This window comes from Dama dama, chromosome 1 (assembly GCF_033118175.1).
Source record: "Dama dama isolate Ldn47 chromosome 1, ASM3311817v1, whole genome shotgun sequence".
NCBI classification, from domain to species: Eukaryota; Metazoa; Chordata; class Mammalia; order Artiodactyla; family Cervidae; genus Dama; species Dama dama.
Window position 1 is genome coordinate 52,489,895 of NC_083681.1, and position 58,767 is coordinate 52,548,661.

Here is a 58,767-nt window from a genome sequence, read left to right on the forward strand (position 1 = left end):
AAAAAAAAAATTCTCCAAGCCAAGCTTCAACAGTATGTGAACTGTGAGCTTCCAGATGTTCAAGCTGGATTTAGAAAAGGCAGAGGAACCAGAGATCAAATTACTAACATCCGTTAGATCATCAAAAAAGCAAAAGAGTTCCAAAAAAAAAAAAAATCTACTTCTGCTTTATTGACTATGCCAAAGCCTTTAACTGTGTGGATCACAATTCACTGTGGAAAATTCTTAAAGAGATGGGAATACCAGACCACCTGATCTGCTTCCTGAGAAATCTTTATGCAGGTCAAGAAGCAACAGTTAGAACTGGACATGGAAAAACAGACTGGTTCCAAACTTGGAAAGTAGTATGTCAAGGCTGTATATTGTCACCCTGCTTATTTAACTTATATGCGAGTACATCATGCAAAATGCTGGGCTGTATGAAGCACCAGCAGGAATCAAGATTGTCAGGAGAAATATCAATAACCTCAGATATGCAGATGACACCACCCTTATGGCAGAAAGCGAAGAACTAAAGAGCTGCTTGATGAAAGTAAAAGTGGAGAGTGAAAAAGCTGGCTTAAAACTCAACATTCAGAAAATGAAGATCATGGCATCCAGTCCCATCACTTCATGGCAAATAGATGGGGAAACAACAGAAACAGTGAGAGATTTTATTTTTTTGGGCTCCAAAATCATTGCAGATGGTGACTGCAGCCATGAAATTAAAAGACACTTGCTCCTTGGAAGAAAAGCTATGATCAACCTAGACAGCATATTAAAAAGCAGAGACATTACTTTGCCAACAAAGGTCCTTCTACTGAAAACTATGGTTTTTCCAGTAGTCATGTATGGATGTGAGAGTTGGACTATAAAGAAAGCTGAGCACAGAAGAATTGATGCTTTTGAACTGTGGTGTTGGAGAAGACTCTTGAGAGTCCCTTGGACTGCAAGGAGATCCAACCAGTCCATCCTAATGGAAATCAGTCCTGTATATTCATTGGAAGGACTGATGCTGAAGTTGAAACTCCAATACTTTGGCCATCTGATGCAAAGAACCGACTCATTTTAAAAGACTCTGATGCTGGGAAAGATTGAAGGTGGGAGGAGAAGGGGATGACAGAGGATGAGATGGTTGGATGGCATCAGTGACTCAATGGACATGAGTTTGAGCAAGCTCCGGGAATTGGTGATGGACAGGGAAGCCTGGCATGCTGCAGTCCATGTGGTCTCAGAGTTGGACAGGACTGAGTGACTGAACTGAACTGAGACCTGGTCCTATAGACTACTCCAGGGAGCTACTAGCCATATGTTGCTATTTACATTTTATTTAAAATTAAATTAAAATCCAATTCCTAGGTTGTACTAATCACATTTCAAGGGCTTAATTGCCACAAGTGGTTGGTAGATACCGTTTTGGACAGAGCAGATATAGTACATGAATATATTTGCAGGGAGTTCTGTTGGATAGCACTGCTATAGGCAGTGTGTGGGAAGTATAAAATGTCCTTGGGCGGAGGAGTGATATGGTCATACTTGTGTTTAAAAACATCACTTTGATGGCAACACTGAGTGGCTTGGAGGAGAGGGAAAGGGGGATTTGTCAAATCACTTTAAAAGGGAAGCAACCACAGGACTTCCCCAGCTGAGATTGCCCTTTTGGAAACCTGCAGTTGCAGTTCTATGGAGTAGAAGGAGTCCAGGTGATGAAATCAGCCAGCTCATCACTTATAGTGTGACTTCTGTTAACTAGGTAACTTCTTCATACCTCTGTTCCTCATCTATGTAATGGGTATAATGATGCCCAGATTCTCAGGGTTATTGGGAGAATCAAATAAACATACCTGAAGAGATCTGACCTTGTACAAACTAAGAACTTGAAGTGTTTCATTTCCTATTTGAAAGCTTGCTTCTGGGGTTCCCTGGTGTTCCAGTGGTTAAGAATCCACCTTGCAATGTAAGGAATGCTGGTTTTATTCCTGGTCAGGGAAGATCCCATGCCGGGGTCCAGCCCCAGCAGGATCCAGGGGAACCCTCAGGATGAACAGCATCAGCGAATGAGAGAGAGAGAGAAAGAAAAAAGGAGAGAAAGAAAGAGACCAGACTGGAGTGTGCAGCAGAGTCTGGCAGTTGCTTTATTTTTCACCATAGCCTTTATACCTTTAAGTTGGTACATTTCTAAGGGGGAGATAAGCATGTAGACTTAGTTTAACATTCCATTAGCTTGTCCTTCAGGAAACCAGGTGTTCTCTGTATATTTTTTGTTTATGAGAGTCTTTTCCCATAGATTTTTTGTACATTATCTTCTGGCCTTGAGGTTAGCAGAAAACAGAAAAGTGGCAGTCTCATGGTACAGCAGGTTGCAACATATTTCTATTGAAATACAATCCTATTAACATAAAAGTCAGTCTTTTTGCAGAAATTCTCAGCTAAATTTATCTAAAAAGTTTAGCACACAAAGACTCTGCGGCTCTGGTGCTTTGAGCCCCTGTTTAGCACTCCTGGTTAAAATTAACAATTATCTTATTGTTTTTACACTAGGGCTAAACTCTTATTTTTCTAGATCTCCAACTATATTAACAATAGTTTCCACTGCACAACCTCAGCACATTAACATCAATCAAATGTTGATCTAATAACCACTTTTAAAACAATATTTTTTGTATTCTCTAATAGGGCTTCCTCACCCCCCAAACGGCTCTCTGCCTATTCGGGCCTTTTTTATGGTTAATCTCTATGTATAATATCTTTTGGCTTTGAGGCCTGTTGACAATTTATGGCTTGCACATGGTGCAACTTTAAGCAACTTCAGTAGCTGACCCTGTCTTTTTTGTGGTTAATCTATTTTCTTTCTATTAGGTGTCATCTCCATGGGAACTAGATAGGATTACATTTTTACAGAACAGAAATGCAAAGGATTGCAAAAACAGCAGATATGGCACAAAACAGGCTCTTAGTCTAAAAGTTACCTACCTGCAAGAAGTCACCAGCTAATCTCTACCTAAACTATTTTCTATTAGGCACATTTGTGGCCATAATATTTGTGGAGCTTTTCTCACCCCGGGGAGGGACCTATGCTTAATAGTTTCTTTTGTTAGTGTACTGTGCTTAGGATGTTTAGAACAATCATGAGCATTTTTTGCAATGAGAGCACACATTTATCAAACAAGCCAGAATGCCAGCAAAAGGGTTTGAATTGAAGCATTTCCTTCATCCCCGGCCCCTTCATAGGGTACCAGCATCCAGGAGATTTATTAATTAGGGTTTTTAAGTTGGTCTTTATTCAGTGAAAAAGGAGCAGGAGAGCTCTCGGCAGGCAACACAACAATCTGCAGCAGGGCAAACAAGAACAGCAGCAGAAAAGGGGGGAGGATACAGAGTGGGGTAGAGGCCGAGGCCAACCTGGAGGGTCCCTTATATCCTGGACGGCCTTGCCTGTGAGGTTTTTTCCTCATGACCTTGTCATGGATGGGGTTCCGGACAGCCTTGCCCGTCCGGTATTTTCTTTGTGACCTCGTCATGGGCGGGACCTCCCATAACGGCTCCCGGCAATCCCACAGGCTGCTGAGCAACTACCTACAATAGCCCTTTGTAACTCCTTAGAATTTCAGCTTAGGAAGGACTGATAAAGGATAGGATAGGCACTGATAAGACAAGGTACCTTGGCAGGGTTTCTGACAACAAAGCAAACTCTGACTGAACTGAAGACCCATTCATGTTTACCAGTTTTTACATCTTTTACTTGCTAAGAACAAAAATAATAATAACAAAACAGAAGCAAAGTAATAATAACAGCAGCAATAAAAATGACTGCATATTGGTTATTTCACTTGATGTTGACTTTGTGACCATGCACGCCCTTCATATACAGAGTTTATGTGTGTATCTCTGTAAGTGGAATTCCTCATTGCTTTATAACTGTTTACAACTTGGCCTCCCTACTAATCTATATGTTGTTGTTGAGTTGCTAAGTCTTGTCCGACACTTTTGCAACCCCATAGACTATAGCCTGCCAGGCTTCTCTGTCCATAGAATTTTCAAGGCAAGAATACTGGAGTGGGTTGCCATTTCCTTCTCCAAGGGATCTTCCTGACCCAAGGACTGAAGTTGCCTCTCCTACTTTGGCAGGTGGGTTCTTTACCACTGAGTCACCAGGGAAGCTCATTATTGTCTACAAGCCACTTAAAAATTATAAAATATAATTTAATATATGTATACCTAGTGAATTGAATACTACAGTCAAGCTAGTTAATATACCACCTCCTCACATAGCTTTTTTTGTGATGAGAGCATCTGAAACACTCTTAGCACATTTCCAATACTCAATACAGTGTTAACAACTATAGTCATCATGCTGTACATTAGATCTCTAGATTTATTCATCCTACATAACTGGAAATTTGTACCCTTTGACTAACATCTCCTCATCTCTCCTCTTCATCCCCACTACCCCAACCCCTGGTAACCACCATTCTATCCTCTGTTTCTATGACTTTGATTGTTCTACATTCCACATAAGTGAGATCATGGAGTATTTATCTTTCTGGGCCTGGCTTATTTCATTCAGCATAATGTCCTTCAGTTTCTAAGTGACAGGATTTCCTTCTTTTTAAATGCTGTTGTAATATTCCATTATACATATACTATTTTTACTGTTTTCTATAATGGCCATAGCAATTTACATTTCCACCAACAATGTGCAAGGGTTCCCTTTTCTCAACATCCTCACCAAAGCTTATTTTTTATTTCTTTGATAATGGCCATTCACTCAGGTGTGAGGTATCTCATTGTGGTTATAATTTGCATTTTGCTGATGATTAGTGATGTTGAGCCTTTTTTCATATACCTATTGACCATTTGTACGTCTTCTGAGAAATGTCTCTTCAGATCCTTTGTCAAATTTCAAGCCAGGTTTCTTGCTATCAAGTTGAGTTCTATATATATATATATATATGTATATATTTTATATATTTTATATATTAACTCCTTATCAGATGTATTATTTGGAAACACTTCCTCCCATTCTGTTGGTTGCCTCTTCACTCTGTTGTTTCGTTTGTTGCACAGAAAACTTATAGTTTGATGCATTCCTCTGTCAGCTATTTAAGGACTGAAGCTGCCTCTCCTACTTTGGCAGGTGGGTTCTTTACCGCTGAGCCACCAGGGAAGCTCACGAATCTCTACATGAGTAGGATACTCAGTTGCATCCTACTCTTTGTGACCTTGTGGACTGTAGTCTGCCAGGCTCCTCTGTCCATGGAATTTTCCAGGCAAGAATACTGGAGTGGGTTGCCATTTCCTACTCTAGAGCATCTTCCCCACCCAGGTATCAAACCCGCGTCTCTTGCACCTCCTGCATTAGCAGGCAGATTCTTTACCAGTGCGCCTTCTGGGAAGCTCTCACTTGAGGGCAGGGACTGTATAATACTCATCTCTGTTTTTCCAATGTTCAAGCAATGGATTGGCACAAAGTCATACTAAGTAAATGGTTGATATATGTAAATAAGTAAATGAATGTGTGCTGTGACATTATTATCTCGTGAGAAGGTGTCTGTCAGAGGGAAAACACTTTGCATAAAGGAGACAGTTTGAAACTCAGTTCTGCCTGGGTTGCTTGGCCCTAGACAAGCCTTTTTAACCTCTCGCAAAATCCTTATATGTAAAACCCAGTGATAATATCTCACTAATAGGCTTGTTATAAGGAATAAATTGATGCTCTGAGCATAATGCGCTGCACACAGTGGTCACTCACTAAAAAATAGCTATTATCAATTATTATGAGGCAACTGAATGTCATGAAGGCTCACTTAGGGTCATTCAGCTTTTAAATAGAGGTTAGAAGTCAGATTTCCATGTCCTGTGCTAGACCCTGGAATGAATTAATCAGGCAGGATTTCAGTCCCTGCTGCGGCTTACTTGCTCAGTCGTGTCCAACTCTGCAGCCCCAAGGACTGTAGCCTGACAGGCTCCTCTGTCCATGGAATTTTCCAGGCAAGAATACTAGAGAGCGGGTTGCCATTCCCTTCTCCAGGGGATCTCCCCCACCCAGGTATAGAACAGCATCTCTTGCGCCTCCTGCAATGGCAGGCAGATTTTTTACCTCTAGTGTTACCTGTGAGAAACTCGCAATTAAACACGGGAAAGAGAAATTAACAAATAATTAACATATAGTGAGTGAAGTGAAAGTCCATCAGTCGTGTCCGACTTTTTTGAGACCTCATGGACTATACAGTCCATGGAATTCTCCAGGCCAGAATACTGGAATGGGTAGCCGTTACCTTTTCCAGGGGATCTTCCCAACCCAGGGATCGAACCCAGGTCTCCCGCATTGCGGGCGTATTCTTCACCAACTGAGCTATCAGGGAAACCGATAATATATAGTATGGCAGATCAAATAGCAGAATTGTCTGCAAATTATTGGGGCAAAACAGAGATGGCAGTTATTTCTGCCTGGGAGTGAAGGTGACATTTGAGCTGTAATGAGAAGGGCGACTGAGGGGATTTTTAGACACTGAGTCTCAGAAGCGGTCGGAACCAAGGTGCTGCGGGAGTTGAGTGAGTCTCGGTCGGATATTGTTACCGGACTGGATCGAGGAGTTCCGTCAGTGTTTTCAGACACCCTGGGGTCGCGGCTTGTTGCGTCCATCTTCATCTGGCAAAAGTACGGGCCACGCTGCCGCCAAGGATGAACGGAGCACTAGGAAAGGTAACGCAGTCCATCCAAGCTGGGCGCGGGAGAGGTGGTGAGAAGAGCGGAGTTGGGAGGGGGCAGCGGCGCTATCACGCGGCTGCCGACATCCGGGTAAGAGACTTGGGCAAGAACAAGCTCTTCCCGGCAGCACGTGCGGCGCCCCGTCAAAGGGTTGCGCTTTCTCCTCTGTTCCGAGGAGGATTCGGCTGCGGTTACCCGACGCCACGCCCCCTCCGTGCTACCGTCGCCGCACATTGGCCTGGAAAGAGAGGAGACCTGCAACGGGAATCACCCGTATAGGTCCGGATAGTATCTATGACCTTCAGCAGGTCGTTTTATTTTTGCTTTAAGTTATCAACTTCCAGATTTTTTTCTAAGAATACCCTTTTTGACTCGTTGAACAGATTGGGATGTGAGGCTACTTGGCGATAGGGAAGTGTAATAATAAAAAGAACGTTTTGACTTACAAGGCCTTAGTGACGTGACTGCAGTAAAACCGTATGAACCACCATAAAGCATTCCTTTGCTTTCCTTTGTCCTCTTAACAGATTAAAATTGTGCTTTTTCAGTTGTATCATACTGTTTAGAATAATGACTTTTTTTTTTAGCAATTTATTTTAAAATTTTATTTGAGGAATTAATTTGGAGACTATACCTCCATGATACATAAATCAACATGATCATTGTCGCTCACGGATCTGCCTTACTTTGGGGCAGTCCCTGAATGTCTCTAGCTTTGTTTCCTTAAGATCCTAAACCTCACTTTATTCTTAACGAAATAACTCCCAGTTGTTCACTTTAGCCAGATTGTGAGAATTTGACTAGATCTGATGAAAGGAATTATAGGGAAAAAAAAACAAAGCTGGAAAATTTCTAAATTTAATTGTTAAAGACGGTCAGATTGGTGACTCCAAGATCCTGCTCAAAAAGCTTTGAATCTGAGGAATGCTGCTGAAAGGGAGGGGTCATTGTTCAAGGAGTACTGTTTTTAGCCATTCTACCCCCATGGACAGAGGAGCCTGGTGGGCTGCAGTCCGTGGTGTAGCAAAGAATTGGACACGACTGAGCGACTACACACAGCACACAACACACATACTCCTGAAGAACCCATGCAAATCTGTCATAGGGTATCACCTTAAGGTATAAGGGCATATAGGGCCCCTCTGAGTCCGATGCCACTTTTCCCTTCCAGATTGCTTTGTTACTGATTTCCTTTTTCCTTTTTTTTTTTTTTTTCTATTCTGACCTGTCACTTTTGACTAGGTAGTGACCTCTTTATTTACCCAGTACTGAATTCCTAGTCTTTGAGCTCTAGGAGCTTTCTCAGAATGCTCTTACTTTTTCATCACCTCCAAATGCTCCATTTTTCAAAGCCCAGCTCAGATCTCATCTTTTCCTTAAAAGCTTTCAAACCATTCTAGCCAAAGTGCTTGTTTATTTTTTGAACTCTTAGCTGATGTTATCTCTTGGCACCTAATCATATGCAGTCTTGTATTTGCCTGTCTGAAGTGTTAGTTAATACTTTACATCTATGGGATTTACATCAGAGCTGTGTTCTACCTCTTGCTAGCTGTGTGGCCTTAGGCAGGTATTTGGCCTCTGCTTCAGTTTCTTATATGTAAAATGCAAGTGATAATGCCCATCGTATGGAATTGTAAAAATTATAGAAAATAATGTCAGTAAGAGTATTTTGTGTGAAGAACTATACAAATAGGAATGTTAACATTCTGCAGCTAATGAACTGCTTTCATTTTCATAATTTCATTTAATCTTGCTATGAGATAATCTTGGCAGGTACAACAGATATGGAGATGGAAACTACTGGTACAGTACCTGATACAGAATAGTTCTCGAATGCTTTACCAAATGCCTGTATGAATGAATGCCTTGCTTACAGGTCAATAGTCTCTTTTGTGGTAGTACTGAGATTGGAGCCTAGATTTTCTATCCCTCCTAAAACCCCACTGCCTCTCCTTTTCTGAGTATTTTACATCTCCCTAATTTGATAATAATCTTGGTTTCCTTCATGTGTGAAATGAGGAATGAGAACCTTCCTTGATCTTCCCAGCAGTCAGTCCTTCATTTCTTTGTGACCTGTGCAGCCCATTATACTGATCTCTCATTGCAGTATAATAAGTAATTTGCACATCAGCTTTCCTCCTTAGAAGGATTGTGGATGGGCAATTGTATTTCCTTCATGTCTGTGTGTCCCCAGTCTTCAGTATACTTGGCCTAAAGTTGCTGATATTATTCATCACTAAGTCAAGTTTGACTCTTTGCAGTCTCATGGACTGTAGCAGGCCAGCCTCTGTCCTCCCCTGTCTCCCAGAGTTTGCTCAGATTCATATCCACTGAGTCAGTGAGCATATCTAGCCATCTTATCCTCTGCCGTCCCTTTCTTCTTTTGCTTTCAATCTTTCCCATCATCAGGGTCTTTTCCAACGAGTTGGCTCTTTTCATAAAAATGAAATCATATAGTATGTGAGGACAAATATTTTTTAAGAGACGTGCCAAAGATCATACAGCTAGTAACTCAGAGGAGCTGATATTCAAACCCAGGTCTGTATGAATCTCTAATTTGTGTTTCTAACTGCTATAAAGACTCAGTGCAAAGACAGGCTTTGATAGTCACCATATTATACATATTCAGAAGAATGGCCAAAGGAAAAACTACAAACAAAAGCAATTTTGAAAGAACTTAGGAAAAGGTCATCTCAAACATCACTTACTAGCTATGTGCATCAGGCACGTTAATTCATCTTTCTAAGCTTTGGTTTCCTCACAATAAAATGGGAGTATAAATACCTGCTTCATAGAATGGTTGTGAGGGTTAATGGAAATGATGTTTGGCATATAGCAAGTACTCAAAAAATTGTAAAACTGTTTAGGCTATTATTATTATATGAATTTTGCTGCTCTTAATTGCTATTGTGTTTTTGAGAGATAGTATGGCAGAATGGGCTTCCCTGGTGGTACAGTGGTGAAGAATCTGCTTGCCAGTGCAGGAAACACCAGAGAGGTGAGTTCAGTTCCTGGGGCCAGGAAGATCCCTTGTAATAGGAAATGGCAACCTGCTTCAGTGTTTTTGCCTGGAAAATCCCATAGACAGAGGAGCCTGGTGAGCTATAGTCCATGGGGTTGCAAACAGTCAGACACCACTGAGCAGCTGAGCACGTGTGTACACAAACACACACCAGAATGAAAAACATGGACTTTGGAGTTAGATTGGCTTGAATTCTTGGCATGTCTTACCAAACCTAAAACTTTGGCAACTTAAAAGCTTTTGTTTTTTCCCTCTATCAGTCCAGTTCAGTTCAGTCGCTCAGTTGTGTCTGACTCTTTGCCACATGAACTGCAGCATGCCAGGCCTCCCTGTCCATCACCAACTCCTGGAGTTTACTCAAACTTATGTCCATCGAGTCAGTGATGCCATCCAACCCATTCATCCTCTGTCGTCCCCTTCTCCTCCCACCTTCAATCTTTCCCAGCATCAGGGTCTTTTAAAATGAGTCAGCTCTTTGCATCAGGTGGCCAAAGTATTGGAGTTTCAGCTTTAGCATCAGTCCTTTGAATGAATATACAGGACTGATTTCCTTTAGGATGGACTGGTTGGATCTCCTTACAGTCCAAGGGACTCTCAAGAGTCTTTTCCAACACCACAGTTCAAAAGCATCAATTCTTCAGCGCTCAGCTTTCTTTATAGTCCAACTCTCACATCCATACACGACTACTGGAAAAACCATAGCCTTGATTAGACGGACCTTTGTTGGCAAAGTAATGTCTCTGCTTGTTAATATGCTATCTAGGTTGGTCATAACTTTCCTACCAAGGAGTAAGTGTCTTTTAATTTCATGGCTGCAGTCACCATCTACAGTCATTTTGGAGCCCAAAAAAATAAAGTCTGTCACTGTTTTCACTGTTTCCCCATCTATTTGCCATGAAGTGATGGGACTGGATGCCATGACCTTTGTTTTCTGAATGTTGAGCTTTAAGCCAACTTTTTTACTCTTCTCTTTCACTTTCATCAAGAGGCTCTTTAGTTCTTCTTCACTTTCTGCCATAAGGGTGGTGTCATCTGCATATTTCAGGTTATTTCTGAATCAGGATATTACTCCCGGCAATCTTGATTCCAGCTTGTGCTTCCTCCAGCCCAGTGTTTCTCATGATGTACTCTGCATACAAGTTAAATAAGCAGGGTGACAGTATGCAGCCTTGATGTCCTCTTTTTCCTATTTGGAACCAGTCTGTTGTTCCATGTCCAGTTCTAACTGTTGCTTCCTGACCTGCATACAAGTTTTTCAGGAGGTAGGTCTGGTGGTCTAGTATTCCCATCTCTTGAAGAATTTTCCACGGTGAATTGTGATCCACAGAGTCAAAGGCTTTGGTATAGTCAATAAAGCAGAAATAGATGTTTTTCTGGAACTCTCTTGCTTTTTCAATGATCCAGTGGATGTTGGCAATTTGATCTCAGATTTCTCTGCCTTTTCTAAAACCAGCTTGAATATCTGGAAGCTCATGGTTCATGTATTGCTGAAGCCTGGCGTGGAGAATTGTGAGCATTACTTTACTAGCGTGTGAGATGAGTGCAATTGTGCGGTGGTTTGAACATTCTTTGGCATTGCCTTTCTTTGGCACTGGAATGAAAACTGACCTTTTCCAGTCCTGTGGCCACTGCTGAGTTTTCCAAATTTGCTGACATATTGAGTGCAGCACTTTCACAGAATCATCTTTGAGGATTTGAAATAACTCAACTGGAATTCCATCACCTCCATTAACTTTGTTTGTAGTGATGCTTCCTAAGGCCCACTTGACTTCACAGTCCAGGATGTCTGACTCTAGGTGAGTGATCACACCATCGTGATTATCTGGGTTGTGAAGATCTTTTTTGTACAGTTCTTCTGTGTATTTTTGCCACCTCTTTTTAATATCTTCTGCTTCTGTTAGGTCCATACCCTTTCTGTCTTTTATTGAGCCCATCTTTGCATGAAATGTTCCTTTGGTATCTCTAATTTTCTTGAAGAGATCGCTAGTCTTTCCCGTTCTATTGTTTTCCTTTATTTCTTTGCATTGATCACTGAGGAAGGCTTTGTTATCTCTCCTTGCTATTCTTTGGAACTCTGCCTTCAAATGGGTTTATCTTTCCTTTTCTCCTTTGCCTTTAGCTTCTCTTCTTTTCTCAGCTATTTGTAAGGCCTCCTCAGACAGCCATTTTGCTTTTTTGCATTTCTTTTCCATAGGGATGGTCTTGATCCCTGTCTCCTGTACAGTGTCACGAACTTCTGTCCATAGTTCATCAGACACTCTATCAGATCTAGTCCCTTAAATCTATTTCTCACTTCCACTGTATAATCATAATGGATTTGATTTAGGTCATACCTGAATGGTCTAGTGATTTTCCCTACTTTCTTCAATTTAAGTCTGAATTTGGCAATAAGGAGTTCATGATCTGAGCCACAGTCAGCTCCTAGCCTTGTTTTTGCTGACTGTATAGAGCTTCTCCATCTTTGGCTGCAAAGAATATAGTCAGTCTGATTTTGGTGTTGGCCATCTGGTGATGTCCATGTGTAGAGTGTTCTCTTGTGTTGTTGGAAGAGGGTGCTTACTATGACCAGTGTGTTCTCTTGGCAGAACTCTATTAGCCTTTGCCCTGCTTCATTCTGTACTCCAAGGCCAAATTTGCCTGTTACTCCAGGTGTTTCTTGACTTCCTACTTTTGCATTCCAGTCCCCTATAATGAAAAGGCCATCATTATATAAATTATATTTTTCCTCTATAAAAAATGGCAGTTATTTCGATGCCTCTATTAGAGGATTGATGAAAAATTGAGCAAAGTGTTTAGAACAAAGGGTTAGTCTGTAAGTGATAATAACAATGCTATTTTAAGTAATATTTGTTAGTATACAAATATATTCTGTTAATACTCATAGAACAGCTCTCAGATGCTTGACTCATAGGACCCTTACCCACTTCTGTCACCACCCACCCCAGGACTCTGGTGTCTGAAGCTGCTCACACACTATAGATTTTGCCCCATGACTGGTTCTTAAGTCACCGTGTAGTCCTTTCCTGGTTCCTGACCCCCAAGCTTATGGGACAAGTGTTTTTGTAACCCGCTGGGGCATCTATGTCCTCATTCATTCATTCACTAGAGTCACTAGCCTCCTCTTCCATTTGCTCCAGAGCTGGAGCTGCTCTTCCTTTGCTGACTGGGGAGAGAGAGTATTTGTGGACACAGTCCCAAAATAGATTGCTTTTGTCCTGATAAATAATGCCAAGCATTGTAGGGAAGAGGAAGCACATTTCCCAGAGCTGAAAGGAAGAGTTCATGCCATAATTTGGTTGTCTTCCAGACAGTTGTCCACCCTTAAAAAGGGTTGGCTTTTAGATAATTAAATTCATAGCTGTTGTGGAGACTCAGAAATCTGAACATTTAAAGTGAGGAAAGATCAGTCTTATCTAGATCTTTCTTCCCATCCAATACCTCTTCTGTATGAAGTGACCCATTTAAGAATACATTCTGTTCACTCTGATTTCTGTTCTGTTTGTCATGGTTGATAGATCTTGGCCCTGGAGGGACCTTAGAGTAATTGGCTCTAACTCCAGAGAGGGGAAAATTACTGACCAAGGTATGGTGGCCAGTGGTGGGGGAGCCAGCCGGAGCCCCTGTGACTGTTCTTTTATGCTGGCCAACATTAGGTTAAGAATGTTGTACACATGTTTACAGAGTCTTTTAGTATCTGATTTAATTGTCATTTTTAGGATAGTCTATATACTTTGTCCTTCCTTCTACTTATTCATATCCCAATCTTCATGACCTTACATTCTCTGGGAGACTTTTCCTAAATTTGAACTCTTCCCTTCTGATTTCCTAAGCACTGACACCTTCATTTATGGGAGAGAGGGTGTAGAATAGGGGGAAATTACAGGCTTTGGAGTCAGAAACCTAATATCCTATGCTAGTTCTGATAGTAGCTGTTTGACTTTGTTACGATTCAAGTTACTTAATCATACTTAATTTCAGTTTCCCCAGCTGTAAAATGGGATAGTAATACTTATCTGGTAATGAAATTATGATTTAGACACATGGTAGGTGCTCAACAAAATAGATGTGGGTAGTAATAAATGGTAGCAATTATTAGCAGTCATTCACTTCTTCCTAATCATTTATTTATTTATTTATTAAAACAACAGTGTGCCTGAGAGGAAGATGACATGACTCTTGCCTTTGAGGATCTCTTGTTTTAGCATAGTGGTCTGTGGGGGATATTAAGAGTTTAAGTGAATCTCTTGAAGTAGTATGCAAACTTTTTTTCCTCCCTCACTTTATTTGGTTCTACATCCTGCGTTTTTTTCCTGCATTTAAAAAAATTGAAGTATAGTTGGTTTACCATGTTTCAGGTGTATAGCAAAGTGACTTAGTTATACATGTATATTAATATATACATATTCTTTTTCAGATTCTTTTCCATTATAGGTTATTAAAGATTTTGAATATAATTCTCTGTGCTCAGTATGCAGCCTTTTGTATATTTGTGTCTATGTATGTCTGGGGAGAAGGTTCATGACTTTGGGCAGATTCTCAGCAATATCTGTAACATCTCCAAAGCTAGAGAACTTCTCCTTGCCATTAACACCCGGATTTCCTGCTAGAGGTATCAGTTGTTTGTGCCACCTATTTTGACTTAATCATATGATGCTGTGGCATTACTTAGCTGTTTAATACAAATGTGTGTTCATATCTTCAGCCATTCAAATTCCTAAAAATGACAATTAAATTTTAAAAAGGCTTTATTGAGATATGTCATATATCATACAATTTGCCCATTTAAAATGTACGATGCAATGGCTTTTAATATATTCAGGGTTGTGTAACCGTCACTACAAGCAATTTTAGAACTTTTTTATCACCCCAGAAAGAAGTCCCAAAGACGTCCCATATCCCTTAGTTGTCATCCCCAGCTTCCCAGACTCCCCAACCCAAGGCATCCACTAGTCTTTCTTTTTCTATAGATTTGCTATTCTGGATATTTCATATAAATGGAGTCATAAATACTGTTATATGTGTATGGTATACTTTTTATAATTAATGAACTGATATTGATATATTATTATCAAGTCCATGTTTTACTAATATTTCTTTCATTTTTTAAAAATCCAGGGTCAAAAAAAAAAAAAATCCAGGGTCCTTTTTCTGTTCTAGGATCCTACCTAGTATATTACATTTAGTCTGTCTTCTTAGACTCTTCTTGTCTATGACAGTTTCTCAGACTTTCCTTTGTTTCTGAAGGCTTTTACACATAATGGGCTTTTAACATATATATGTTGAAGGAGTTGAAATTGTTATCATAGTGGACAAGATTTTCTCTTTATGTTATGGAACCTTAAGGCCATTTATTACTTATTATCCAGTTACTTTATGAAAAGACCTCCTTGTGAAAAGACCTTAGTAAAGCTATACCAGTGATCTTTTGAGTGAGTGCCAGCAGGGCTGAGTGAGATAGAAATAACTGGGTTATTAGGGGTAAGATTGGGAAGGGAAGCTGCCACTACAGCTACCTTTCATTATCATTATTTTGTTCATGTTGGTATAGTTGCTATTATTGTTGTTACTATTAAAAGAGACAGTATGCTATAATAGAGACATAGTCTTTGTAGTAAAGCAGTCGTTTTAGCCACTTGTTAGCTGTAACTTCTTGGAATATAACTTCTGTGGGCCTTAGTTCCTTCACCTGTAGGATTGCCTTGCAGTGTTTTGAGCATTAGAATTCAGAAAGTCCCTTGCATGGTGCCTGGGCTTGACACATGCATAATGATAGTTGATATTAGAAAATATAAATCAAATTAGAAAGGGGAAATAGGGTGAATTAAAAAAAAGCAGCCCCAAAAAGGGGGGCTTCTATTTTTCCAGCATTTTCTGTAGTGGGTGAAATAGGAAAGAACATGGCCTTGCTTTGCCTGCATGTTTGGTATTAACTGTAGGGAAGCTTCTTTGCTAGACAAGAGACTTGGGTTTTGTTTTGGTTTGTGTACTGTGGGTTTCTAGCCTCTCTGAAGAGGTACTTGGAGGTCTGTGAATGCTTATGGTTGGTCTAATGTGGTTGTTTTGCTATAGGTGCTGTGTCTGAAGAATGACACCATTGTTAAGCAAGCCTTTTCCCTCTTGAGGTAAGGATATTTCCCACTTGGGGTAAGGTAACAGTAATTAAATATAGCTAATATTTGCATCCTTCTAGGATGTTCACACAGCATTCTTCTTTCATCATCTCCCCTTACATGTTTCTTAAGCATCTCAAGCATTAACTCCCCTGCCATCTTACTCCTTCTCCATTTCTCGGTAAATGACAACTCCAATTATCTAGTTGCACAGGACAGAATCTTTGGAGTCATTCTTGCTACTGTTGTTTCTCTTACTCTACATCTAATTCCTGGACAAACCGCATCAGCCTTACTTGTGAAATGTGTCCTAATAACGCATGGCTATTGTAAGAACCACTTGACTGGTAGTTTCTCTTCTCTCAGTTTCACTTCTTCCCATTCATTATTCACCAGGGTTAACTTTCCAAAACTTAAACCTGGTCACATCACTTTTGTGATTAAACTCTGCCAGGAGCTTCCCACTGCCCACACAGAGCAAAGACCAAGCTCCTTATCACCGGTTATGAGGTCTTCATAACCTGGTATAACCTGGTCCCTGGTTACCTCTTTTGCCCTGCCCCCTTCCCTGCTGCTGAAGTGCCACTCACACCCACCTGCTTGCTGTTCCCCAGATATACTACTTTCATATCTCTGCCTAGAATGCTTTTTCTGTAAGGCTAAACAATTGAGAATAGCTCTTTGTTTTTAAAAACTCAGTTCAAATAGTTTCATCCCCTGGTGGAAATCATCACACTTTCCTGTATATTCCACTAAATCTTGTATGTGTTTTTGCTCTGTACCAGGTCTATATTGTGGCTCACATCTGTTTACTCATCTCTCTACCAGCTAGACCATAGATAGAGATGTTTTACTTACTTTTGCATCTTCAGGACCTAAAACATTGTCTGACCTATAGTAAGTACTTAATAATATTTATGGAAAGAAGAGAAGGATAGCATAAGAAAAAGTGTAGTATGGACATATCTATAATGAGGAGCATACAAGTTTTGGTAGCTGTGCAAATAAAATGTGCACATCTAACTGTACTAAACATGCTTTCTCCCTCTTTTTAGGTTCAGAACTTCAGGAGAGAATCCCATCTGTTCTGCAGGTAAGCAGTTATTTCCTGATGTGGTCTAGTTGATTTAAGTGACCCTCTAGCACTAGTATAATTTTGTCTGAAAAGTTGCCATATATATCTTAGGGAAGATTGGCCGGGACCAAGTCTTACCCCTCACATAGAATTGGACAATGGGCAAGAACATAAATTGTGGGTTAAGAGCAAGAGTTCTGTAGTAGGTTTAGATTTCCAGCTCTACCACATACTGTTCTGTGACCTTTAACTACCTCTCTATGACTTGGTTTTCTCACTTTAAAAAATGAGGGGAATTTATAGTACAAACTACAGTGAATTATTTGACGATTCAGTGAGGTAAAACATATAAAGTGCTCAAAAATGTTTAAAAAAAACCACTATTTTTATTATTATTTTTGCTACTATTCCAGACCTGTCTTTCATGTCCATTATCTACCAGGCTAAGGCTTTTTCTACAGGATTTTATCCAAAATAAATCCACTCAATCTGGTTAACTCAATGAATTTCAATGTTTCAGTCCTATTACTTGCCATTTTTACTTTATTATGTGACAGATTTCAAAGCAGCCATTAGATAATGACATCTGTTATATGACTAAAGAGTTACAGAAACAGGGAATTCCCTGGTGGTCCAGTGGTTAGGAATCTTCACTTCCACTGTAGGGAGCATGATTTGGATACCTAGCTGGGGAACTATATTAGATCCTACAAGCCACATGGTATGGCCAAAACAAAGTATCAGAAATAAAAGGATGGGAGTAAGGAATGGAACTAACATTTACTGAGTGCTTATTATGTGCCGTGCACGATATAAGTTTTACGTCTGTTAATTATTTCAGACAATGGCAGCAATGTGTAGAGAATCACCACTTCCACCAGGCCTAAAGCCCAACCTTTCAAAATATGTGCTTCTTTTTATTTATTCATTCTCTTAACAAATATTTATTGGACTAGGCTGCATTTTAGATGCTGGGGGTACAAAATTAAGATGATTTGGTCCTTGCCATTTGAAAACCTACAGTGTTGTAAGAAATAATTTTTTCCCCAAGAATGATATAATGAACACTTCTAGACCCATCACTGAAATTCAACTATGGTTAACATTTTGTCAGGTTCAGCTTTCTTGATCAGATGTTATGATGCTTCACCCGTAAATACTTAAGCATGCGTTTCTAGAAACAAGGATATTCTTTCCATTCTATTAAAGAACCACAATAGCATTATCTCCTTGAAGAAAATTAATAATAATGCCTCAGTGTCATCTAATACTCTATCTACTTCCTTGGGTGTCCCCCAAAAGTCTTTTATGAGATTGTTTATAACCAAGAGCCCAAAGAAGGGTCATGCTTTGCATTTTGCTATAATGTCACCTTTAATATAGAACAGTTCTTTCACTATTTCATTTCTGCAACAGATGCTTTTTGATTAGGCTAGACTGTTTGACTTATAGAATGTCCTTGCTTTTTAATTTGTCTGATTATTTCCTTGTGGTATTTTATGACATGTTCTTCTGTCCCCTTCCTGCAAACTGGAAGTTAGATCTAAAATTTTACTAGATTTAAATTAAATAGTTTTAGCAAGAAAACTTAATAATTGATGCTCTGAATTTTATATCATATCCTATCAGGAAAGGAAAAAAGAGCTAAGAAAATCTGATCATAAAAGTGAAAAGCATGCATTTTAGAGAATATGGAAAATAAATACTACACACACACACACACACACACACACACACACACACACGAAGAAACTGAAGGAGATGAAGAAAATAAAAATAACTTGTAATCCTATCCTATCCTCCAGAAATTATTGCTTAACATTTTGGTGTATATCCTACCAGATCTTTTTCCTGCTTTTTCTCTTTCTCTTTCTGTCTCTGTGTGTATATATGTATTTTTTTGTCTTGCAGTAATGGGAACAAATTATATATAACGCTTCATAATCTGCTTTTTTCCTCCACTTAATCTATGGTGAATATGTTTCCACTATAATAAATAAATATTCTACATACTTGTTTTGAATATACTGCCTTAAATGGAACAATTTGTAGGGTAAGAATCTGAGTCTGGTGTTTGAATATGTTAAGTTGGAGTGCTTATGAGGAAAATATACTAAGTAGTCCACTGGAGACACTGATCTTGAGCTCAAAATATAGGTCTGGGTTGAAACTGAATTTGAAAGTCATCATACTGTTGATTTTTCTTGAGAATGAATTAGACTATCCAGGGAACACAAGTAGAGAAGAGGCCCAAGGATCAGGCCCTGGGGAACTCCAACATTAAACAATTGGGTAGAGGGTGAAAGAGATGGCTAATGAGCTTGAAAAGGGAGGCCAACATGGTAGGAGAAAACCAGGATGGTATAGTTTCATGGCAACCAAAATGATAGTGCTTTAAGAAGGAGAGGGTGGTTAACCAGTTTCAGCTGTGTGCTGCTGAGAGGGGCTTCCAAAAGATATAGACTAATCGATATCCCTTGGTTTTAACAACATAGACGTGACCTTAGGGAGAGTGGTATCTGTGTAGGTGTGGTAAGGTCAGTTGTGAAAATCAACTGCGTTGACAAGTGAATGGGAATTCAGGAGTTACAGAAAGCTGTTACAGACAATATATTTAAGAAGTTTGTTTTTGAATGGAAGGAGAGAGAACTGGCAGGAGCTGGAGAGGAATGTGGGGTTAAGGAAAGATTAAAAAAATAATAATTTTATATATATTTGTTTATTTATTTTTGGCTGCACTGGGTCTTTGTTGCTTTGTGTGGGCTTTCTCATGTTTTAGCGAGTGGGGGCTACTCTTTGTTGTGGTGCATGGGCTTCTCGTTGCAGTGACTTCTCCTGTTGTGGAGCACAGGCTCTAGGTGCTTGGGCCTCAGTAGTTGCAGCCTGCGGGATTAGTAGTTGTGGCTTGAGGGCCCTACAGTGGGGCTCAGTAGTTGTATTTCAGGGGCTTAATTGCTCCACAGTATGTGGAATCTTCCCGTACCAGGGACAGAACCCATGTCTCCTGCATCCATGGGTGAATTCTTAGACACTGCCCACCAGGGAGGTCTGGAAGGATTTTTTTTTTAATGGTTATGTTTCTCTTAATGACACTTAATTCTGAAAGATATAAAAAATTATAGAAAAGTGAAAAGGTAATATGTCAGTGAGCCCAGATTTGGCAATTATTCACATTTTGTTTGTGGGCTTTCCTGGTGGCTCAGATGGTAAAGAATCTGGCTTCAATGCCGGAGACCTGGGTTCGATCCCTAGGTTGGGAAGATCCCCTGGAATAGGGCATGGCAACCCACTCCAGTGTTCTTGCCTGGAGAATCCCCATGGACAGAGGAGCCTGGCAGGCTACAGTCCATGGGGTCACAAAGAGTCAGATATGACCTAAGCGACTAAGCACTGCACATTTTGTTAGACTTTCATTGTTTTAATTTTTCTTGTATATTAAAAAATAAGGATTATGTTCAAGACCTGTCTGTCCCCTAGTCTTGGACTCATCCCTTATCCCATAACCAGATAATAAGTTCATTTTGAACTGCTGTGTATTCTGAGGAAGGTTTTAAAAATAAATTAAAATTATCAACTGTTGAAAATTATAAAAGCATGCAGATGTTAAAAATAAATAGAAATTGTACAAAAGGATATATGATGAAAGGTTTTCTTTCCAGGTGTTACTCCTGTTTCCAGGTCTTACACCTCAGTGGTATGCGTTGGTTGATGGCAGTTTCTTGTATATTTTTCAGGAAAGTTTTATGGTATATGAACATATATGTTATGTGTGTATATTACTATATCTTAATGCTGGCTATTTAGGTTGTTTTCAGTTTGTTATTTCAAAAATGCTGCAGCAACCATTTTTATACATCTTTGTAAAGTTGTTCCTGTACATTTGTAAGATAAATTCCTGGAATTGAAATTGCTGAGTCAATGAGTTGTGAGTTGAAAATTTTGGTAAGTATTGTCAGATTGCCCTTCAGAGAAGTCGTGTTAATTTACATTTCTATTTTCTGGCCCAAAACTGGGTTTTCTAAAACATCTTACTTTTTTGCTGGTGAAAATTATGTCTGATTTTAATTTGCATTTCTTGAGAAAGTTTGTCTTTTTTTTTTTTTTGCCATTTGTATTTCTTTTCTTGTGAACTGCTTGTTTATAATTTTTGCCCATTTTTCTTTTTAATTGTATGCTTTTTCATTTTTGATCTGTAAGAACTTTTATATAGTTTTCATATAGTAAGAAAATAAGCATTTTCCTATCATAAATGCTTTCTGTTATTTCTAGTCATTTATCCCTTGACTTTTGTTTTTTTGCTTTTTGCTGAATTGAAGTTTAAAATTTTTATGTAGCTTAGTTCATTAATCTTTGATTTCTAGATTTTGCTTCATGCTTAGAAAGATCTCTACTCCCTCCTCAAGATTATTTTTAAAAATCCTTCATTTATCTCCTGTTTTTCTTTTTTTTAACATGTGGTCCATCTGGAATTAGAAATGGGTGTGGATGCAGTTTTTTCCCCCTGCAAATGGGCAGCCAGTTATTTTAACCTTTATTGAAACAGCCAACATTTTCCCCATACATTTGAGGATGTTACCTTATCATATACTAAGTTTCCATATAGATGTAGAACCTACTGTATTTTAACTTTGTGTTGTTTCATAGATCTATCTGTATATTTGATAGCAGTACCAAGTTGTTTTAATACTATTGGTTACTATAGTTTTGTGATATATTTTAGTATCTGATAGCTACCTAATTCTGAGGTAACGTTTTGTTTTATTCTTGATTTTAAAGCTAGATCAAATGGGGGCATGTTAAATGTTATTGAAAAAAGTTCAATAGAAAAAAAGATCCTTTTGAAAAGAAAGATGGACAATAGCAGTTTACTTAGCTTGCTATTTGGAGAAATTTTAAGTTGTCTCCAAAATTTTGAAATGTAAACAGGTATGATAAACATGCTTGCACATTAGTATTTGTGCTCATTGTGTGATTATTTACATAGGATATATATTTCTAAAAGTCTAATCATTGGGCCAAAGGAAATGCACATTTTTAGGTTTGGTGCTTTTTTTTTTTTTTGGTTGCACTTGGAATCTTAATTCCCCCACAACCAAGGATCCAATCTGAGCCCCTTGCATTGGAAGCTTGGAGTCTTAACCACTAGACTGCCAGGGAAGTCCTTGAAAATGCATGTTTTTACAGCTACTGATGTGTATTACCAAATTGCTCTTCAGAAAGATTGCACCATTTTGTAGGTTTTTTTTGTATTTTAGAATCCCTGTTTATATACTCATCAATATTGAGTGTTGTTTTTTACATTTACTGATATTAATAAGTTTAAAAATGCCATCCCTTTTATTTGTAATTTGCATGTCTTTGATTACTAGTTGGTTGAACGTATTTTCAAATATTTACAAACATTATTTTCAAGGCCATTGATCCTTTCCTTTGCCCATTTCAATTGCGGAATCTCAGTGCCTAGAAGACTCCCAGGTCCAGGGTAACTTACCTTGCATGCCAAGGTAATTCTCTTTGAAAGGACATAGCTTTGTTGTCATTTTTCATGGGTCCTTGACATTTTTATAAAGTCAGACATTTTAAAATTGAATTATAATGGTGTTCAGAAAAAATGAGGAGGAAGCAGTGTCCTTTTCTTACCTTTACCCATCATACTTCGTGGGTCCTGGCTACCATCCCAGCTGCTCTCTCTAAGGGAAAAGCCTGATTGTAGTGACCATCTTTTTTTTTTTCTTTTAACTGATTTAAATGTACACGGAGAGGTAAATATATAAGGAGGTTAAATGAAGGGAACTCAGACTCCTCTTATTATAGCATGAGCAGAAAGGTAGAGTCAGCAAAGCATGGTACGTGCAAGTCCAAGTAGTTCAGTGTAATTAAAAAGCTGAAAGAAGTTTGAAAGAGATTTTTTAAAAAGTGGGTAGCTGCCAGAGCCAAATCATTGCAGATTGCCTTGTTAAAATATCTCTAGAATTTCAAAACAAGCAAACAAAAGCACCCCAACATTTACTGAACACACACTATTTGCCAGATGCTGGGGGTTGTATCTGCCCTTCAGGGACTTGTGGTCTATTGAATGGAAAAAATATCCTGTAATTATATTCTTGGCTGGGGTTACCCCAGTTTTTCCCTCTTTCTCTTCTGCATAGCCCTGCTCTAAATGCTTGTTCCAATCTTGAAGGAGAAATAATGAAAATGAAGTTGTTTATCCTCATCCTGGATTGATGAGTTTAGTTCCCAGTTTAGTAAACAAGGACATTGAAGGACAGTTGACGCTGGCATATATAAAGGGAAGGGACATGTTGTGGGAAAACTCAATGCATGATTACATTCTATAATTGTACCAATTGAAAGATTTTCAAAGCCTCCTTTTGAAGTCCTGGGGTTTTGTGTCTTCTTCAATGAAAAGAGTTGCCTTTTCTCTCAGGAGGCTGCAGTGTTAATATGACAGCAGGAAACCAGCTTAATGACCACAAGCAGGGGGAAAAAACTCAGTTGAACTTAATGGAAATCAGAGGCTTTCAAAGTTGTACATTTTATAATTAAAACAACTGGCTAATTAAGCAGTTTAACCATTGGTAATTTGACCAAAACCGTTCATTTAAGAGAGAAGATGGTTAATTTAACAGTAGTTTGAACTAACTTCTTAATTAACCAGCTGCTCTAATTATAGGAATTGCCTCAGACTAAATTTGAAAATGCCTCCTTGCCAAGGAGTTCCAGTAGATGAGAAGCTGAGGCAAGCATTTGTGGTATTTTCACCTAAGATGTGTCATCATCTCAAAGATCACTTTTGGTTCTGTTATTTAAAACCAGTGGTGGGTGATTACCTGGGTTGTTGTTTTTTAATTTACACCAAATATTTTACTATACAATGGAGGCATGGGAGAGCTGTAACCATAAAGTAAACTCTCGATGACGTTTGTATGTTTAGGGAAGCACAGAGACGATGACATTTAAGCTGGCCTTGGAGGTGATGAAGGATATCACCAGAGAGGTGCAGTCCCAGCACAGGGGACAGCCTGGCACAGTGCAGAGGCAGGAGAACTTCATGTCTTATACAGAATGCCAAGTGTAGCTCTGTGGCTGAGAAGCAAAGTTTTAAAGGCCTGGAGGATGGAGAGTGAGGACATGAAGTGGTTGGAACTAAATTACAAAATTAAGGTTCTTAAAAGCTTGCCTAAGGAGTATGAATTTCAGACAGTGGAAAATCATCAAACATTTTGAAATACAGCAAAGACTTTTTAAAAAATTGTGTGTGTGCAATGGATAAATGGTTGAATTAATGAAAGAAAATAACATGATTCGGTTTGTGTTTTAGAAGGATTCATTTGTCAGCTTTAGAGGATGGAATAAAGATGGGGGTGTGGATACAAGAAGACTAACAACAACTCAGCCAAGGCCACTACTTGAATCTTTGCTTGAACTTCCGTTCACACTTGCCTTCCCCCAACAACAACCAAAGTGATCTTTTAAAAACACATTAGGCATATAATTTCTCTGATGTTCAGCATGAAATCCAAACCCTTAATAAGGCCCAAAGTGGTGGGTTTCAACCCACCACCCTAATCTCTGGTGCATGCAGTCCCTCTTGCTTTGCTTCAGCCACATGGACACCTTTTTAATTCCTTGAATATGCCAATCTGTGGCACCTACTGAGGCCTTTGCACATGCTATTTCCTCTGCCTGGAACATTCACTCTATCTTTTACCTAATAAACTCCATATCTATCTTTTGGGTCTCAATTTATTATTTTATTTTTTTGAGTAGATAATGCATGTACACGAAAAAATTTTTTTAAAGAATCAAGAGTATAAAGTCAGCAGTAAATCTCTCTCTCCTGCCTTCTAGCCGCTTCTCCCTGGGGATAGCCACTATTATTATTTTCCTCTGACATCTAGTTTCAGTTCACAGGTCATTCTATTTTAGAGAGGCCTTTCCTGATATTTCAGTCCAAAATAGATCCACCGCTTGAATTGCCATAGCTCTTTTTATCATTCTTCACAATTTGTAATTTCATATTTTTTTTGTGACTATTCCCTCCTCCTACTAGACCATAAGCTCCATAAGCAGGGTTTTGTTGGTCATGTCCCCTGTTATATCTCCACCTCTTTGCACAGTGTCTGGTACATCAAAAGTACTGAATAATTAGGCTGTTTCTAAGTTTTGCCTGTTTCTGTAAGCTCGTCTCTTACCACCTTTCTCCTCATACTCTGCCTTGAAATTCTCTCTCTGGCTCTTCCTCTCCCCATACTGTGTTCTTGCCTCACTAACTCCAAACCACCTATCAGGTTTTACTTAAAAGTCTCCTGCTCTAAGAATCGTTTCCTGACACCACAAGTCCAGTCTTAATGCCTATCCCATGTATATGGCTCTTATCATTGAGAGCCCTTTTCACCCAGCGTTGATATTAGTCTCACCAACAGATCATAGGTTCTGTATTGCAGGGGCTTTGTGTTTGTCCATTGTTATAGCTCCAGCATTTAGGGCAGTACCAACCAGGCCTTCCATGGATATTGGGTGGTTTGTACACTGCATAACTCTTGGTATGTGCATGTCACATGGTTGAGAGGGTATAACTGTTGCTGGCTACTCTGTTGGGTAGTAATAAATACTTGTTGAATGAATAAACATGCTTTGGGGAGTTCAGTACTTTTTAGAAGGTCATATATTAAAGTTATAATAAAATCTTGGTGGATGGATTCATTTTCAAAGCTGTGGTCTGAGCATGATTGTGTACCCATCAAGGCGTTTTGCATATTAGCTCTTCAGGTAGTACCCTCGGTTGCAGAGTCTGGAACCCAAAGGCTCAGACGGTCAGTTGGGACCATGACCAAAAGATACCTCAGTTATTTGGAAATCTCTGCCAAACATACTTCCTTCTTCCTTGCATGGTAAACTCGTACTCCTCTTTCAAGAATGCAGCTATTACTTCTCTGAACCCTTCCCCTGTACCCTCCTTCACCCCCTCACCCCCACCTCATGCCCTAGACAGAGTTAGTTGTTCTTTCATCTAGGTTCCTTGCTTCTATCTCCATTAAAGTATTTTGTACACCATAAGGTAGTTATCTGCTTTCCCATTATCCTTTGCCAGTATGTACTGAGTGTCTCGAGGGAAAGTAGCATATTATAGTCATCTTTGTTACAAAGTTACAGTTGTTGGCATGTAATTGTAAATGCAGACTGATGAATATCATGGAAGGGATCCATGATATCTAAGGGTTGTCTTGATGAAATATTGTGGATTGTGAATTCAAGGGAAGTTTCTGAAGCCATGATTCTTTTTTTTTTTTTTTAACTTTTTATTGGAGTATAGTTGATTTACAATGTTGTGTTAGTTTCAGATGTACAGCAAATTGAATCAGTTATATATGCACATATATCCACTCCTTTTTAGATTCTTTTCCCATAGTGAGTAGAGTTCCCTGTGCTATATAGTATGTCCTTTTTAGTTATCTATATTATATATAGTAGTGTGTATATGTCAATCCCAGTCTGACAATTTATCTCTCCTCACTCTTGCCTCCTAGTAACCATAAGTTTTTCTACATCTGTAAGTCTATTTCTATTTTTTTTTTTTTAGTCTATTTCTATTTTGTAGATAAGTTTATTTGTACTTTCTTTTTAGATTCCACATATAAGTGATATATATTTGTTTTTCTCTTTCTTTCTTTCACTCAGTATGACAATCTCTTTGGTCCACTATTGCTGCAAATGGCATTATTCCATTCTTTTTTTGGCTCAGTAATCCATTGAATATATGTACCACATGTTCTTTATCCATTCCTCTGTTGACGGACAGTTTAGTTTCCTTCCATGTCCTAGCTATTGTAAATAGTGCTGCAATGAACATTGGGGTCCGTGTATCCTTTCAACCATGTTTTTCTCCAGATGTGTGCACAGGAGTGGGATTGCTGGATCATATGGTAGCTCTATTTTTAGTTTTTAAAGGAACCTCCATACAGTTCTCCATAGTTGAAGCCATGACTCTTGATTGGCCTGACACAGAGCAGACTACTTGGAAGCACATTTTAGAAAAGAGAAACTACTAGATGTCATTAAACTTTTCCACACGATTTTGTATTTAGCAACCCACAAAGTGGTGGCTTTGGGGAGATGAGGGTAGGGCCACAGGAACTAGGAGGAAAGAGAGCAGAACCTAGGACCAGTACTTTTCCAGAATGTGGGGGGTGAGCAAGAGAGATACACAGCTGGTTCCAGTGAAGGGTAAAAATAAGGAACTGATATCAGATATGGGAATGATCAAGTCTAGCTAGATTTTGTATTCTAGAAATTCAGATGTTATAACACATTTGAGCACAGGCTGTTTAGTGAGATAGACCTGGGTTTAAATTGCAGTTCTGCCTTTTACTTGCGGATGACCTTGGCCAATTCTTGTTTTTTAAAATATATTATTATTATTTTATTATTATATTAATTGATTATTATTTTTAATTTTATTATTCACTTATTCTGGCTGCAGCATGGCATGCAGGATCTTAGTTCCCCAACCTGGGATCAGACCTATGCCCACTGCAGTGGAAGCACAGGGTCTTAACCACTGGATCACCTTGGCATTCCCTCCAATTCCTACTTTTTGAGCTGCAGTTTCTTTGTTTGTAAATGAAGATAAAAATAATGGGGATTAAAGGAGGATTTGTATGTATCAGCAAGTCCTTCTTTGAAGGGGATCTGGGTGACACATCTCTGGCTCTACCACAATGAATATGTATTAATATATAATATATAGAGTATTAATGTAGAGTATCAATATATAGCAATTCTATTTTTTATCTACGTACTGTTCTGTACCTTATGTTTTTAGTTTTTATTGTAATTCATCTGAAGCCTGTTGGAGATCATTATATATCAACACAAATAAAGCAAATTGGATAGTTTTAACAACTTTGTAGTCCTTCTGCTGGTTATTTTTGCCACCTTTCTCTCTGAACAATCCTCACTGGAAAACTTCAAAAGGATTATTGCCTGTTGAGGGACAAGAGAAAATGAGAGTCCTGTGAGAATGTATTTTGTCCCCCTACACCAGTGGCTCTAACAGGAGAGAATTTCTCGAAGCGGGAACTAGATGTAGTCCGGGGGCCAAAAGGAAAGAGAAAAGGAGTATATTGAATGTCAGCTCAGGATCAAGAAATAACTCTGGTTCTTTTAACCGAGAGGCTTGCTGTCCCCAGATATTCCATCTTGCAGTGAAGAATTTATCTCCTCATGTATGATCTGTCTGTCCCTGAGGAATTTTGAAACAGGTTTGTCTTATTTTCGCTCTTTCAGGTGGCATTCTGTTGACCACCAGTCGGCACTACAGGTCAAAGCCCACGCATGGCATTGGAAGATACAAGCATCTAGTTAAGCCAGAAGAGGTAAAGGGGGCAGTAGTCTTCTCTTTATTTTCAAAATTCTTTTGGCCGAGGCATGTGGGATCTTAGTTCCTCAACCAGGGATTGGACCCATGCCCCCTGCAGTGGAAGTGCAGTCTTAACCATTGGACCGCCAGGGAAGTCCCTAGGGGTCCTTTAGAAAAGGATAGTGTGTAGCTTTTGCAAAGACCCAGAAGATCAGATGTGCATAGATTGGATTATATTGGAGCCAGAAAGGATAGGGGGTCGTCCCTCAATTCTCTCCAGTTATATAGTTTGGATATGATCCAGAGTGGAGATGTTATTGCCAGTTCCCAATCTTGTCCCTAGGTGAGATTATCACAGGGAAAAGCAAATGATTTGGTTTTATTATCTGACACTTAAGGAAAAAAATGTCTTAGTATTTCATTCAATATGGACCTCACAATGAAAGTGATACATTTAGTTTAGTTGAATGAATGGTTTGTGGCATATAGAAGTGGATTAACATTTTCAGCCAAATTGCTGATTTTTTTTTGCTTGTGTGTTAGCAGATTTAAAAGATGCATGTGTTTCTTGAATCCACTATCACAGATAACTGAGAGTTATTTCTAGGATTACTTAGTCTATTGCTCCAGCTCCAGCTGTAGGATTGCTTTTGTGGTAGTTAGATTTTTGTGCATTTGAAGAGGACTTTGTGGTGGGATGGACACAATGTTGGCTTGAAAGTCAGCCTGTCTTTGAGTCAGGATTCTATCCCTTCCTGTAAACAGTATTGTTCAGTTGCTCAGTCGTGTCCGACTCTTTGTGACCCCATGAACTGCAGCATGCCAGGCTTCTCTGTCCTTCACCATCTCCTGGAGCTTGCTCAAACTCATGCCCATTGAGTTGGTGATGCCATTCAACCTCTGTCATCCCCTTCTCCTTCTGCCTTCAATCTTTCCCAGCATCAGTCTTTTCTAATGAGTCAGTTCTTTGCATCAGGCGGCCAAAATATTGGAGCTTCAGCTTTAGCATCAGTCCTTCTGATGAATATTCAGGGTGGATTTCCTTTAGGATTGACTGGTTTGATCTTTCTGTCCAAGGGACTTTCAAGAGTCTTCTCTAGCACCATAGTTCAAATGCATCAACTCTTCCACGCTCAGCCTTCTTTATGATCCAACTCTCACATCCATACATGACTACTGGAAAAACCATAGCTTTGACTGGATGGACCTTTGTTGGCAAAGTAATGTCTCTGCTTTTTAATACAAAGTCTAGGTTTGTCATAGCTTTTTTCCCAAGGAGCAAGCATCTTTTAATTTCATGATTACAGGTGCCGTCTGCAGTGATTTTGGAGCCCAAGAAAATAAAATCTGTCACTGTTTCCATTGTTTCCCCACCTATTTGCCGTGAAGTGCTGGGGCAGAATGCCATGATCTTAGTTTTCTCAATGTTGAGTTTAAAGCCAGCTTTTTCACTCTCCTCTTTTACCTTCATCAAGACGCTGTTTCATTCCTCTTCACTTTCTGCCATAAGGGTGGTGTCATCTGCATATCTGAGGTTTTTGATATCTCTCCCAGAAATCTTGATTCCAACTTGTGCTTTATCCAACCCGGATTTCACGTGATATACTATGTATATAAGTTAAATAAGCAGGATGACAATATATAGCCTTGATGTACTCTTTTCCCAATTTGGAACCAGTCCGTTGTTCCATTCTAACTGTTGCTTTTTGACCTGCAAACAGTATAGTTAGGAAGATTTTGCTGTTCTTACTTGGGGAGATTTCAATGTCATTTTTGGTTCTTTGGGTTAGTTCGATGGTCCCACGAAACCCTGCACATCTCCCATTGTTTCTCACCTTAGCAGAGGTCCAGGACCACTGTATTTGGATCTCAGAAGTCACTAAACTTGCCACATTCTTCTGAGCATCATCCTTATATCAAGGAATTTTGTAAGAGAAACATTGCCACACCTGAGGCTTGTATCAGGAACCCTCCCAGCAGGAAACAACCCTACTAAATTTTTTCCTTTGTAATGAGAAGAGTACTGAATTGGGAACCAGGAAATTTGTATTCTAGGCTTGGTTCTACTACTAATTAGCTTTGTGATTTGGGGCAAGTTAATCTTACCTTTCTGGGTATTGCTGGCCATGAAGTTGTACGTAAAATGTTTTCTATGTATGAGTTTTTCTGGGAAGAGAATCCACAGCTTTTGTCAGATTCTTCACAAAGTTTGAGAAACTCTGGATTAGAATATCTTCAAGAGTCTCTTAACTCTGATATCATGTAACTCCATAATGCTATCTTTTTCCAAGATCTATTACGTGCTAGGTACCGTTGGGGGTATCTTGCCTATTCAGACTGAGCTGCAATAAAGTTTTATAGTATGAAAGAGCAAGACCTGGTTTATGCTCACAGGGAGCTGATAAACCATTAGAGATAAGACACAAATAACTATGCTCCCAAGCAGAAAGTGACAAGTGCTAAAAGGAGGATACAAAGTGCTTTTAAAATTCAGAAGAAGGAGTGATTTACACCCTTTCTGAGTTGTGATGCCTCAGAGTAAGTTCTTGGAGTTGTTTTATTTTGGGATATCCTCCTTCTAAAAGTCTTACATAAATTAGCAGGAAATAAAATTAGTTTTGTTTGGGTGTGAGTTTTTTGCTTTTTTAAATTTCTTGGGATCCTCTCTTATAGATAATTTTCTGTGTATACCATGTTCTGACCCACTCCTTGGCTTTTTATAAAAGGAAACCTAATGACATGTCTAATGCCATCTGTCCCATCTTTCTCTCCAACTTCCTCTCCCATCTCATAGATCATCATACTGTTTCGAGATCTCTCACACGCTGTTCTCTTTACTTGCAAGACTTTCCTTCTTGGTTAATACATCCTGAACCTTTAAATCCCATTGAGGAAGATCGGATGAGGAGGGGGAAAACAAATCTCCCTCTTTGAGAAACCTCTAATTCCCTGCACTGGGTTACTTCTCCTACCACGAACAAGGGGTTCCTTGTGCTTCCTCTGTTGTAGGACTTGCTGCTCTATTTTAACCCTGTTTTGATGACTGTTTCTATGCCTAAACGATGAGCATCCTTAGGGTAGAGGCCTTGTCTCATGTTTCTTTTGTATCCTCAGTGTCCAGCCCAGGGCCTGGCATCAAGTAGAGGACAATAAACATTGATTGAGCTGAACCTAAATGTGGTTATTGGAGCTGCCCCGGGGTTTTGTAAATCAGAACTGGCAAACACAACCCACTCTCTGTAAACAGCTGTCTCCAACTAACCTTGCTTGCTTGCAGGGAGTGATGCTCCCTTTTGTTAGGGCTGTAGGCTTTTCTCGGGATACTATTCATGTTCCAGGGTGGCTAGCACAATAGTGCTGGGTAGTGGTGGAGGCTGCTCGAGGCTCCTTCCTTTGCGCTCGGGACAGCCCTATGAAGACTTTCATCTGCTAGCTCTCAGAGGCCCTGTCCCAAGTCCCTGTCTCTTGTTCCCCTGGTAAATTGGACTGGAAAAGCTAGAAGGCATCTTTGGCCTCCTTTCTTTCCCTAAAGTAACAGCCTATAAAAAATCATAAACAGCCAGATTTCCACTTTTTCTTCTCCGACTCAGGCTGACTCCTCTACTCTCTTGAGCCCTACAGCCCTGAGACAAGAGTTAATTCTCATGTACAAAGTGGCTAGCGCTTGTCCCTTTTCTGCTGGTATAATCTCTTCATTCCTCCTTCCAAAGGTCCCACACTCAGTCTTATGACTTCTGAACCTTGGGAAGGAAAAGGCACATCTACTTCACTCAGCTTTTTTTTTCAATACTGGTTTTATCTCTCTCTTGCATGGCCTGGTTTATAACTCTAGGTTCGTTCCCATCCCTCCATCCTGTGCCCTGTCCTTGCTGCCTCTCTGAGGAGTCAGTGACAGAAGAGGTGAAAGCAAATGTTCCCCCCAGGTGGCAACATGAGGATGAGAGCAAATCATGGGATTCCAGGTCTGTCAGCACAGAACCAGCCTCCTTCTCAGTGATTTCCCACTTTTCACCCTGTGCTTCAGGTGCATTTTCTCATACGTCCATGCTGTCGCATGCCTCTGTGTCCTTGTACATGCATATCTTCCTTTTTTTCCCTCTCATCATGTGAGACCCACCTTGACTTATGGCAGTGAGGGACTATGCTTCAAAGCATATCTCCAGACGTAGCACTGTGTCTCAGTGTGTAGATCTCATTATTCCTTCAAGGGCCCTGCATCATTATTCTGTTAAAATTTAAAAGGCTTCAGATTGTTTAGAGTGGTGTTTATTTGATAAAAATAAAAAGAATGTAGTCCTTCACATTTGTATAGGGCTAGGTCTTATCTCCCAAGACCACTTACTTACTTGCCCTCAGCTGTTATTCAGCCTCCAATCCTAGGGTAATAGCAGCCGAAGAATAAAAGCAATGCCAAGAGGAAGATGTGGGAGGATGAAATAGAAGCAGTATAAATGGCTGTCAGTTTTAGCTGTTATACGTTCTATTTTTCAGGCTCTGGGGCAAGAGAGTAAGATTTTTGAACTCAGACAATTTACTTCCTCTTTGTAGAATGGCCCCTAGGAAATCAAGATGTCTTTTCTCTTGGAAACTTCATGCTGTTTTGACTGTTGACATAGCGGAGGTGTTTGTCATTTTTGACACCTCCTTATTTTGTTGTAGCACTCATAGATTGATCAGCGCTCACAGCCACAAGTCTGTGAGGAGACCGTGGCATCATTCCCAGAAAAATCAGCAGATCAAAACCACTTTATGGTGACAGTCCTAGCTTCCTTGAAACAGGAAGATTGGTTTTGCTGGCCTAGTGACTGTAGGGCTAGACGTGGATTTTAGGACTGGCTTACAGAGAGCTGTTTTAAACTGGCATCCATGTTTTCCTTCAAGTCTGCCTCTTGTAACTCACTGAAAAGAACAACCGGCATTGAGCATCTGCTATGTGCCAGGCACAGTGCTTTGCACAGATGATGCTGTGGTGAATGGGGCACAGTCTCTTCTTACAAATACTATAAAGTGGGCTGGAAAGGATAGTGCTAAAAAATGTAACTAAAATACATGTAGGAAATGCTTTACTAGAGAAATGAACTAAATATCAGTGGAGCAAAGCTAAAGAAGCAGTTCTCCCTGAAAGGGTCAAGTGGAGGTCTTACAGAGTTCAGCTCAACAAACATTTATTTATTTATCTTAAAATTAATTTATTTATTTTAACTGGAGGCTAATTACTCAGTAAGCATTTATTAAATACCACATGTATTCTTGCACTGAGTACATAAAGTGAACTGACACTCATTTAGGAGTATCCAGTTGCTTGGGATAGCGGGAAACACTGGGGCTGTAAAAACTATTTTAGAGTTTCTCAGAGCTTTTCCAGGTACAGAGTGATTTTTGTGAAGACCTGACTTTTAGCTTGTGCCATTAGAGTGCCCCAGTCTCCAGCCCACTGGGCTCTCATCCTGCCTTGCCTATTCTGCTAAATTACAACAGTGTCAGAGTTTTAGAGAGAGTCATATTTGATGTGAATAAAAGTGATGATCTCTTTCCATTTTCAAAGTGCTTTCATGTCCACTATCTCATTGCCTGTCAAACCATAGGCCCTTGGAACGCTGGTGATGCTAGAGTGGAACCCCTCTTTAAGTTTAGTAATGGCAGTCTGCCATATTTTAGAAGATATTAAGCTAATGGATAGAGTTGTCTAAATTTCAAGTTTTTCTCCCATCAGTTTTATTTGATGAAAATAAATGTTAACAGAGAAACTCATGGTTTCATATTTTTTGAGCAGACAACTCCATTTATATAATATAACCGTATTTTCTGCTAGTTAAGTCATTCTTGTTTTATATGATGAAAATACATTGATGAGTATTTCATGTGCTTAACAAAGGGAAACATGATTTTCTTTTTTAGGCCCTTCGTAACCAACAAATTTGAAAACCATGCTTTTTGGCTCACCAACTATTCTGTGAGGTAGACAGGGCAGAAAAGGAAACTGAGGAGAATAAGTGATTTCTCTCTCACAGTATATATATTCTGCCAGTAAATAACCAAACTAGAACCAGAATTTAATTAAGTTCAATTCAACATTTAATGTTGCTGGACTCTAGGAATAGAGAAATGAATGAGACACAATACCTTCTTGTTGAGATAATGATTTGGCTGTCATAATAGAAATTCACTTAATCAAGGGGCTTAAATAAGATAGAGTTTGTTTTTCTGTCATATAGAGTATAGGTAGATATTCCAGCTTTCTGTTTTGCAAACGTATCAACTGCTTTTATCTCCTAGTCTGAGATGGCTGCTCTCACTTCAGCCTGCATGTCCACATTCCAGCCTGCAGGCAGGGGAAGGGGAAAGCACGGGCATGAGCTAATATCCCACTGGGCAGAACTCAGTCATGGAACCATACCCAGCTGTAAGATTGGTTGGGAAATGTAATTTTTATCATGAATGGTCATGTACCCAGGAAAAATTCAGCAGTTCCATGATTAAAGGGAAAAGAGAGAATATTGAGGAAACTGGCAGGCTCTGCACACCATCCTTAAAGGGAAAGGCAGAGATTAGGAGAAATGTTTTGGAATTAGGCAGACCCAAGTTAATGATTCAGTTCTTTGCTTACTAGTGTATGTCCTTGGGTAAGTTACTTAACTTTTCCAAGCTGCGGTTTTCTTGCCTTTAAATAGCTATGTTATTTAAATGTTTTGTGAGAATTAAGTTAAAAAAGAAAGTTTTAAGTACTTAGCACAGAGTCTGAAACATGGAGCCCATGAGTAGTATTACTAGTGGTGATAATGATGATGTTGATGGTAGCATTAGTCCTTCTTTTTACAATCCCATAGTACTCTATTTTCCTCCCTCAAATTATGCATCTTCTTATAATTACTTATTATATATATGCCTTTTCCAATAGATTGCGAGTTTCAGCAAGCAGAAACTATGGCTGTGTTATTTACTATTATATCCCCATTGCTAACCCTGGTCTGGCTTATCACTTGTGCTTAGTCACCCAGTGGTGTCTGACTCTTTGTGACCCCATGGGTTGGACTGTAGCCTGCCAGGCTCCTCTGTCTATGGGGATTCTGCAGGCAAGAATAACAGAGTGGGTTGCCGTGCCCTCCTCTTTTGAGGGGATCTTTTCAACCCAGGGATTGAACCCAGGTCTTCCACATTGCAGGCGGATTCTTTACCATCTGAGCCACCAGGGAAGCCCTGCCTTATCACTAGTGGTTGGAAAATATTTGTTGAATAAATGGATACATGTGCTAAGTGATAATGGTGTCTAAGGGAAAGAGGGTTGCTATGGGAACACGTAAGCATAGTACCTACCTTAGCATGAGGAATGAGGGAAGGCTTCCTGAAAGAGCATGAATGGAGTCTTAAAAAATGACTAGACTAGGAGGGACTTCCTTGGTGGTCCAGTGGTTAAGACTCTGCATTTCCATTGCAAGCAGCACAGGTTCCATCCCTGGTCAGGGGAAAAATGACTAGGAGTTCTCACACTGAGGGTGTTGGGTGAAGAGTCAAACTCTGCAGGAAGGGGAAACATTCTGGGCAAAAGTGGGAAGTCATTGATCCTGGAGATGCAGTTGGGAAACTTTAAGCAGTTTGTGTTAATCCTGGAATCTTGAGGAGGCACGTGGAAGATGATGGGACATGAGACCTAAGAAGTAGACATGTCTTGATCAACTTTTTAAAAAGATACCATTTATATTGAGTAACTGCTGTATACTCTTATATGTCATACAAAAAAACCTAGAAGTATTGACCTGCTCGTTGTCCTTTCAGGCTCAGCCACCTGAGGTCATTGCTTTCGGGTTTTAATTGCCATGGTACAGCAAGGTAGCTTGTGCTGAACTTGCCATGGGAGGTGGCCTACTCGTTATGATTAAATTGAGAGGGATGGTTCTTTTGTGTGTATCTCTCTCTCTCTCTCTCTCTCAACTGTAAGCTCCTTTAGAGTTGGGACTGTGTTTTCTCTTTGGTGTCTTTCCTTAGAGTGGTTGAATCAGTACTTTGCATACAACAGGGGTTTAATGAGTGCCTCATTCTGTAAAGCATACCAACAGGAGCATGCTTATGTCCAATTATAATAATAATAATATCCTATCTTGTCCTATCTGTGTACATTACTCAGTCTTTCTTTAAAGATATCATTTATTGAGCAACTACTATATACCAGATCATGTCATCACTATGCGCCAGGCTTTTAAAAGCATTATTTCATTTTATAGAATTACAAATGATATCATTTAATCCTCAGATATACTGTGATTATTAAGGACCCTGTTTGAGGAATCTAAGACTTAGATTAAATGACTTGCCCAAGTGACAATAATTTCCAGAGCCAATACTTGAACTAAGGATGGTCACAATCCATCTAATGTCCACACTATTTCCATTTCACAAAAATTCACTACTTTGAGCTTCACAGGAACCTTAGGAGTTGAGAATGACACCTAGAGAGGTCACTCAGTGTCATGCAGTGACTAAGCAGACAGTATTTGAGCCAAGATTTTCTTTCTTTCTTTCTGACTGTGCTACACAGCATGTGGGATCTTAGTTCCCCAACCAGGGATCAAACCAATGTCCCCTGCAGTGGAAGCAGGATATCTTAACCACTGGATTCCCAGGGAGGCCCCCCAGATTTTCTTGGGCTTCCATCTTAGCCAAGTGCTCCTTATGCAGCACCAGGCTGCCAACCCCATCAGGGCCATGCCTTCTGTCTGGTGTATGTTTCTTGAGTGTGCTACACTCAAGTAGGCATGTTTATGTTAGTTACAAACATAACCACTTGATATCTATGAACCTTACAGCTTATTATGGACTGTTCAGAGTACCATCACCAAAATCATTTAAGTCCCAGGTATAATTTTTAAAATTTCCATCACTAGAATTCCTGGAAGCTATATATGCTACAGGCCTGTCAGCTTTTCTTTTTTCTTTCTTTTTTTTTTTTTTAGCTTTTCTTTTGAGGATTAAGAAGATACAATTTCTTCCCAACTTTCCCACCCTGGAGAATGCTGTGTATAGTGATAGGTGGATACTATTATTATAATTTTTACAGAAGCTAGAGGAGAGAGGTTGGGTTTGGGGCCACAGACTCAGCTTCTAGCCATGGCTAGACATACAGTGGTTGCCTTTTCCATTTCCTTACTGTTGTAACCTTTAAACAAGTCACTTCCCCATTCTAGACCTTGACTTTCCCCTTATATAAAATTAGGGGAGAAAGGAAGGAAAAACTAATTTATCTCTAAGATACCTTCCAGCTATAACAGTCTGTGATTCTAATCTGACTCCTTTCTCTATCTGTTCTTTGCCAGCAAAGTTTCCCAGTAACCCTGGCCAAATACAACATCCTTTCAGAGGATCCTTCAGAGGACCTGTTTTCTGTTTGTAAAATAGGAGTAATATGGATATTTTTGTACAAAAATGGTTTAGTGATTTATCCCATGACCCATTTGGAGCATCATAGTGTACAGGGATCTAAGTGTTAGGTAGTTAGAATAGGGAAAAGGAGTCCAGAATGGCGGTGGCTAAAAGACCTGGAAGGGAAAAGCCCGCGAAAATAGAACAAAGGAAGGTCTGAGGACCAGAGAGAGAACCTCAGGTAAAACCAACAACACTCCTGGCTGGCCCAATTTACAGAGGACAGGCCCAGGGACAGAGAAACATATAAAAAGAGGAGCCAAAGCTCTCTTCTCTCTCTCTCTCCTGCGCGATGGGGCGCTCTTCTCTTCGCGTCTCTGGATCGACGTGCCCTCAGGCCTCGAGGATAGATTTTCCTGCTATTATCTAAAGAAAATAGAGCTGTAACACTGAGCTGTAACACTGACTTATTTAAAAGCTATAACACAGTCCGTTCGAGACCTGAGAGCTATAACACAGTTTGTCCAAGACCCGAGAGCTGTAACACTCCCTCAGTGGGCTTTAATGTCCGTCACTCCAAATCTTTGTTGTGACAAGACAAAAACCGAGGAGCTTACACTCGCCTGACATCAGGATGTCTGCCCTGAGCCATCCCACAGTGAATCCAGGTCAGTCACCCCAGTATACAGTTTGATGGTAGACAGCAGTCCATCTTCCCTACCACCTTTTTCCTAGCCTCCATTCATTTCCTGCCTAATTCTCCTTCATGGGCAGGCAGGGTAACTTTCCCAAAACACAGCTCTAGTCATATACATCTCTAGCACAGATATCTTTAATAGCTCCCCATGGCAGTCATGAAGGTCTGAACTCAGGCAGTGAGAATAGAAAGGAAAGGATAAGAGAGACTGTGAAGGTAAAATTATAGGAACTGGTATCTGAAATTTCATGCAGTCAAACTCTTGCTGGCTATGTTGTGCCCTGGCTCAGAACTGAAATATAATATCACAGTGGCCTCCTGATGGTGTGGATCAGTCCAGACAGATCTAGGTTAACATGGAAAAGCAAGTGAGATGCCAAGAGGGATACTAGAATCAACCTTCCTTTTGTTCTCCTAAAGCGACACCTTTGAAGAGCCCTGGCATTTTCCCTGGTTAAGAAAAGCCTCCTGCAGGCTTCAAAGAAGCTACTCCCTTCTTTGCTGGAAAATTTCAGCCGCACCTTACTGTATTCTGACTTTAGCATTCTTCACAGCTCCTACTGCAGTGCTGTCATGATGAGAAGTCTGAATTGCTGCATTTGGCCTCAGGTATGGTGGGCTCTGCACCACCACACCTGCACCTTGATGTTTGGTTGATAGAAGTTGGCCTCTCACTCATAGCAAAATCTAGGGCTCTGGGGTGACTACCCTGTTAAGAATTTTAATAATGCAGAGGCTACAATGGAAAAATTTCTGCATTGGGAGTCAGGACGTCTGGGTTAGTTCCTAGGATCTGTCCTGTGTGGCTCTGTGACTCTGGGGGACATATTTAATCTCTATGGGCTTCATATTCTTTCCCTGCAAAGGTGAAGAACTGGGACAAAGTTATCTCTAAATCCCATCTTGTGCTAAAATTCTAAACTAGTGATTCGTTGCATGTTTTGTCTCTGTTGACCCTGGTGCTAGATATGAGGAATATGAAAAAAAATAAATAAATAAAAGTTAATGCCTACTGAATGTTTAAATATGTGCCACAGATTGAATTAAGTATATACAATGTTTTGTTCAATTCTCAGAATATCCCTATGAGACTAGGTTTGTCATATGTTTTATTGGCCTTGTGAAAGGACTATTTCTTGGTCCTTCCGCTGCCCCCCCCAGGTTGGGCCCCTGCTCTCTTAGACTGACCCGGAGAGCAGTGATGTGAGAGACCCATTCTAGGTGCTCAGCCAGAAACAACTCTGCTGTGGCGATAACTAGGCTGTTGGCTAATAATAGTGGTGATTTAAGACATGTAAATAGATTGCCCCTCCCCACTATTTCTTAAAAAAAATTTTTTTCTACCAAATAGCAAGACTTACATTAAATCTCCAGTAATTAGGACAATGTGGTATTAGTTCAAGAATAGACAAATAGCCCACTGGAACAGAATAAAGAATATAGAAACAGAGCCAAGTATCTGTGAGCATTTAGCACATGACCATTCATTATATGACAACACTGACTGCAGTGGTGTCCAGTCAACTGGGTTGGACAGTCACGTGACAAAAGCTTACTTGACTCCTACTGCACACTGTACACAAAAAAGCATTTAAAATTTTTGTAGATCTAAATGTAAATATTATAATTATCAAACTTCTGGGAGGTAACATACGCGAATATACTCATGATCTTAAACTAAGCAAAGATTTCTTAAATAGGATACAAAAGTCATTACAACTATACAAGGAAAAAAAAATGAGTAAATTGGACTACATTAAAAAACAACAATTTTTGCTCAAAATGCACCATTAAAAAGTGAAAGAGGAAGATACAGGGAGGAAGAGGATATTCGCAACATGTACATTTAACAAAGGATCATATTTAGAATATAGAAGGAACCTCTACAAATCAGTAAGAGAAAGGAAGACCACCCAATCTAAAAAATGGGCAAAATACTTGAATAGACAGGTTACAAAAGAGAATATCCAGATGGCCAGTGGACATAATGGAAATGTGCTCAAGTTCAGTGGACTTAAAGGAAATGCAAGTTAAAGTCTCAGTGCATTACCACTTCATACCAACCAGAATGGGTAAAAGAAACCAACCAGAAAACTTGACTCTACTAGGCTTTGTAAGTACTGGGAAGAATGTAAAGCACCTAGAACTCTTATGTACTCTGGTAGGAGTCTAAATTGGAAACGATTTTTAAAAACTATTTGAAAGAACTATTAAAGATGAACCTCTGCATTGCCTGTACCTCAGTAGTTTCAGGTTCTGGGTATATCCCCAACACAAATGCATACATATGTTCACTGAAAGATACATGCAGAAACATTAGTGGCAATACTGTTCATAGTGGTCCACACTGGAAACAACTCTAATTTGAAACAACTCTGATTTCTACCTCCAATAAAAAGTATAAATAAGTTATAGCATATTCATATAAATAAACTACTAGGGTAATGGGAAGTGAAAAATTACTGTTTCACCTAAAAATGATGAATCTTGCAAACATAATCAGTTAAAGAAGCTGTATACAAAAGAGAACCTAGTATATTATTCCATTTTCACAAATTTAAAAAATAAGCAAAATAACCCTTTCATTTTGGAAGTCAGAATAGTGGTTTGCCAATTTGGGGAACAGGATACTTTTGGGGTGCTGGTAGTGATTTGCTTCTTATTCAAGATACTGTTTATTCAGGTGTTTTCAGTTTGTGAAAATTCATTGAGCTGTGTATTTATTTATGCAATTTTCATATGAATGTTGTTCAGTTGCTAAGTTGTGTCAGACTCTCTGTGACCCCGAGGACTGCAGCATACCAGGCTTCCCTGTCGTTATCTGTCTCCCAGAGTTTGCTCAAATTCATGTCCATTGAGTCAGTGATGCTATCTAAACATCTCATCATGTGCAGCAGTCTTCTCTTCCTGCCTTCAGTCTTTCCCCCATCAGTCTTTTCTAATGTGTCGGCTCTTCGCATCAGGTGGCCAAAGTATTGGAGCTTCAGCTTCAGCATCAGTTCTTCCAATGAATATTCAGGTTTTTATTTCCTTTAGAATTTACTGGTTTGATTTCCTTGCAGTTCAAAGGACTTTCAAGCGCCTTTTCCAGTACCACAATTCGAAAGTACCGATTCTTCAGTGCTCAGCCTTCTTTATGGTCTAACTCTTACATCCCTACATGTCTACTGGAAAAACCATAGCTTTGACTGTATGGACATTTGTCAGCAAAGAGATGTCTCTGCTTTTTAATATTCTGTCTAGGTTTGTCATAGCTTTCCTTCCAAAGAGCAAGCATCTTTTAATATCATAAGAATATTATATTGTAAAAACATTTTTACTTAAAAATTTTAAAAAACAAGGTAGATTTTAAGATTCTAACTTTGAATTGATAAAAGATTCATATTATTAAAAATTCAAAAAATATAGAAGGGAAATAATTTAAAAGTCTGCTTCCCACCCCTGTTGCCCAGCCATCCAGTTCCCTTCCTCATAGGTAACCAATAGTATTAGTCTTTTTGTGTATCTTTCCAGAGTTATTTTTTAATATGCAAGCAAATATATGTGTAAGTAGTTAAACATACACACATCTATTCTTCCCCACTTACCCTTTTTATATGTATGGCAATATTCTGAACACATTATTCTACAGTCTGCTTTTGTCATTTATCTTAAAAGTCTTTCTATGTCAGTACATAAAGAAGTTCCTTATTTCTTCTTACAGCTGCATAATGTACTATTGAAGGAATGTGCCATGATTTATTTAATAGATTCCCCTCCTGATGGGCATTTAGGTTAAATTATTTCTGGTTGAGAAGCTTTCTTGATCCTGTTCTATGTTGTGTTACATATCTATTTTTCCAGGCCTCATTTTAACTTTTCACAGCAGTTTCAACAGGTTGATCTGTAATAAAGCAGTACTTTGTATGAAATAAGAGGATAGAAATAAAATAATTTTTCTGCCTCTAAACTTTTAAAAGAAAGGCTGTCTAAATAATTGGACTGCAGAATTTCAAAGCTAGGAAGGCTGGCAGAGAACTAATTCTGTGCTTTCTTGTGATTGATTTCTTTAATATTCTGATGAAAGTTAAGGATTTTCTCCTTAGAAAAATAAACACATATGTAAAATTTTGCATATAAATTTTGGGGCTGACAAACCACTTAAAACTCCTCTGTGGGTTCTAGATTAACAATCTGTTGGGACTTTCCTGGTGGTCCAATTAAGAATCCCACTGCCAGTGCAGGGACATGGGTTCAGTCCCTGATCTTGCAAGATTCCACATGCCACGGGGTAACTAAGCCCTTGTGCCACAACTATTGGACCTGCACTCTAGAGCTCATTTCTCTACAATAAGAGAAGCCGTCACGCTGAGAAGCCCATGCACCACAACTAAAGAGTAGCTCACTGTAACTAAAGAAACCCTGCATGCAGCAGTGAAAATCCAGTGCAGCCAAGAATAAATTTTAAAAAAAAGAATCTGTTGGGAATTCCCTGGTGGTCCAGTGGTTAGGACTCTGTGTTCTCACTGCCAAGGGCCGAGGTTCATGTCCAACTCTTTGCAACCCCGGAGTTCTCCAGGCCAGAATACTGGAGTGGGTAGCCTATCCCTTCTCCAACAGATCTTCCCAACCCAGGAATCGAACCAGGGTCTCCTGAATTGCAGGTGGATTCTTCACCAACTGAGCTATCAGGGAAGCCGAAATAAATAAATAAATAAAAATTTTAAAAAGAGAATTCTTAAGGAAAAAGAAGAATAATCTGTTGGGAATTCCCTGGTGGTCCAGTGATTAGGACTCTACTCTCATTGCAGAAGGCCTAGGTTCAATCCCTGACCAGGGAACCAAAATCCGATAAGCTGCACAGGCAGCCAAAAAAAGAGAAACTCCTCAAGAATCTGTTATCTCGTATAACCCCAGTGATATAAAAATTTGGAAACTGAGGGCCAGAGATGGAAAGTGAGTCTCAAAACTAGTTAATGGCAGAGACAGTCACATGTATTTATGTTAAATAACTGCCAGCAATATTTCCTCTCCTTTCATTGACTGATGCTACAGCCCAGAATGGCAAGGGAGGCTGCCCATTCCTACCCAGGAAAAGTCCAGTTTGTAGGTAGGGTAATCAGAGAGAAACATAGTAAACAAATTTAATTGAAAGATTGACTTATGTATATACATATATATATATCAAGATGGTATTGTTAGAATTTCTTGTATAATACTTTGACTTTCCTTTCTCTTTTGTTTTGTGTTCAGCCCAAAAAGAAGAAGGGAAAAGTGGAAGTGAGACCCATTAATCTGGGGACAGATTATGAATATGGGGCTTTAAACATTCACCTGATTGCATATGACATGGCCCTGACAGAGAGTTATGCCCAGTATGTTCACAACCTCTGCAATCATCTCTCCATTAAAGTCGAGGAAAGGTATGAAAGATGCCTTTGCATGGGATGTTCTTGGTGTGGGTAGCGTGCTCTACATTGTTGTTGTTAAATGAGATATAATTTTTGTTTTGAGAAATAATTTACATGTAGTAAAATTCATTCTTTTTAGGTATGTAGTTTGCCACAATCAAAATAAAGAACAGCTCCATTAAGTTTTAAAAAGTTCCTTGGTGCCTGAGGTATAGTTAATCTCCTATGTCTTGCCTCTAGAGTCCCTGGCAACCACTGATTGATTTTCTGTCCCTTTTGTTTTAAGTTCTCCAGAATATCATATAAATGGAATCATACAGTATGTAGCTGTTTGTTTCTGGCCTCTTTCACTTAGCATAATGGGTTTAAGATTTATCTGGGGTTTTGCAGACACTCTTTTATTCTGAATATATATTCAGAATTCTGAATAGTATTCCATTAAATGGTAAACCTTAATTGCTTTATGCCTTCACTGGTTGATATACATTTGGGTTCTTCCTAGTTTATTGGTAATTATGAATAAAGCAAATAGATTCAATAAAAATAAATAAATAAAACAAATAGATTCAAGGGATTAGATCTGATAGACAGAGTGTCTGAAGAACTATGGATGGAGGTTCATGACATTGTACAGGAGGCAGGGATCAAGACCATCCCCAAGAAAAAGAAATGCAAAAAAGCAAAATGGCTGTCTGAGGAGGCCTTACAAATAGCTGTGAAAAGAAGGAAATAGAAAAGCAAAGGAGAAAAGGAAAGATAAACCCATTTGAATGCAGAGTCCCAAAGAATAGCAAGGAGCGATAACAAAGCCTTCCTCAGTGATCAGTGCAAAGAAATAGAGGAAAACAATAGAATGGGAAAGACTAGAGATCTCTTCAAGAAAATTAGAGATACCAAAGGAACATTTCATGCAAAGATGGGCTCAATAAAGGACAGAAATGATAGGGACCTAACAGAAGCAGAAGATATTAAGAAGAGGTGGCAAGAATACACAGAAGAACTGTACAAAAAAGATCTTCACAACCCAGATAATCACGATGGTGTGATCACTCACCTAGAGCCAGACATCTTGGAATGTGAAGTGAAGTGGGCGTTAGGAAGCATCACTACAAACAAAGCTAGTGGAGGTGATGGAATTCCAGTTGAGCTATTTCAAATCCTGAAAGGTGATGCTGTGAAAGTGCTGCACTCAATATGCCAGCAAATTTGGAAAACTCAGCAGTGGCCACAGGACTGGAAAAGGTCAGTTTTCATTCCAATCCCAAAGAAAGGCAATGCTGAAGAATGCTTAAACTACCGCACAATTGCACTCATCTCACACGCTCGTAAAGTAATGCTCAAAATTCTCCAAGCCAGGCTTCAGCAATACATGAACTGTGAACTTCCAGATGTTCAAGCTGGGTTTAGAAAAGACAGAGGAACCAGAGATCAAATTGCCAACATCCGCTGGATCGTTGCAAAAGCAAGAGAGTTCCAGAAAAACATCTATTTCTGCTTTATTGACTATACCAAAGCCTTTGACTGTGTGGATCACAATAAATTGTGGAAAATTCTGAAAGACATGGAAATACCAGACCACCTGACCTGTCTCTTGAGAAACCTGTATGTATGTCAGGAAGCAACAGTTAGAACTGGACATGGAACAACAGACTGGTTTCAAATAGGAAAAGGAGTATGTCAAGGCTGCATATTGTCACCCTGCTTATTTAACTTTTATGCAGAGTACATCATGAGAAACGCTGGGCTGGAAGAAGCACAAGCTGGAATCAAGATTGCTGGAAGAAATATCAATAACCTCAGATATGCAGATGATACCATCCTTATGGCAGAAAGTGAAGAACTAAAGAGCCTCTTGATGCAAGTGAAAGAGGAGAGTGAAAAAGTTGGCTTAAAGCTCAACATTCAGAAAACGAAGATCATGCCATCCAGTCCCATCACTTCATGGCAAATAGATGGGGAAACAGTGGAAACAGTGGCTAACTTTATTTTTGGGGGCTCCAAAATCACTGCAGATGGTGATTGCAGCCATGAAATTAAAAGACACTTACTCCTTGGAAGGAAAGTTATGACCAACCTAGACAGCATATTAAAAAGCAGAGATATTACTTTGTCAACAAAGTTCCGTCTAGTCAAGGCTATGGTTTTTCCAGTAGTCATGTATGGATGCGAGAGTTGGACTATAAAGAAAGCTGAGCACAGAAGAATTGATGCTTTTGAACTGTGGTGTTAGAGAAGACTCTTGAGAGACCCTTGGACAGCAAGGAGATCCAACCAGTCCATCCTAAAGGAGATCGGTCCTGGGTGTTCATTGGAGGGACTGATGTTGAAGCTGAAACTCCAATACTTTGTCCACCTGATGCAAAGAACAGACTCATTAGAAAAGACTCTGATGCTGGGAAAGATTGAGGGCAGAAGGAGAAGGGGACAACAGAGGATGAGATGGTTGGATGGCATCACCACCTCAATGCACATGAGTTTCGTAAACTCTGGGAGTTGGTGATGGACAGGGAGGCCTGGCGTGCTGTGGTTCATGGGGTCGCAGAGAGTCGGACATGACTGAGCGACTGAACTGAACTATGTGAACCTTTGTAAGCAAACTAATGTCTCTGCTTTTTAATACATAGTCTAGGTTTGTCATAGCTTTTCTTCCAAGGAACAAGTGTCTTTTAATTTCATGGTTGTAGTCACTGTCTCTAGTGAATTTGGAGCCCAAGAAAATAATGTTTGTCACTGTTTCCATTGTTTCCCCATCTATTGCCATGAAGTGATGAGACTGGATGCCATGTTTTTTGAATGTTGAGTTTTAAGCCAGCTTTTTCACATCTCCTCTTTCACTCTCCTCTTTAAGCCAGATTTGAACTTTTAAACCTTTATTACTTATAGTATAACTGCTAAATGTGCTCACTAGAAGACTGGATTGTCAGCTGTGACTTAAGCGCTCATAGCTGATAGTACTTCAATTGTTTTAGGCCTAAAGATGTGCTTTATCTTTTTTCTGATGCCTGGGAGACTTGGTTGCTCTTTCAGCACTTGACACATATCTCTATCATGTCACTTAGTGCTCTGGGCTGTAATGATCTATTGATGTGTCAGATTCCTTCCCCACTGACTACATGGGGACTATGTTCTTTATTTCTTTAGTACCTAGCATAAAGACTGTCCCATGGGGGACATTAAGCCATTCTTGAAAGAATGATAGGTCCTTGAATATGATTGCACAATCCAGTTGTGTATACATTTCCTAAAGTTTAATGAACGAATTTTTAATTAATCAAAAACCACTGGCTGAGCCTCTTTTTGCTCTATGGTTCACTGGTCCAGTGAAACAGAAGGCAGTGGACTTCTTGCTCTATAGTGTAGGCACTTTGTATCTTGTCTGGAGGATACAAAGGTAAATGCCCCTGATTTCAAGGAGAGTCTGTGTGTGTACATGTGTGTGCACACATGCTGCTAAGTCACGTCAGTCGTGTCCAGCTCTGTGCGACCCCATAGACGGCAGCCCACCAGGCTCCCCCATTCCTGGGATTCTCTAGGCAAGAATACTGGAGTGGGTTGCCATTTCCTCCTCCAATGCATGAAAGTGAAAAGTGAAAGTGAAGTCGCTCAGTCATGTCTGACTCTTAGCGACCCCATGGACTGTAGCCTACCAGGCTCCTTTGTCCATGGGATTCTCCAGGCAAGAGTACTGAAGTGGGTTGCCATTGACTTCTCTGATGTGCACACATACACACACATAAAAATAATTATAATGTGGAAGGTGGTAAGTGAAAGATAAAGTTTAATGTCAGTTCAAGGAGACAGAGTAGAATAATAATTTGGGGCTATGTTTCTCAAAGTACCACTCTGTGAAGCTATTATGAGCTTGTGCCAAAATGTACATTAACACTTTGCTTCCTTCATCAAGAAAGTCTTGCTATTGAAAGACTTTCTGTTGGAAGCTATTGAAAACAAAATGTTGATTGATTGTGTTTAGTGTCCGGTTCATGCTTCTTATCTTGTCTTGAATTGAGAACAAGTTTGCTTATCAGCAGCTTGTCTTTGGATCATACTGAGTAACAAATGGTTAAGAGTGAAAACTCTGGAATCAAACAGCCTGGATTGAAATCCTAGTTCTACCCATTATTATCAAGATGACCTTGAGAAATTCTGAACGTTGGTTTCTTTGTCTCCATAATGTGATGATAATTTTCCTATTTTTTTGAGTTCTGAAAATTAAATAGGAAAATATATGATAGCACTTAACAGAGAGACCAGCACATTGTAAACACTCTGTAAATAATATTATTGTTATTAATAATTAATGAGATGTTTTTCAACTGGCACGGTTTAGGGGTAGCATCTCAGAAGCTGTGGTGGCAAAGGGGCATTAAATGCCATTTACAGAATGTTACCATACCTTCAGTGAATCAGCTCCTTTAAGTAGCGTTTTAAATTTTCAGATGAACTTTTAAAAATATTTTGTTTTTAAAAACTGGCTGTGATAAGCTCTGACTACATTTGAGTAAAGGTAGGAAGCAGTAGCGTTTGTTGAGCACCTACTATCACCCAGCCACTCTGCCAAATACTTTTCTGTATATTATTTTACTTAATTCATATAAGCACTTTGCCATAGTGGTCCAAGCATTGACTTTGGAGTCAGACTGCTTCAGACTGGAGTCAGACTGTTTTTCCCTTGTTCTGCTACATTCTTACTGTGTGACAGACCTGGGGCAGTTTTCTTAACCTGTTTGTGTCTTGGTTTCCTCATCTATAAAATGAGGTTAATAAAAGTACCTATCTAATAAAGCTGTAGTGAAAATTAAGGAGTTAATATATTTAAAATACTTACAATTAAGTTTAGAAACTGTTGGCTGCAGTTTCTATTAGTAGTAGAAGTAGTATAATAGAAGCTTGCCTATAGTCATACATCTAATCAGTGGCAAGGTCTTGATTTGAACCTTTTTTTTCTTCAAATTTTTTTTCCTTTTTCCTTTTTTTCCTTCAAATTCTTAATTCCCTCTAACTGGTTCTCCACACTGCTACTTGTATGATTCTTCTAGAATGGAAATATGATTATGTCACTCCCATGCTTAAGTTCTTCCATGGCCTCCCATTCCTTTAAGATCAAAATAAAAGTTCCTCACATGTCTTGCTAGGTGCTCCATTGTGTCAGCTTGTCTCTCTTGCCTTAACTCACACTTCTCTCTCCTCCTTCTATCTCCAGTTACACTGACTTTGTTTTTTTGTCCTTTCCCACCTCAGGACCTTTGCATATGCTAACACCTGGAATACTTTTTCCCCTTCAGCTAATCAACTGCTATTTTTTCTTAGGCTTTATTTTGAATGTCACTTCTTCAGAGAACCTCATTAAGTTAGGTCTTTACGTTGTGTATTTAGGAGAAGCAAAGAGTATAAACTTCCCTTTTATAATGCTAACTCCTTACCCTCATAATTACTTGACTATTACTAGACTCTAAGATCTGTGAGGCAGGGACTATTTCTGTCTTTATCAGCAGTCATGCTAAGACCTTGCACAGTACCTGACACATGGTGGGCACTGGATGAATACTGTTGCCTTGGATTTAGTTCTAATAGGCATAAATTTCTAGTATAACAGAATGAATCATATGCTGCTTTTTGCCTCTTTCCTTGTTCTTTGCTCCAAATAGTGCAGAGCATAAAGAAATGTTCACTTTTAGCAATTCACTTCTTTGCATTGATTGAGGTTTTCAGACCATTATATCAGGTATTCTTGCTGCCCAGTTTTTCAGAGATAAAATGATCTTCTTTTCTTCTGATTTTCATTTTATCTTGATCCATTTTTCCTTCAGGAGTTGGGAATAGGGCTCTGACCTTGAGATGGAATTGAGCAAGGGAGCTGTGTGCTAGCGTTTGTTCTATAAATGGTCTGCATCGCTGCAGCTGCAGCTCACCCAGAGGAGGAGAGGAAGAAGCCTTTCCTGTGGGTCCTTTAATTTTCCTGTCTCCCTTGCCGAGCAGCTGTCTGAAGAGATGGAAATCTGACTTACCTGGGCGCAGCTTCCAAGCCTGAAGCTGACCAGCGCCTGTTCTTTGTGGAGAGTGAAAGCATCATTCTCTGTAAGGCTGCTCTTTCCTTTTTTTTTTAAAATCCACTTACGTTTTTTAAATGGAGGTATAACATATAGAGTCCACCGATTCTAAGTTCCCTAGCAACCTAGCAGGCCCCCTTTTGTCCTGTCCCAGCAGTACTCTTCAAAAGCAGCACTATTTTGTCATGTTAGGTTGACTCTTGAAATTCAACTACTTCATTTCTTCTCTTCTGTTTTCACTATCTGATCATCCAAATAATGTTTATTGCAGAAAACTGGGGAAGTACAGAAATATGTAGATACTAAAGAAAAATAACCTTTACTCTTATAACTCAAAGGTCTATTCTACTTTAAAATAACTAGAGTTCCCAGTATTTTTTTTTAATCAAACTATGTCTGGTTTTTCTATTGGTTCTCTTTGAGGGCCTCATGCCTCCTTGCCTTTGTAGACTGCCCTCTTTTGGAATGCCCTCCAGGCAAACATCTGTGTTCATTCTTTACATCTTGATAAAGCACTGCCTCACCTATGAAGCCTTCCCCAGGCTCTCCCACTTTTCTCCCTCTTGTCTCTGTAATATTTGGTATATACCTATATTGCCTTTGTCTTCCTATCTTGCCTGGAGAATCCCAGGGATGGCAGAGCCTGGTGGGCTGCCGTCTATGGGGTCGCAGAGTCAGTCATGACTGAAGCGACTTAGCAGCAGCAGCAGTGCAAATGTTTGTGTACTTACCTGTCTCCAAAACATTCTTAGCAAGCTCCTTGAAAGCATAAACTGCATTGCACCCATCAGACTGCCTCAGACAGAACAGGATTTCAGTAAATGTTTGTTGAATAAAGTGAATGAACAAATAAACAAATCAGTGAAATCTTGCTAAAGTAAGTGTTGAAGAATAAAGTGCATGCTCAGTGGTAGGAATGAACAAGTCCCACTTTATTCAGTCTTATCTGTGGAATGTCAAAAAAGAAAAAGAACATTTTAGAGGCTGTTTACTTTTCTGAAAGCTTTTACATAATTACTTTATTTGATTTTCCATAATAAGTTTATGAATGTGCCCCCCTCCCCATTTTTGGCCGTGCCATGCAGTGTGCAGGATCTTAGTTCTCTGACCGGGGTTCGAACCCATGTCCCCTGCAGTGGAAGTGTGGAGTCCTAACTACTAGACCACCAGAGAAGTCCCTGATTTTTTTATAAATAAATTATTGCCAAGTGTAAATTTGAAGTGATCAGAGATTGTGCTATAAAATGGAAGGGGTTGTTACTTCAGGTAGCTTACCTGGAAGTTTGCAATACCTAGCGTTTACTCACTGTTGTAAGGGCAAGGGAATTGGCATTTGTAGGCATAGTATGCCAGGCAAATTACTTACATAATCTTATTTAATTATTGCTAAAACCCTATGAACTAGGTATTATTATCTTCATTTAATAGCTGAAGAAACAAAGACCCAGAGAGCTGAATTAGTTTGTCCAAGGTGAAATAGGTAATAAGTGGCAGAGCCAACATTTAAATCCAGTACTGACTCTCATGTTTCCAAATCACTTTCCATTACACCAGACTTCTTTTTGTAGCAGTCCATCTGTAGAGGGTCATGCTCCTTTCTCTTAATTCATGAAGTTTTGTGTAGCATGAAAATTCAGCAATCCTACTGTTGTTATTAGTATTCCATTTATCTTCAGTTTTAGGAACTTTTTGATAAGATGAACACAATAGTAATATCATATTTCTGTGTAATCATCAGTTCTATCTCAGCACCATATCTGATTCTCATAATTGTCTATTGATATAAGCCTGGATTGTAATCCCCATTATTCATGAAGAAACGGAGTCCAAGAAGGAGAAGGGACTTGCCTAAGTAAATATTGCTAATAAGTGGCAGGGCTAAGACCTGACCCCAAGTCCAGCACTCTTTTCATTGTGGTATATAGATCTACTGAAGCTGATTATAGTGAGCATAGATTACAACACTGTTTCTCAACCTGGAGACATTTAACAATGTCTGGAGATAGTTCTAATTGTTATCACTTTGGGGGTACTACTAGCATTTGCTGGATATATAGGTTAGGGATGCATAGGCCAGCCCCCACAATAAGAATTATCTGTTCTAAAGGGTCAATAGTGCTGACATTAAGAAATCCTGCTGTAGAACTGGAGCAGGGGACTCCCTTGGTGGTCCAGTGGTTAAGACTGTGCTTCCACTGCAGGGTACACGGGTTTAGTCTCTGGTCAGAGAACCAAGACCTCACATGCTTCACAGCATGGCCAAAATTAAAAAAAAATACATAAGTAAAATAAAAATACAACTGGAGCAGGATTGGGTTTCATGCCTCATTTCTTCAGAAGAGATGAAATACCCAAGGTTAGCCTCCAGAGTGTACCTAGTGATAAACTTAATTATTTAAGAACTGGCTATTATTTAGTAGCAGCAAATACTTATTAATCACCAGGCTTTACTCAGAGTGTTATATTAAGCATGACTAGGGATGCATAAAAGTATTAGACATGGTTTATCCCCTCACGGAGTGTAAAGACTTCTGGAGAAGGTGTAAGAGGATCTGGTTACTTTGACCCTGGCTGCAGACAGACAGCCCAAGGTTGCAGGAGCTACTGCATGCAGTAGTGGCTGCACTCAGGGACTACCCTGACTGAAGTGTGGCTGGCTTAAAGGAACCCTCCCAATAGCTGACTTTTCCTTCCCACAGTTATGCGATGCCCACCAAAACCATGGAGGTGTTGCAGCTTCAGGACCAAGGCAACAAAATGTTACTGGACTCAGTTCTTACCACCCATGAGCGAGTGGTTCAGGTAGGTACTCTGGAAGAAACTTGAAATGTCTCTACCTCTCCTGGTTCTTTCTTGGTTGAGTTTCAAACCTGGTATCCAGTTGTCTACTGGGTTTCTCCACCAAGATGTTCAACAGGTGCCCTACACTCAGTGTATACAAGACTAATTGCAGGAGGACTGTTTTTTTTTTCCCTATAATCCTCCTCACCTTTGAGCTTAATGCTTGACCCTTCTTTGCTTAATGCTTGACCCTTCTTTGTCCTTGGGTATCCATTCATTCTCCAGATTCTATGGTTTCTACACCTAAAAACCTTTCAGATCCATCCACTTTGCTTTACACTTATGTCAATGTGATCATGTCATTTTCCCACATAGACCCCCTCAGTGGCTTTCCTTTAACTCTGTAGCCATTAGCAGTCACTCCTTTTTCCCCATTCCCCTAGCTCCTGGCAACCACTAATCTACTTTCCATTTCTGTGGTTTTACCTCTTCTAGACATTTCTTCAAATGAAATTATATAATATATGGCCTTCTATATCTAGCTTCTTTCACGTAGCATAATGTTTTCTAGGTTCATCCATGTTGTAGTAGTAGCACATATCAATACTTCATTCCTTTTTACTGCCAAATAATATTCCAACACATGGACTTCACCCTTTTTGATCCAATCAAGAAATGTATCAGGAAGATAACCAGTAGGATGTTAAGGTAGTAACACCCTAAATCTATGTTAAATTTTTAAATGATTAAAGTACTTACAATCTTGGTTCTTTAACTGTTATCAGGAATAAATTATTTGAGTTTCATTTTATGACAGATCTAACTTGCCACCAAGGCCCATAGGATAAAGTTTGAACTCTTTTGATTAGCAGCTAAGTGGCTTCATGATTGTTCTCCAGCTTTTCCTCTTCACACCTTCATTCGTTCCAGCCACACGTGGAACTAGTTTTAATTCCCTAGTACTGTGCTATTCCTCCACATTTTACTGAATATTATTTTCTCTGCCTTAAAAAAAAAAACCAACTCCACACTACAGTTGAATTCTCCCAATTTACCCTTGTTTTTCAAGACTCCAACCAGATGTTACCTCTTTTGGAAGCTTTTTTTTTTAACCTCCCTGATTAAGTTAGGTAGATGTTTCTCTTCTGGGTTCTGCCTGCCCCCTGCATGCCCTTCTTCCACACATCTGATTTATCTTTGGGTCCTCAGCACAGGGTCTGATGACAATCAGGTGGTGGTCTATGTGGGTAAACTTGTGTTGACTCAGAAAGTCATCCTGGACTTAACCTCTTGATCCAGTTATGACATTCGTTGCCTATAAGAGCAGATATTGGCCATGACCATCTCAGTAATCAGAGAACTTGGCAGATCAGCAAGAGAAATTGAAATCCTGTGAGGTCTGAGCTCCAAAACCAGCTCTGGGTGTTAATCCTTCACCCAAAGGCCCTCAGGCTCTACTGGAGCTGACATTTGAGCCCTTGCCCTTTCTGCCCAACCACCTAACTTTCAGTGACTCTCTTCGAGCATCTTCTTTCCTTTTGCAGATCAGCGGTTTGAGTGCTACATTTGCAGAGATTTTCTTGGAAATAATCCAAAGCAATCTTCCTGAAGGAGTCAAATTGTCAGTGAGGGAGGTAGGTGCTAATTTGAGAAGAGGCCCACTTGTGGGCTCAAAATATGGATAAGGAAATCTGGACTGGCTGACTTTAGAAACAGCAAAGGCTTGTGGATAACTTAACCCAGATAATAATCAGGAAAGGTATGCAGGCTGCTTTACCATGATCATTGGTCTGACTGTTCCAATGCATCAGGGATGATACTTCATAGACCATGAAAGCTGAACTCTGTCAGAGCATCCTGATGTTATGGGTAGCCCATTTTACCTCTCAAATTCCCTCCCTTGAGGCAGCTGTATAGCAGAAAGAATATGATTTAAGATCACATACACTGTAAGTAATCAGAACACAAATAGGGAAATGTACTAAGGCAAGGAGGAAGTCCAATTCAAATTTGAGTCCTTGATACCTAGTATAAGTCTGGTACATAGTTCGTGTGTGCATGCTAAGTCGCTTCAGTCGTGTCCGACTCTTTGCAACACTGTGACTGTAGCCTGCCAGGCTCCTCTGTCCATGGGGATTCTCCAGGCAAGAATCCTGGAGGTGGATTGCTGTGCCCTCCTCCAGGGGATCTTCCCGACCCAGGGATCGAACCCTGGTACATAGTAGCTACTCAGTAAAAGTTAGTTGAATCCAAATAATTTTCTACAGAGCTGGCTGATGTATCTTTTTCTGATGCTGGGCATGTTTGAGTGACTCTGTAGTAATTTCCTCTTATTTTCTTTTTCTTCTCCACAGCACACTGAAGAAGATTTCAAGGGAAGGTTCAAAGCTCGGCCAGAACTGGAAGAACTGTTAGCCAAGTTGAACTAGCTCATTGCAGACCATTTCATGCCTTTCAGCACTGGTGATATTGAGTGGCAAGGGGTAGAGTTTCCTGGGTGGCCAGAGTTGAGCAGGAGACCCTGACCCTCAACATCATAAGTACTCCTCTCCTTGCTTACCAATTGTCACCACTTTTCTTTGAGCCAACCCTGGTTATCCTCCATCTAATAAAAAGCTGCTGCTGATGGATGTGTGTGTGTATTTGAGAAGTCAGTCCATCCTGTGCAGTATCTTTAACTAAGGGATTGGATTTCTCTTTGCCTGTTGCTTTAGCACATAAGTGTTTTCTCCTTCAGAATTTCTCCAATTAAGAGTGAACTCATCCTTTAAATCAACCTGGCATGGAGTACCTTTAATGAGGCAGACAATCACAAGTAAACTCTCCACATATAAAAGGCACAGGGAGGGAGATTTTGTATATGAAAAAACCCTCCTGATAGAATCAAGGTCTGTTTATAAGTGAAAAAAAAATTACCTTGTGGGGTAGTGAGTGACTTGTCATAAGTATGCAGGTAGATGTTACATAACTGCAAATTAGGGTTGCCTGGAATAAATTTAAGCAAAGAATTAAAGGTTGATCTTGGTCAGGTGTCAGGAAGCTGCAGCCTGTAAGCCAAATCCCATTAACTGCCTATTTGCTTTTTAAAAATAATTTATTGAGGTGACATTCACATGTCACAAAACTAACCATTTGAAAGTGAATAACTGCACGGTATTTAATACATTTGCAGTGTTGTGCAACCTCTATCCAGTTCCAAAACCCTATTTCAAACCCCCATAGACAAAGGTTTATGGGAACAGAGCCCTGCTCATTCACTTATATATTGTCTGTGGCTGGTTTTATGTTGCCATGGCAGAGCTGAGTCGCTGTGACAAAGATGGTTAAGCTAAAACATTTTTACGTGGCCTTTTATAAAAATAGTTTGTCAAACATGGATCTAAGTCATTGGTTTTCAAACTTAAGCATGCATCAGGATCACCTGCAAGACTTTTAAGGACACGAATTACTGGACTCCATTCCCAGATTTTCTGATTTAGATCTTGAGCAAGGGTGCTGCTGCTGCTGGTCAGAGTTGCCTCTTTGTTGCCACAAGTCTTAAGGGTTTCCCTGGTGGCTCAGACGGTAAAGTGTCTGCCTGCAATGTGAAAGACCCGGGTTCGATCCCTGAGTTGGGAAGATCCCCTGGAGAAAGAAATGGCAACCCACTCCAGTACTCTTGCCTGGAAAATTCCATGGACAGAGGAGCCTTGTAGGCTACAGTTCATGGGGTCACAAAGAGTTGGACACGACTGAGTGACTTCACTTTACTTCATATGTGTGTGCATGCAGATGGTAACCATGTGTGAAAATATGTGAGTGCATCTCACATTTATTGACCTCTAATTATGCTCTATACTTTATACAGATTATCCTTGGGGTTGATGGTATTATTTCCAATTTTACAGGTGAAGAAACTGAGGTTTGAAGAGCTGAATCGACATCCTAGGGTCACACAGCTAAAAAGTGGCACACCTCTCCCCTCTGTTACCCCCTACTTCTCTTGGATAACCTGTACAGAGGTCTGGGAGAGTTTAGAGCATTCTTAGCATTGCATGTACTTTCCTGATACTTTTCAGAAATTTTCAGCTCTGAAGTTATTTTGGTTTCTTTGACTTGGTTTCTAAAAGCAACAGGGGAAACTCAGATTTCTTCTCAAGGTGTAACACTGGGGAGGGCTGTCAAGATAGCAGGTACCCTCAATTAAAATGCTTTTCTGAATTCAAATTGAAGCTTCAGCAGGCCAGGACTTAGAAGGGAACCCCACTGGGAGTATGGGCAGAATTTGCCAGGTGAAGACTGATATTTTGGTTGGATAATTAATCATTGCTGAGTTTCCTTTAGGGAAGATCAGAGAGCAGCAGCTAGTGGATAAGTGTAAAGTTGGAGGATGTGTAGTGACTTGAAGATAAGGTGAATAAACATATGTATACACAGACAGGCTTCCCAGGTGGCACCAGTGGTAAAGAACCCGCCTGCCAATGTGGGAGACATAAGAGACAAGGGTTCGATCCCTGGGTTGGGAAGATCCCCTGGAGGGCATAGCAACCCACTCCAGTATTCTTGCCTGGAGAATCCCCATGGACAGAAGAGCCTGGGGGGGGGGGGGGGGCTACAGTCCATAGGGTTGCAGAGTTGGACACAACTGAAGCGACTTAGCACACACGCATACACACAGACACACAGTGCCTCCATATCACACAGGCAACAGGCAATGTCACGTGGGCCCCATTTCAGTTCAGTTCAGTTGCTCAGTCGTGTCCGGCTCTTTGCGACCCCGTGAATCGCAGCACGCCAGGCCTCCCTGTCCATCACCAACTCCCAGAGTTACTCTAACGGAAGTCCATCGAGTCGGTGATGCCATCCAGCCATCTCATCCTCTGTCTCCCCTTCTCCTCCTGCCCCCAATCCCTCCCAGCATCAGGGTCTTTTCCAATGAGTCAACTCTTCGCATGAAGTGGCCAAAGTACTGGAGTTTCAGCTTCAGAATCAGTCCTTCCAATGAACACCCAGGACTGATCTCCTTTAGGATGGACTGGTTCGATCTCCTTGCAGTCCAAGGGACTCTCAAGAGTCTTCTCCAACACCACAGTTCAAAAGCATCAATTCTTCGGCGCTAAGCTTTCTACACAGTCCAACTCTCACATCCATACATGACCACTGGAAAAACCATGGCCTTGACGAGACGGACCTTTGTTGGCAAAGTAATGTCTCTGCTTTTTAATATGCTGTCTAGGTTGGTCATAACTTTCCTTCCAAGGAGTAAGCGCCTTTTAATTTCATGGCTGCAATCACCATCTGCAGTGATTTTGGAGCCCCAAAATATAAAGTCAGCTACTGTTTCCCCATCTATTTCCCATGAAGTGATGGGACCAGATGCCATGATCTTCGTTTTCTGAATGTTGAGCTTTAAGCTAACTTTTTTACTCTCCTCTTTCACTTTCATCAAGAGGCTCTTTAGTACTTCTTCACTTTCTGCCATAAGGTGACAGCATTTTCACAACTGATCAGATATACACTTAAGATCTTTGTTTCACCATTATCTCCATTCATACATTATCTCCATCTCAAGTTCCTAAAAGGGATTACCCCCATTTTACACATCAGAAAACTGAGGTTTGATGAGGGTAAAATAACTCACCTGAGGCCTCAAAACTAATAAATGTAGAAATTAAGAATAGCTCAGGTTTGTCTGCCTCTTTTCTTTATAATAGGTTCTTTCAGGAAGGCAGGAGAAGGAATTAGTATTTTCAGCCTAGAGCCCAGAGACTTGTATTCCATTTGATTTCACTGCCATGTGTTTCTAGGAAAGTTCACTTCCCTCTAAAGAGTCAAATGAAGCTCACAATTGTTTTGTTAACTCTGAAGTTCTAGCAATCAGAATATCTGTCCCTTTTACCAGGATAAGGCATGATGAGTAATTTTCATCTGTTTCAGGGCAGACTAATCACGAGCAACAAAAGCCCTTTGGCTCTGGTGAGAGGATAAATCACTAACTAGGTCAGTGACACAAGAGCTCCAAGGTGACAGGACCCAGAAGCCTCCTATTTAAGAGGGAAGCCTGACTCATCCCTCATGATGTAATGGAAAGAGATGGACTGGGAATCAAGAGATCTGAATCCTACTCCCAGTTCTGCCGATGAGGTGCCTTGTCACCTTGACTAAAGCACTGCCCTTCCTGGGCCCTAACCTGCACTTGCAGAATAAAAGAGGTTAGGCTGGCTGGGTCCCAAGTCCCTCAGCTCTAGAATCTTAT

At 39.9% G+C, this 58,767-nt stretch overlaps 1 protein-coding gene across 4 annotated transcripts; it reads left to right on the plus strand.

The window, feature by feature from the left end:
• The first annotated feature begins 6,538 nt into the window (after window positions 1-6,538).
• On the plus strand, window positions 6,539-55,162 carry MRPL48 (mitochondrial ribosomal protein L48). Of its 4 annotated transcripts, none has more exons than XM_061149929.1 (9): window positions 6,563-6,685; window positions 9,618-9,689; window positions 15,783-15,835; window positions 16,879-16,916; window positions 28,188-28,276; window positions 43,544-43,713; window positions 52,451-52,553; window positions 54,077-54,166; window positions 54,887-55,162. In XM_061149929.1, the coding sequence occupies exons 1-9, from the start codon at window positions 6,665-6,667 to the stop codon at window positions 54,959-54,961; spliced, it is 711 nt and encodes a 236-aa protein (XP_061005912.1). In that variant the 5' UTR covers window positions 6,563-6,664; the 3' UTR covers window positions 54,962-55,162. The 4 variants fall into 4 exon arrangements, with proteins under 4 accessions (XP_061005929.1, XP_061005937.1, XP_061005912.1 ...); XM_061149938.1 differs by having other exon boundaries at window positions 6,589-6,685; window positions 9,612-9,689; XM_061149946.1 differs by lacking the exon at window positions 9,618-9,689 and having other exon boundaries at window positions 6,539-6,685.
• Window positions 55,163-58,767: the final 3,605 nt, after the last annotated feature.

Coding starts and splice junctions, on each gene's coding strand:
- MRPL48 (XM_061149929.1), top strand. CDS start 6,665: ATGAACGGAGCACTAGGAAAG. Junction 6,686..9,617: donor TGAACGGAGCACTAGGAAAG/GTAACGCAGTCC, acceptor TTTGAGAGATAG/TATGGCAGAATGGGCTTCCC. Junction 43,714..52,450: donor TCCATTAAAGTCGAGGAAAG/GTATGAAAGATG, acceptor TCCTTCCCACAG/TTATGCGATGCCCACCAAAA.